At 44.7% G+C, this 70,981-nt stretch overlaps 5 protein-coding genes across 6 annotated transcripts; 4 read left to right on the top strand and 1 right to left on the bottom strand.

Moving 5' to 3' along the window:
- Positions 1 to 40: 40 nt before the first annotated feature.
- LOC306701661 (uncharacterized protein) lies at positions 41 to 3,380 on the bottom strand. Of its 2 annotated transcripts, none has more exons than XM_079167034.1 (6): positions 3,228 to 3,380; positions 2,238 to 2,270; positions 2,022 to 2,051; positions 1,296 to 1,340; positions 1,083 to 1,202; positions 41 to 973 (listed from the first exon to the last, which is right to left on the bottom strand). In XM_079167034.1, exons 1-6 carry the CDS (start codon positions 3,240 to 3,242, stop codon positions 926 to 928), a joined length of 291 nt encoding a protein of 96 aa, XP_079023160.1. In that variant the 5' UTR covers positions 3,243 to 3,380; the 3' UTR covers positions 41 to 925. The 2 variants fall into 2 exon arrangements, with proteins under 2 accessions (XP_079023160.1, XP_079023159.1); XM_079167033.1 differs by having other exon boundaries at positions 1,296 to 1,343; positions 3,228 to 3,379.
- Positions 3,381 to 4,360: 980 nt separating this feature from the next.
- On the top strand, positions 4,361 to 14,193 carry sh3bgrl (SH3 domain binding glutamate-rich protein like). The gene is made up of 4 exons (XM_079167174.1): positions 4,361 to 4,611; positions 11,077 to 11,262; positions 12,792 to 12,872; positions 13,301 to 14,193. The coding sequence occupies exons 1-4, from the start codon at positions 4,567 to 4,569 to the stop codon at positions 13,334 to 13,336; spliced, it is 348 nt and encodes a 115-aa protein (XP_079023300.1). The 5' UTR covers positions 4,361 to 4,566; the 3' UTR covers positions 13,337 to 14,193.
- A 1,316-nt stretch (positions 14,194 to 15,509) lies between these two features.
- Positions 15,510 to 17,258, top strand: LOC306702011 (uncharacterized protein). The gene is made up of 2 exons (XM_079167488.1): positions 15,510 to 15,741; positions 15,943 to 17,258. The coding sequence occupies exons 1-2, from the start codon at positions 15,573 to 15,575 to the stop codon at positions 16,605 to 16,607; spliced, it is 834 nt and encodes a 277-aa protein (XP_079023614.1). The 5' UTR covers positions 15,510 to 15,572; the 3' UTR covers positions 16,608 to 17,258.
- Positions 17,259 to 43,920: 26,662 nt separating this feature from the next.
- On the top strand, positions 43,921 to 50,236 carry LOC306702181 (sodium/hydrogen exchanger 2-like; the record flags this gene model as incomplete). The annotated part of the gene is made up of 13 exons (XM_079167734.1): positions 43,921 to 44,164; positions 44,838 to 45,060; positions 46,588 to 46,828; positions 46,915 to 47,165; positions 47,256 to 47,473; positions 47,576 to 47,772; positions 47,884 to 47,973; positions 48,272 to 48,342; positions 48,611 to 48,745; positions 49,053 to 49,149; positions 49,252 to 49,365; positions 49,682 to 49,745; positions 49,977 to 50,236. The coding sequence occupies 13 exons, from the start codon at positions 43,921 to 43,923 to the stop codon at positions 50,171 to 50,173; spliced, it is 2,142 nt and encodes a 713-aa protein (XP_079023860.1). The 3' UTR covers positions 50,174 to 50,236.
- Positions 50,237 to 50,696: 460 nt separating this feature from the next.
- Positions 50,697 to 55,527, top strand: LOC306702460 (transmembrane protein 182-like). Its single transcript, XM_079168091.1, has 5 exons — positions 50,697 to 50,988; positions 52,274 to 52,397; positions 52,702 to 52,800; positions 54,187 to 54,324; positions 54,662 to 55,527. The coding sequence occupies exons 1-5, from the start codon at positions 50,821 to 50,823 to the stop codon at positions 54,880 to 54,882; spliced, it is 750 nt and encodes a 249-aa protein (XP_079024217.1). The 5' UTR covers positions 50,697 to 50,820; the 3' UTR covers positions 54,883 to 55,527.
- The last annotated feature ends 15,454 nt before the right edge of the window (positions 55,528 to 70,981 follow it).

Consider the following 70,981-nt stretch of genomic DNA (forward strand, 5'->3'; position numbering starts at 1 on the left):
TCTCTCTCTCTTCCAAGAAACAAACTCAGGACACACGATATCGAGGAAAATTCCCAGGACTTGTTTTTATTAAGAGAATTTCAGAACATAAGAGAGGGACCAGACACCTGCAATTTGTCAGAGAGGGTTTCCAAATTCGATTGTTTAAAAAAACCAGAGTGTTTAGAAAAGCTGACGTGACAGCGTGGATGGAGCGGGAGCTGTTTCACACGCAGGGTCGTCTAGGAGACGGGTCGGAGGCAATCGCTGTTCCCGGAATGTTTCACATGTTCGTCTTCCTCTTTCTTATGGACAACACGCTTTTTTTTTTTTCTTCTTTTTTTTTGAAACACGAGTTCAATGGAAAACAAAAAAACAAAAACAAAAAGAGACAGAAGCAAAAAGGGAACTCACTGCACATTTAGAGGTCTAAAAGAATCACCCACGTTAACATGGCTGAACCGTTAATATAACATGGATAAAGGCTGAACTGTAGGGGGGGGGGGGGGAGGTCTAATCTGTGGAGGAAGAAGAGGGGGAGCAGGGGAAAGATGGGGGCGAGGAGGAAAAACACAGGAATACACAACTCACGACATAGCCAATCCCGGCGGGGGTGGTGTGGGGGGGGGGGGGGGGGGGACGCACTTTCTACACCAAACAAGCCTTCAACAATCATGAAATGCCATTTAAAAAAGATTTTAGTGTGTTCATCTTGCTTGTAGACACTTGATATGACCACTGCATAATCAGCTTTGCTTTTTGTGCTAAAAATCTGTACGGATACTTATAAAATCATTGATAAAAATATTCCTCTGTTAACAATACGCCTTGGAGGGAAACCATGTGAGAGACTTGGAGGGGGGCTGGTTGGCTGGCTGGGGGTTCAGGGGCGGGTGGGGGGCGGGGGTGTTTGGGATCGTAGAGGAGGAAGCTTGGGGCAGTGGTGCTACTCGGACTTGGCCTCCTCCTTGGCCTCCTCGGGGGCTGCCTCCACCTGTGGGACAGAGCAGACAGGTCAAGGTCAAAAACGGTTTTGAGTGGTTGCCGCTTTGCTTTGCGTAGTAGCGCCCGAAACCACCGGCGTCCCGTGCGAGTCCACCCACCTCGTTGGTCTTGGCGTCTCCGTTCTCAGAGTGGTTTTCCTCGTTGGCCTCCGCCTCTGCGTTCTCCTTCGCCTTCTTGGTCTTCTTGTCCTCCTTCTTGTCGTTCACGGCCTTTTCTTTCTGCGGGGGCCACAAGAAGAGGCTGTTAGCCGACTGGACGCCTCTAGCTCTGGGACGCGCGTGGATTCAGAATCGGGGGTTCGCGTCTCTTACCTTTGCCGCCTTCTTAGCCTTTGGTTCCGGCTTAGGCAGCGCCGGCTTCTATGACAGAGAGGGAAAGAGACTGAGTAACGGCTACACCCGGATTACTGCGTTCTTCGCTAGTTTGACCACACTGGAAGAGTTTGGCTTTTTAAAAAGACGGTGAATGCAACTCTAAATTATTTATAATAAAAACTATTAAACCTCTTTAATACAGACATTGACTGAGTGTTTATAACAAATATTTGCACCCCTAGCTCGGTAATTTAAAGTTATTGTATAATATTAACATACTAAACGGTAATAATTCTGAAGCACTCTATTATGCCCACTATTGGTATTTCATATGTATTGTACCAGCTCTGTACTTTTTAAGAGCAAAAACCTTCCTAAAACATGTTTTATTTGAATAATAGAGACATTTTATCTTTATAGTACTGCTGACGACTTAATTACTACTTAATTAAAGACTTTAATAACCTAAACTAACTCTTAAGCTTCGTAATGTAAAAATGACATGTTTTGAAGTTTGGTATTGCTAGGAATTAAATTGAAGTACTTCATGAGAAGAAACCCCGTTTATATAGCTGCTCTCCTTCTCTAAAAGGAAAATATTGCTTTATTTCATTGGTGACACGTGTGTGCAACTACTTTCAAGCGTTCTACCATGATTTACACGTTTTTGGACTGAATGTGTAAATGTAAATGACTTGGCCGAGTTTCTGTGTGTCTCCTTACCAATGATAACCGAGCTGATCTCCTCTGGGGCTGAAACAGAACAAAGACCGTTATCACGGGGCTTTTATCTGGATTTGGGCTACATTCAGGAAACACACATTAGAATTCAATAATAGCTCTTATTTTTATTGATAACGCCCTCACGGGTCCCACGTACTGATGAAAATTCAATTTTAATCACATGTATGTGGTGTTTCTTAACGTGCACCCTCTTACCTCCTCCCTTTCTCCTCCAGCCGTTACTGCTGTCTGAAAAACACAAAAACAAACGGTTACAATGGGGGGGAAATTAAAATAGCACTACTGAGAGTTTAAATGGTCTTTATACGAACAAGAAACAGTTGTCAAATGCTTCAGTCGCATATTATGACTAATTATAAACCTGTTGAAAAAACTTTTTGCTTTCGTGCCAAAACTAAATTTTATGTCACATACAGGTAATTTTAAAGGCTCCCAGCCCAGGGATGTGGTGGTAATGCACGGTTTCAGTCATGGGCTATGAGGGCTCAGCCGTGCGGGCCTCTGGAGCCATATTTTGAGGGCCCAGGCCCTGTTATTCCCTTTCACTCCCCCATCTCTTTCTCTCATTCAATGCATGAAGCTCAGATTTGAAAGCTGGCGCGGGAGTCTCTGAGAAGGGGGAGGGACCTGCTGCCGCTCACGCGCGCCACCCGGCGGCAGAGCCGCGCCACCGCAGCCGTTCGGGACCGCGAACAAAGAGAGAAAATATACAATTTTATCGAAACGCGACGGTGAGTGCTCGCTTTTGCGGCCAAAATGCAAAGTAGAGGCACTAAAGCATTTTCTGGTGGCACTTTTCGCCGGTTTGGTGTCGAATTCGCGATAAACGGAGCGCTTGTTCTCGGTAGGGTCGGCGACGAAGGTGGACAAGAGCTGCAAAGCATGGCTGCTGCTTGTGCTTTAACTGCATGGAGACCGAGAGAGACTTCTGGCTCCCCAAAGGACAGCGGCTCGTGCAAGAAAAACGCGATTTAAAGGCCGTGTCCGAGCGGGAAAATATTCATTCTAACGCATAAAAAATGTACATTATATCTAGAAAATAGGCAAAAATTACCAGCGGTATATTACGGTTATACATTACGTTATAATTAAGTAATGTCTCAGAGGGATGTCTTCACAATCGTTTTGCAATGCATGCATAGCTGATATCCCCCTCAAACTATTTGGCTCATTGAGAATACGTACCTTTCTCTTGGGCATGTTGATCTCTTGGAGGTGTTCTTACAAATACAACTAAAAACTGTTTTTCTCAGTGGGTTCAGTGCATGTGAAGACGAGCGTCTCCCTTATGCTCGGCAGTGTAGTAAACACACTGGAACAGAGAGGCGAGTGGTTGAATGGGGGGAGGGGTGCGGCTAAAGGCATGATTGATAGGCTCCCGGCCAATCGGGTGACGCCATTCGGGGCTGCAGAACACTTGGAATTTTTTGGAGCCGGTGATGATCTGAGGTCTGTGCGAATGGCTTCTTCCCACTTCTGCAGGGAGAGAGAGATGGGAGGAAAGCCTGCGAGAGCGAGAGGGGCTGCGCTCGAGGACATGTTGCCCTCGTTGCGAGCGCGTTACAGTGAGAGCAAAAATATAAAGAGGCCCGCACGGCCGAAACACCCTTGCACGCGCCGCTCTACAAGGCCCCGCGGAGGGCCCGACAACATGCCCCCAAGTGTAGAGCCACTCATCCCCGCTGGCTCGTCTGACAACCTCGGGCTCACGTCGGAGGCGGCCAGCGAGGAGAAAATTCACCATAAATTCACTTGGTGTTTGAGTCCAATATGGCGCCCACTCGTCTCCGACACATTTTTTTTTTTTTTTTTTTTGTTTGTCAGTCGGCTTTCCTAAATTCATTTCAGAGCAGCCTTGCGTCGTCTGCCCCAGACGCCTGCAGGGGGCCCACAGAGCCCGTCTAATGGTGTCGGCTGCACGAGACGGCGCGAGGCCGAGCTGCTTGTTACACAAAAGCGCCCAGAAGTGTTCAAAATCACAGCGGATTTTTGTGTTATTGTTTTTAATCACCTAACATTAAATTACCATAATTAAGAAGAACGCATGCGCGCGTGTAGGCCTACTGTTTAAAAAGGAGGGCAATATCGAATCGCTGGCTTGCAGACAATGGGGGTCGATGCTGAAAATATTCAGACAATATCACCCTGTTGTCTTGCCATCATAATAGGCCCCATGGCCCCCCTGTGTGCGCGCGTGAACCGTGTGTGTGTGTGTGTGTGTGTGTGCTCTACAGAGAGAGGGGGAGAGGGAGGGGGGGAAGGGAAAGGGGCGGGTGGAGGCAGAGCACAGAGGCGGAGGAGGAATGTAAAACCTCCATTCAGTGCCGAGAGCAGGAGCATTTGCGCAGATAGTCTGCGCTGCCTTCAACAGACGCACACGCGTGTCAGCCCGAGAGCGAGACAGACAGAGAGAAGTTCGCCGTTGTTGTTTCTCGTCCCGCTGCGATCCGACAGGCAAAAGAGTGCGAGGAGCAGGTCGACCAACCGCTGCGTACCGGACTCGTGTCAGCACCGGGGATTTAACATGTCGATTAAAGTCTACATTGCATCGTCCTCCGGGTCCACTTCGGTAAGTGATACAAATAAAAGAACATGTGTATATGTGATGTTTTTAGCTGGAATCATCTTGCAGCATCGCCTGCCGGACAATGCAAACTAAAAACTAAACGCAAGCTGAACTTTCATTGAACTCACTAACTGATGTCCATCCTCAATAAACATGCTGACTCATGAGTAAACACGCTGCCCTACCCTCCTCAAAACGCGCGTGGCGTCTCTCAGTGACCCTCTTTAACTTTTCACGCACTTTTAAGAGACGGAGAGGAAGTTTTAAAGGGTGCTAACTGGGCTCAGCTGTGGTTTGTCACAGGGTTTCCTGAACTCACAGCTCAGTGTTTGTGCAGCTGACAAAACAGGAAAGGCGTGCAGCATCAAAAACAACAAAATAAAATCCATAAATGTATCTAAAAAGGCCCTGTTCAGGTACCGGGTGCCAGGATAGAGGGGGGGGGGGGTCTCATCACTGTCCTGCAGCCCAGAGGACCACCGGCGTCCTCCTTGCTCCACAGTGGAGAGGAATGATGGTGATGATGCAATTCTCCGGGGCCCCCTTTTTTTCAGACCTGCAGCTGCGGCCCAGGAACACTTGTGCTCTGTTTAGGAATTATTGGTGGTCTTGATTTGTGGGAATTTCACCGTTTGCTAGCCAAAGTGCACTAAAGCTTCAATTCCGGCTCATCAAATATAGTTTGCTTCCAGCTGCCGCATGCGTCTCAACGTAATCGGTGACATTACTGCTTGTCTCAGTCCTGGATGTCACTAAAAAAACGTTTCACGGTGCAAAATTGAAAGTGCACCGTGATGGAGATGGCGTAGATACAACAGAACCCCTTTGAATCAGAACCCCTCAACCAAAGTGACTTGAATTAAATGATTTCTGCCCATTGAGCAGCATGTCTTCACAGCTCACACACAGAGGCAGAAGCACATTTCCCTTTTGTGTTTCAGCAGGACAGCTCATACAGCTCATACAGCTCATACAGCTCTTACAGGGCGGCCAGAGCGGTCTGAGTGCAGAGCCAGCTGTGCTGGAGCCTGTCTGGGAAAGATGCATTACCTCTCATCGATCTGCCTTTAGTAGAGTCTGCTTGAACAGGTGGACGAGCTTATGTCCTCCTAAGTGGCGCACAGACTCTTTGTCTCTTTGTCTCCGGGTCTACGTCTCCCGTTGGAGCTGGAAGAAAAACAAACAGTGTTGCTGACTGAAGCAAAGTGCCATAAAACACGTTATGTCTGCTTTCATCTTTGCTATGCTAACCAACTTCTCTGGATTCATTTAGACTCAGGAGATGCTGCCACATTAACAGAGAACTCCACGTCTGATTTATACACTATTGATGTTGCAATCTCTCCGTGCGATGTCGTCCTTTAACGGAACACAAATGTAGTGAAGAGCTGCTGAGAGACTGAGCTGTGGTCGAAAGACTCCGCCTGCAGTTCGATTGCATCGGTAACTACCAGAACAATGTTATTGCATTCCTCCATCCGGCAGTGTCTGCTGCTGCATGAATCACACCAGTCTAGTTCGGCATGTGATGTGAGTGGAGCCACAGCCAAAACACAGACTAGTAGGAGTGTGTATGTGTGTGTGTGTATATATATTAAAGCTTTTGCTCCACTGAGGAAACGATTGCAGGTCAAACAGAGAGAGAGAGAGGCTGTAAAATCAGCCGGGGGGATGTATCAGAATCAATATCAGTATCAAGTGTATTTCCTACAGACATAAAGTTCTGTTCAGTGCATATTTATAGATATTAATGCAAATTGATTTCATGCAGAATCTGATCCTCATACCAGCCAAAAGTTATACATAAATGTGTTCTGTGTAGACATCTGAAGAACCACGTGCTTTAAGGTTTAATGGACTGAACAACCTCAAAGGTCAGATGGGGAACGGAGTGCATTATGGAAATGACAAAGACAATGAAGAACATCTCCCATCTGCATGAAAGCTTTTATGTGTGTGTGTCCATTGGCTTCCACATAACAGCGTCTACTTATTGCAGCCCGATGTAATAATCCTGGAAAAGAACGCTCTGTTTGTGGAGCTTTGAAGCTGTTGTTTGAGGATAAATATAACACAAACACCTTTTTTATAATTTAATGTTATTTAGCAAAAGGCCACGAACTACAGTTTGCATCTTATCAATGTGTGAAATCGACACCTTTCTGACGGGAAAAAGGGAAAATAATAACTTAAAAAAAAGGATTGATTCAGGTCTGCTTATTGCCACAGTTAGTGTGGATGAGTGTCCCTGACCAAAGCACTTATTGCCAGCTTAGCTCTCCCCTGACCCCTGACCTCTGCTAGTCCCTGGTGGAGGCTGGTATGCCTGCAAAACTGAATGCGGGCTGACATCATCGTCTTTCCACCCAGTAATGAGAAGCAGCATGTTTGAGTCGCCTGAAGCACGGTGCTGCGAATCCTCCAGAGAGACTTCTGTTGTTGTGGTCAGTGGCTTTGCAAAAGACGAAGTCATGCTACAGACCAATAACCTCATGTTGATCCACGCCGTGACAAACGTTAAGGAATAAATACAGTGATGGGATATTAGTAGAGGCAGTATGTTTGAGAGAATAGTACCACTTGTTCTTGTTTGACCTTTTACCAAATTTGGATAACAAACTAGCAATATGTTCTTATTGAATTCACACATGTAAATGTCACACATGTAAATACACACCTGTAGCGGTGCAGCTAGCGTGCAGAGCACCAACTGAAACTGTGGGAAGAGCCAAAAACATCAGCCAGCAGCAAAGCACATTTACTGCCCCATTTCCCTTCATGCACTGCAGCCACACTATTATACAATTTCCTCATTGCCACTCTAACTGTACCAAGCATCAGTAACACGTTGGTGCGTGTTTTCTTTCCTGGTTTGTGCAGCATCGTTCACATCCAACTCTTCTGCTCCCTGCTTCAGATTCACTGCTCGTCTTCCTCTGTAGGTTTGGCATGAAGACCTGAAGGTCTAGGCTGGAGTTGGACGGCTGCTGCAGCGTGAAAAAGTTGTTTTCTGGCCTTTTCGCTATTGTTCCACCTTCAGGCTGCAGCGAGGGAACCCAGCCAAGAGCAGCAGTGTCGGGCTCTTTCCCGTAACGATGTTGTAATGCTGACTGAGCTCAAGATTGGGTGGAGGCTACTGTTGCTGCTGGAATTCCACCGAGCGTCCAATCGTGATCTAATCAAGACCTTTATCCCTAACAAACACACAGAGCCGGGGTTCATTCGCGTTTCCTTTTAAACATTGGACTCCCGAGCCATTAGACATGTCATTTAGTCTTCTCTGTGAAGAATGCTTGACAACCATCTTGTCTTTTCCTCTCCGTGTGAGTGCATTGCACAAGAATTGACCCCAGCCCCCGAGTCGACATAAATGATTGAATCAGTCTCCATCGCATTGATCCAAGCCTGTGTTTCTAGATACGGGGCTTCCAATCAATGTCTGTTGTTGTCTGGCAGCTGTTAATGCCAGAGTCCTGCTTTTTTTTTTTTTCAGGGATTGATTAGCTCTGGATCTGATCATTGAGATCTGATCTCATGGCCCTGACGCAACCCTCGCATGATGATGATTATGATGATGATGATGTGGAATGTGAACCAAAGATGTTGCAGATGCCCTCTCTCCACATCTGTGTTTTATTGCTTCTTAGCCTACTTGGAGTCAAAATAATGATCAACGACTAATCCATTACACACTGTGTACTGCATTGAGAGGGGACCGTTATTTACTGTAACACCGCCGAACGGCATGCTGGGTACAGCTCGCCATCCGTCGATGTTCGTGAGAGCTTCTGAAGCTAAAAGACGCGTATACCGTAGCATCGCCAGGGGATGCGACTATGTCATGGCAGGTGTATTGCTCATGTCTCTAAACTCAAAACTCAGCTGAGGCTGATGGGGATAAGTTTTTGAGGTATTTGTTCATAAACCAGAGAATAGACCAGTAGTCTGGGTATCGCCCAGGTTGTGACTGTTCCATCGTGTACAGTGACTGTAGAGATATTTCACAGGATAAGTGACCTACTCATCGTCGACGCTATCAGGATTCCTCCTCTGGGGATCATGAATGTCTGTACACAATGTTAGTGTAACCCAGCCAATATTTTTTTTTTAAAGATACATTTCACAAATACATCCGTTTTATTATTATATATTTTCGTCTGCCTCGTGGTGGTGCTAGAATAAATGTCATGGAAACACTAAGCCCAGTAGGATTCATCCTCTGTGGACCATGAATGTCTGTTCTATATTCCATGACAATCTATACATACGTTATTGGAGATATTTCAGTTTCTGGACCAAAGTAGTGTAGCGACTGACCTGTGTTGCCATCCACAGAGTCATGGTGCTAGCATGGCTAGACACACAGAAGAGTTACTGCCTACATCCACGTCTAGACGAAACCATCACCACAGAGACACCTTCTCAACTGCTTTTGCAGTTTTGTTTGCCTTAATGTCAGTTTATATTTGCATTACAGAGGCAAGCTATGTAGGTATTGTGAAAGAAAGCAGACATGAAGGAAAACCAAAGACTTCGGCCCTGCCTGTTGATTGTCTGCAGGTCTGACACAGACTCACTCCCCTGTCTATCCAATGAGGAATAAGCCTCTATCATTTCAGACAGACAGATAAGGAGCGATAGGGCAACAGGATAAGAGCAGTTGTTTATTACCACACCCAAAGGCAGGGCCCGCCTGTTTTCTTCCAGTTTTAAATCACTAGGAGCCCCACTAATGACTAAAAGGGGCAAAGCGGGGGAACTCTCACTGTGCAATTAGAGTTAGGGGCAGATGGCATGAGGCCAGTCTGCCCTACAAATTAATTTCACTTGGCAACATCACAATGTGGGCTTCTTGGGTGACGGCCAGAGTGCACCAAGGGAAAGGAGAAAAGAGGAGAAAGCGGATCCTTGTGCTCAACTCGTCATTTTAGCAACTGAGGATAAAGTTTTAGTTTACTTATTTAAATCGTGTGCTAATTGAAGTCAAAAAGGCGAAAGAGCCGGCTGGGGAGGTTCTTCCACCAGACGGGAGGATTGTCATGTGCTCACGGAGAGGCAGAGCTCATGGCGTTCCACTCCGTTGCCTCTTCCCGCGCCGGTTTCTAGAGCAGCTGGGGCAAAGAGCTGGTTTTAGGACTTTGTCCTCGGGAGTGCAACTGCCATTAAATGATTCAAACTGCACCACGGCTAATCTGCCCAGCGTTGTCAGCGCCCTCATTTCCATGCCTCAATGTTGTTTCGGGCAGATGGCTGGAAGACAAATAATCCACCTGTCTCGTCTGAACACCATGAAGCTGGGAGGAGCTGACGGTACTGACAGCCAGACAGTGAATAGATTATCATGCACAGAACCTTGTAGTGCTTTGACCATGAAGTTGGCTTAGTTTGATTTCTAAGTGTGTGAATGTGTGTGTGTGTGTGTGTGTGCAGCTAAGGCTGGATGTTTGTGTCTCCTTGCAGCAGGCCTTATTTGGCTCGCGTTTGACCAGTTACCTCCTCTCGAGTCCCAGTGGAGCTCTTGTTTCCGTCTGGCCTTGTAAGGCCATCTTCCCTCTCTCTCTCACACACACACACACACTGAGCCCTCATTGGACCACAATTTCATATACTAAAACCACACACACACACACATGCATTTAGATGGAGGCAGGAACAGCACATTTCTATCCTTTCTGTAGCTTCTTTTATCACCTCGCGGTGTGCGACAGAGCAGCTAACACAGTTGCCAGTGCTACTCTGAAAAGAGGCGAGATCCCACAGGGTGTCGTTCTCGATACATTTCTATTTCCTGCCGGTGTCGTCGCGTTGGTTATCTGCGTCCTCTTAGATGGCAAGCTTGTGGGTTTTGCATAAAAGCAGGATGGACTATTTTTAGAAGAGTCATAAAGTATGACAAGTGTTAAACATGGCGCCGTGCCAAATGCGACAGAACGGCCTTTTGTGAGAACGGGGAGCCGTTCAGAAACAATCACATCGGCGTGAAAAACCCAGATAGTGAGAAAGACAGCTTCTCCTGCCACTGCCAAACACTGTCTTCCTGTGTGGGCAAACATGCTCACTTTATTGTATGGAAATAATAGGCTTTGACATTGTGTCAAATTTAAATGTATGCAAAGTGTCACACATGCTTTTGAAATGGCTCCGTTTTTAAACAATTAAGTGCGGAGGACGATGGGAGTTGACGTCCTCCTCGCTTTCTCGTAGATAAAACACCATCCGTCCCTGCTTAGCCTTGCCCGAGTTCACCCTCTTCACTACTCTCGTCGTATTGCTTCACTCAGCAAACGAGCGGTAACATAGTAACTGTGGTGTTAAGTCTCGCAGCAGAGGAGAAGTGTCCTCGCTCTCGCAGCAGACTGATGGGCAGTATGGTGAGCCGAGGCCCTTATGTTTCCTCACAAGTGCTGAAAGTTAACACACGTCTAACTGACAACTTCCTCTCTCTCTCTCTCTCTCTGTCGCACGCAGATTAAAAAGCAGCAGCAGGATGTGATGGGCTTCCTGGCGGCCAATAAGATCGCGTTCGAGGAGTGCGACATCGCGGCCAACGAGGGCAACAGGAAGTGGATGAGAGAGAACGTCCCGGAGGAGTCCAGGCCGACCACGGGGAACCCTCTGCCCCCACAGATATTCAACGAAAGCAAATATTGCGGGGTGAGGCACATGATGAACATACAGTACCACTCTTGACGGGTCACACGCAGAGCTGCAGCCCCACCATCATCATCATCAGGATGGTGGGGTTTGAATACAGATTCTGATGTTTTGAGACTAAATATGTTTAAAGCTGCTTTTTATGTTCACCATAAATCAAATACCTATGTGTCATGTGAAAGGTGTCACACGTAGAAACCCACTGAGAATTATCACTCGGCTCATTGTCACTCTCACGGCTCTCATCAGTGTCTTTTTTTCAGCAAAAAAAATACGAGATGAATCCACTTTACTCTGTATATAATCTTAGTTGGTGGAGACTTAAACAGAGCTGAAAGGAGAATGGATGCTGGATTTACTGACAGGTGGACAGAATCAGAATGATATTGTTGCTCTATATCTGCTAGATTTAGTGGAAAAAGAAACAAACACATTAGCTATAAGGTGACAATGTTAGATTGTCCCGCTGCCCCGAGTGGCAAAGAAATGTCTGCTTTACATTTTGAATAGTATCACATTCATGATTTTGAATGTGTCTACCATAAACCTAGCCTGGCATAAGTCTTTACAGTATTTAAAGGAATGGTTCAGCACTTAAGCAGCCGAAAGATCAATATCGCAATTCTATCCGTCCATTGAATATGAAGCTTAGCTTAGCATAATGACTGGAAATGGAGAGAAACAGCTAGCCTGGCTCTGTACAAAAGTAACAACATCCGACTAAAGCCCACACCATGCCCGCACAATGTTCGAAGTATAAAAGCGACGACATATAGACACATAACCCCTCGATAGACCTTTTCAGTAGTGTTATTTAATGAGGCAGATTTCTCTACCTTTGGACAGAGCCAGGGCAGCTCTTTATTCTTTATTGCTCAACTCTGTGGTGAAGCACAAACCGTCACCTCGCTCCGGCTCCATATTTAACGGATAAGACTGGTATTGATCATCTCATCTAACTCTCAGGTAGAAAGTCAATAAGTGTTTTTTTCTCAAAATGTCAAACTATTTATTCCTTTTAAACATCATCATCTCTCCTAGCAGACGCTAGTTTGGTCCCGTCAGACGCCTTCAGTCATGCTGTGCTGCTAACGGATGGCTGGAAGCGAAGCTGCAAAAGCGGGACGGGCTGTATTGAATGTCACAGACAAAGACAACAGCATTTCCCAGGATACTAGCAGCTGTACGGCCTCTTTACAAGAATCTGTTTGTGTGTGTGTGTGTGTGTGTGTGTGTGTGTGTGTGGGAGCAAAAAGGAGTGAAAACAAAGGAATGAGAAGGAATGAGAGAGACTGCAGGCAACTCAACAGTTAAACGGGTGAATGTGTTTGCTTGTGGGTTACAAACACAATGCCCTCCTATCGGATCGACGACCGAGACCTTTCCCAAATAACTCCACCCTAACAACGACTCATTCAGACGGTCGCCCGAGGGCGCTGATCCAAAGCCTGCTTCACATTATCATTCCTCAGGTTGCAGTCGATCAATCCGCATCGAGAGTCATCTCCGTGTGTCTTCCTCTTCCTCAGAACTACGAGGCCTTCTTCGATGCCAGAGAGGACAACGCCGTGTATGCCTTCCTGGGTCTGACCGCTCCCCCCGGCTCCAAGGTATAAGCTGACGAACACGCCGCCGTCTGTCCCTTCACTGAACTGCATTCCTGGGGCCATATTTTCCTGTAACACCGGCTTATGAGCCTAAATATATATTTACCCTCACAGTGTGCTGTCCATGCAGAAAACACACACACACACACACACACACACACACACACACACACACACACACACACACACACACACACAGACACATTACATAATACATCTGTTCCTGATATCCTTACACCCAAGCAGGCCTCCTTCTCCTTCTCCTCTCGCTCTCCTGCACACGGGCGCCTCCTCTGTGCCACAACAGGAGCTGCAGGGAGGTGTGCCAGTTACCATAGCAACAGAGGGGTTTTCCGTGGCAGGAGATATATCAACCATTATCCTCCATTTTATTATAGCGCTCTCTCCCTCTTCCCCTCCTCTCTCGGCAGGAGGCCGAGGCTCTGGCGAAGAAAGCACAGCAGTAGCAGCTTTACACCGTTTTCTACCTGAGACCTGAACCCAGACCTGAACCCAGACCTGAACCCAGACCTGAACCCAGGGCGGACCAAGAACTGATCCAGGATGAAAACAAGCAACATTTCGCTCGGCTTATAAATATGTGATTTACTTTTTTTTTGTTTTCTATGAATCTGTGTTCAGCTGTGCCTTGTCAGCTGTAGTGAAAGGAGGTGCTGAAGCAGTGCATTATGGGTATCTACAAACAGCTCTGCTTCCTCTCATTAACGTCAGCCCGCGAAGCCTATTGGCCTAACGACATGTCAATCAACCATAAGCATGAGCGCGTAGCTTCCCTTTCTGAGAACACGCAGTCGGACACGACTAAACGTACGCACTTTGAAAGTTGTTCCACAGATTCATCATTTGGCCAACAGGACGTCGTCCATAATACATCATCCTCATTCATTTCACTCGACGGGTTCAATTAGAACAAGTCTCATCTGTCGGATCCTGGAAACACGTTTTGCTCGTGCCCATTACGTCATCGCCCAAAACCTGCAGCACCTTCTGTAAAAGTGATCTATCACAATCCCATCCCCTGTTTTTATTTACTCTATACGGTCTTAATGCTGTTTTTAATAGCAAACTTTTTTCTACGAGATGATATATGTTTTAAAATGATAACACATTAGCCAAAATTACAAGTCTGCATACACACAGAGGGATGTGAAATTGAGTTGTTGTTTTTTTATTTGCCGTTTGTGTTTTCAGGGGAGTCGGATCGCTGTTTGGTTTCACCATCAGCATCTTGTTTCACATTGTGTTGGTAATCCCGGTGTTACACAATCTTCCAAATAAAAATAAGACTGCAAATAAAACTGCACGCCTGACTCTGAGTACTCCTTGGTGGTTTTCGTGAAATAAGTGACAAAGTCAAACAAATCTGCCGTCTTGTGACATATTTTATGTACGATTTAATGAATTTACAGTTGGTGTTTGTGACTTCATTGTCTTAAAAGTGTTAACATTGTGTTAGAGAAAGCAGGATTTGTCATCACTCATTAGTTGATATTCCACAGAATATCATCCAACCGCTCAAAGTGCTTCCCAGCTGTTTTTAAATCTTTGTACACTTCTTTAGTATTTCCAAATTATATTTGTACTCCCCCACATTTCAGTGAAATAGTTTTTACTTCACTACATTTTTGTGACGGCTTCAGCTTTTCAGATCTAGATTTTACATCAGATAACACGATAAGCTTATAAATTAATAAAGAATAACATTGCAATACAAAAAGCAGCTGCACACTGGAATCACAGCTCCCTTTGTCACGTCTACTTTCAACTAGACCTTTGAAAGAGAGAGAGACTGGCAGTTGATCAACACATTGCTGATGAAATGAATACGAGCTGTGACTCTAGTGTATTGCTCTACTTCTTGAACAGATTTTTGTTGTATCCCACTGAGGTTTTTTGGATGTACACACATGAGTACTCTTAATGTATTGGTGATTAAATGAGTGGTTCCTGATGTTTTTCACTTATAGCCCTCTACAGACAGCGAGGTCTGGTGGAGGACTCTTGTTTTGTTCCACCAAAACGGGATTTCCTCTCCAGACTGCTCAGCTGGTTTCATGTAAACTCTAATATCTTACAAAAAAGCAAAGCTATGTGCTTTCTTTGTGTAGCATAACATCTTTTTCTTCTCTCCCTATCCCATTAATCATCAACCCCTCAGATTTGTCTTTTGACCCTTCGGAGAGGGCCTCGCCCCCTAGGTTGAGCAACCTTACTTTACATAAAGTAGCGCCAACATAACCTGCTAATGTGCACACTGCATCAGTATGAACACTATAATAATGTGATCATAATATATCAGTCACAGGGGCCTTTACTTTTGCTACTTTAAATGCCTTCGACAATACTAATGTACTTATATTTAAGTAACTTTAACGCAGGACTTTTACTTATAATGCAGTATTTTTAGATGTTGTGTTGGTATTTTTACATACGTTGTTTTCAGTCTTTTGTATAAATGTCCTGTTCTCTTTTCTCTAAACTGTGATTTTCATTTGCAGTTTAATAAAGGAAGTAGGTGTTATGGGTGGTGGGGCCAGTTTTCGATTGCAGAAGTGAAACAAGTTAGTAGAGCTTAACATACACTGTGACACTGTGCCATTTGCACTCAAGAGCGAGAATCACAAGGAGCGAAGTCGGGTGAATAAGAGACGGAAAAGAAGAAGAAGACAGTCGTTCTGTGCCATGTTGGCCGAAGGTTTTCTCCGAGTGCTGTGTTACAGGGAGGAGAGAAAGTTTGCCTCTGCGTCTAACCCCAAGAGATTGCAGGAACAGGCTCGTTGTGCGGATCAGTTAAACAGCCATCCCTCCGACCCGGACTCTCCAGACCTACAGAGAGATTCAGCCAAAGCAGGTAAACAGCCTCGTAAAGAAATATGCAAACCATCTGATATTTAACTTTCCAAACCGGTTCTAACGGTAACTTTGCGCGGCCTAGTTAGTCTGCTTCCCTTTTACTAACATGTTCTTCCTTTGTCAGATATGATCTCTCTTATGCTTTCATGCCCAAATAGCAACGCAACATTCTGATTACTAGTTTCCTTTCGGTTATCAGGTCCAAACCAGGTGGAACTAGACACCGCCCAATGCCAGGGACTGAAAGTGGTGCCTGAAGGCCCTGTAGGCCTCTTCATCCCTGGGTGTCTACCGGTCCTCACCCTGGACCCTGACTTTATGGTTTGCTTGGACAACTGCAGCCTCCTGGAACAGTATCCAGACCTGCAGGTGGCCACCATCCCCCAGCACGCCCTTTACTCTGCTGGCCCTGAAGCCTTCCGTCAGATGGAATGGCCAGCCCAACAGGGGCCACAAGGCGAGCCCGTCTCGTCCATATCAGACCAGGGTTATCTGGTTATGGGGCCCAGTGTGAACATCAGCTTGGATGAGTCTGGCCTGGAGCCTATGTCTAACTCGGTGCTGAATGGGCTGCTGGAGAAGCAGCTGGAGGAGGTGTACATGCAGCATCTGACTGACAACTTGGCTCGATGTAACTCCCACCTGGGCAACAGCCTCCTGCACGGCTTGATGACTCCGCCGCAGCCCGGCAGCAGCCAGCCCCGGGGGCCAGACTCACTGGAGGCCAGTCTGGAACAGGGGTCAGGAGGGGGCAGCGGCAAGAAGATCAGTTATCTGAGAACCCAGAACTCGGTTCCCTGCTCGTCCAACTTCAGCTCCCCTGTTCTGAGGATTTCAGAGGCTGACAATACTCATCTGCAATAAAGGCAACCGTGCAAACACCAAAGTATTAAATGTGATGCTCGGCTATGGCTCTTTTGCTTCTGCACTTCTTTAACTCTGAGTGTACACATACCCACGTGCAACCGGCATGTGAAAACAAGTGCAATCCAGTAAATTAATGCAAGCTTTTATTTTTGTTTACCTATATTTACACAATGTCTTTGTTTACTTGCTTGGTGAAATGACATGTCAAATGTTCCTGCTCTCATGTGCCATCTGCTGTTAGGTTTGAGAACCACACCATCGTGTATTTACCTGACATACATTTGAACTCATTGTATTGATATATACATGGGTGTGTGTAAGGTATTTATTATTTTGAAGCAAAGAGTAATCCAGTGTTACATTATAGATGTATCCTGTGTATTGAAGATGCCTTGTAAATAAAGATTGATTCTGTATTTGGCAAAATACAATGTCTTGTTTTTAAAGTGATATATCAAATATATTAAATGGTTAAGTGAAGTGGGTTGACCATATGCATTTTATGATTACTTTAATATGATGCAATTAAGGCACTTACATTTACAATGAATGCCATTTACCTCTTTGAAAAGATTTCTAAGGGACTTGAAGTGAATACTTATTTTTCATTTTATGTCTCCAAATCAGGAGCAATGTGATACAACAACATGGCAACATTGGGCTTTAGTAGAGACAGTCAAAGAGGAATTTTAGGGCTTTTTTTTCCGGATGTAACTTGTTTTGTTGTGTTTCTGATATATTATGGTTAATGTGTAGAAGTTTGGAAATGTAAAAACTACAAATTATACACAACAACACAATTTGCTAGGTTATGTTGTGCAGAGAGCAATGGCAAAATTATATTACTCAGGATTCTGTGTGGTTATGTAATGAATGAAGGCCTGCCTGAGGCCCGTGATAGATAACCATTACATTCAACCATAATAAAGAGATTTAAGACAACTTCTGACAAGGTTTGTTTAAACACAAACATTCCAAATTATATAAGCCTACCAGGAAAGTCAAATTTAACTTCAATGGACCAAATCCATACTAACTTGATATCATTTCAATCTTAATGCTCCGAAATCCAAATTAGGACGACAGCGCATGTGTGTACTGATGCTAACTTCACTGACAAGTATAATTACAATAGCATGAAATCAATTCTGGGTCAGGGTGTTTTGTTTCCCTTTAATGATGACGCCAGTAGTACTTGCCCTTTTTAATATGATGTTTTGACAACTTCATAGCTCACATCACTTGGTGTGTCTGTGTGAAAACTGTGAAGGACTGGAGACCTCTCCCAGGGTCCAATGTGTCCACATCACTGAAGTACTGCAAGTATACTATATAAACCCTGCAAACGCTTCAGATTGTGAATGCATACAAATTGGCGGTTGTTACCCTATACGTTGCTGCTGAAACACCCACGGACCTATGATGATGGTGCGCTTTAGTGAGACCTGGCAGCCTCTAAATATCCACCATTCCAACCCTTTGACTGAGTGTGGAGTCTTCAGTTGTCCTAAAGGCACCTGAACCTCACAATGAGGTCCAGCGTGAACTGACAAAGCAATACAGGATGAAGATTTATGGTGCTTTTGCCTGCTTAGGGTTGATTTGTAACCTGTGAAGCACAAATCCTCACCGTTGGGCTCACAGTGAAGGTAACGGTGATCCATCAACATGCACTTATTCAATGGGCTTTGTGGAGGCTGATTCACTGAGCGGTGACAAATATAGAAAATAGAAGGTTTTCTCTAACAGATTTGAATCAACGCTATCTATTCAGTCATTCTTACATTTATACAGCCGCTATCAAATATTGCAATTGTAACCCAGCTGAACAAAACAGGAAAAAATAGAAATTAATTAAGTTATAAACAAATTAAAATACTGGCTTAAGTTAAAACTTGTTGCTTTCATTTCTGTTATTAGACTACTGGGATAACTTAGTCAAATCTTTTGTTTCACCCATTCACATCACGGATGTTTATCATCGTATCTGCATCCCTCACTAACATTAACCGGAAGTCTTGCACAGCACTTTGTGAGCACAAGGGCAGTCGATGTCGGGGGAGAGTTCCTCCAAGTCTCCATGTTGAGCTATAAGTAGTTTGTTCAGTGTAACAATGTTGAGCTTCACTAAAGTTGACAAACTGTAGTAACTACATTTTTTGAGTCGAACTGTTATCAGGTGACAGAAACTGTTTCACTGCACAGTCTTAATTAGTTTCACTTCACACGCCTCGGTAAGCTAACGTTAGCTTCTCAGTTCTGTTTAGCTAGTTTCGTTGTGTGTTAGCTACAATGTTATTTCCGTGTAAAGCCTTTTCTATCATGTTACTATGGTTTGTGAATATCACATAATATTCAACATGTCTCAAGCGTGAATTCCTCCCATGTCGTTACAGATAATTAAATTATTTTTTAGGCAGTATTTTTTTAAAGAAATGTAGTGAAACCCATTGAAAAATAGTTACTATACCATTTAGCATTATCTCCATCCTTTGATCATTATCTTTTTTTAATTAATAACCACATATTTTATTTGACTCTCCTCTATTTTATTATGTATTTAAAGTATTATTTCGTATGAGCTCAGATGTCTAATTTTGCATCAGTGAGTGTTCTATTGGAAGAAACGTAACAACAAACAACCAAGAGAAAAGTGATGTTACATATAACTTATTACTTGTATACTTGATGTAAACATACTATTTGAGGAAGTGAGAGTACAGTCAACTATTGAAGCGACCCTGAGAACATCAGAGTGTCATTTTATTCTTCCCTTTTCTTGGTGAGTTTTGAACATCTGAGTAAGTGACGCTTGCGTCGCATTAGCCAAATGCTAACGTTACTAGCTCTGTGACTTAGCATAGCCCTACTGGTGCTTTAGCCACCGAGATGTCGCATAAAGTTAATATAATGTGGTATTTTTTTAATGACAGAGGCGGATGGGAATATTTGTGTGTTATGAGTATATGTTTGTGTTATTTATTTGAATTTCTATGAAAGTAGCTTCATCCTGTACGTCACTGTGCTGCTGCTGTGCAGTGAGCTCAAGGTGTCAGTATTGTGTTCACAGTATCTTACTAACATTACCTAAATGTATTGAGTCTAATGTTTCAACTGTAAATAGTTTTCATAATCCTCTACAATGCAAAGTGTTTCACAACTAATAGTTTGTTTATCCTTAACAATTTAGTGGTCTGTTTAATGGCACAGTTGACGTTTCATGGATTAACAACATGTATCCAACATTCATGGGTTAAAGCATTGCCATTAATTTTTGGACCGGATTCGAATCACAGGATATAGGCATTATTTTTCACTTATGGAAATGACCTTGAGCAGAGGTTTGCCCTCTCCGAGTGCTCTACTAGTTATTTTATATTTGATGTATCACAAAGGATTCCAGTAAGACATCGCATGTGGTAGCACAAATGAAGCTCTAGCTTAAGTTCAGTCAGGAAGACTATACTCTTGCATGCCTAAGACCGTAGTTTATTTCTCATAGGGCCTACATCTGCCAATCCCTCCTCACGCATGCTCACTCATTATTTCCTTGCTGTCATTGGTCGGGGCTGTCAATCATCATATCAGCTGTTTAGATCAGCTGGTCTCCTCTATCCAATGGCACAACAAAACATTTACATCGTTAGCCTATCATCTTGCTGCTGTCTCTTTTAAATATGATTGTCTCTCTACCTTCAGTACGTTCATACTGCTGTTACGCACGCCTCCACCTCGCCATCTCCACTCAGTCCTCACAGATTCATCATCTTCATCAACTCATCATTCTATCAGCCTCTTCAGCCACCACCACCAGTGTCTGGACTCCAAGGGGAGATTTATCCTGCTGCTGCTCAGGGCAGACGCCCCTCGATTACAAATCTCCCTGCAGAGTCAAAGACAAAGACTCTGTCAAGACTTTATCACCACATATCATCTGTTAATAATAAACAATTATCTTTTCTTCATCTGACTTGTCTCTCCTGATTGAAATGAATAAGTGGCTATGTTTTCAATTTTAAAGCTGTGTTCAAGATATGAATAATTAAATATGATTTATCCTTGTAAATAAAAAAACACCAGGTGGAGTAGTTGCTCATTTTAAAATTGTACAATTATACACAGAAAAGACAGGTGTGTTTACTGAGGAACATGCAGGAGGAGTTGACCTGACAAAGCACAGCACTTTAAAAAGATATCCCTCCACTCTCTCTTCTTCAGCATGTGGGGTAGCCAGTCCTGGTTTGTTCGTAACTCTAGGTCTTTGTTTTCTACATGTGTGGTGAGACGTCGTTTGTCAGTAGCCGTCAGGTTGCCTTATTTCCTCCTTCGGGCATCAGATTATTGACCATGTGAGCTTTATGGTCACATTGATACTCTGGACTCTGGTCCTGGTCAGTCCTTCTTGGCCCTGCTGTGGAGAAGTAAGACCAAGAGGAGTTTGATAAGCTTTTTTTGAAGGATAATTGTGACTTCAGCTGGGATAACATCTATTGAGACAAAATCGGTGTAATATAACGAATGTATCATGTTTAAAAGTTGATCTGTAAAGTTGCCTATTTATATTTTTGCATAACGTTTTAATCTTTTTCTGGCTCGATAACAAATTACAATCCCAGTGACAATTTGTCATCTTGATAAATTACATAAAAAATGTCTCTGTTTGTGCATCGAATGAATAAAATAATCTGTCAGTGTAAAATACATTGTGCATTACTGTGTTTAGTCCTTGCAAATTTGTAATCTATTATTGACATTTATTCATGCCATACTAATATCCATTATACAATTACTGAGTTATTCGTTTTAGTTCTATTTAAAAAAATATATTAAAACAGGAGTACAACAAAGGAAATTCTAAATATGAATTTCTTCGAGCTTTGATATCTTTTATTATCTATTTAATATGTATCTATTTATGCACTTATTTCAGCATTGATTGATTTATTCATTTAATGTATTCAGCGATATTTAATTATCCATATATACTGTTAATTGTAAGACATAATGTATTGCTTGACTGAATGCACTGTTGTCTATGGGGAACCTTTGTATTAGGCAGTGGTGGCTGGTGGAACATTTTCTAGGTAGGGCAATCCGATCAATTTCAGGAAACTAGACTACTCCTGACGAGAATGCGCAATTTGGGGCGCTACAGATTTTGCACAAAGCGGAATCTATTTGAGGACGCTGATTGGCTAAATTGTATGTCACACATTTATATCTTTAATCAGCAATTGGCGAAATTGCTTCCTAGACCCGCCTCCTGTGGGCGCTTTCTCCAGCGCCCCAGCTCTGCTGAGATGTCCCACTGTCAAATCATCGAGTGTTTGAGGGCTCTCTTGCAGACATCTTGAGCCCTTTATGAACCCTTTTCGTACTTAGCCTAAGGAAATTACCCACAAATCATTGCAATGTGACGTTAAACACGGGGTAACCGGTGGACGCATGGAGACGAAAAAAAAAAGGTAAACAAAGAGGACGACTCACGTGTGTTCAGCCTGTCATATTACATGTACACAGAAACATTAAGGGTTAAAGGTGGAACAAAACATAAACATGAAATCAGAGGATATTTATTTATTAATTCATCAAATATTTGATTTTGTTATTGAAGCTCTTTTGACAAAAACGAGTAAATAGATGATATTAAATCACCTCTCATCTTGTGAGGAAAGAGCCTGGAAGACGTTCAAATATACCCACAGTTATACATCATATTTGTTGTCGTTTTCATGGTAACGTGATATGACGGTGATCGATTCGGCGCACGCCTGATTTATGTCGAACGAGCATTACAATCCATTTCGTGTACGTATTTTAGCATAAGCGCATGCACTAATCGTGTGCGCGTGCTTGTGTGTTTTTTGTGTGCGTGCTTGCATTTCTGTGTCTCATTACAGTTGCGCAAGCAACATTCTAGAACACCTGAGGTCATAAAGCCCTTTCGCAGCGTTCTCAGCGTCACAAAGCCCCCTGTAACGTTCTGAGCGTCACATAGCCCTGCAGTTGCAACTGTCTCGTGACAGTTGCGCAAGCAACGTTCTAGAACACCTGAGGTCATAAAGCCCTTTCGCAGCGTTCTCAGCGTCACAAAGCCCCCTGTAACGTTCTGAGCGTCACATAGCCCTGCAGTTGCAAAAGACAGTGCACAGACCAGAGCAGATCTCAGAAGACCACAGGACAGCAAGGCAGGAGGACCAAACCGGACCCACTCTCAAGGACCAAACCGGACCCACTCTCAAACTCGTTAAGTACTATTTTTATTTCTTTGGAAAGTCTTAAGGCTGGTGTACTGGTTTCACAGAGAGAAATTCTGAAGATATCTCTGATTTCTGTGTCGGATTCTCATGCTCTGCGATGTATTGGTGGTCCGTGTTAGCTTGTAGCTTTGTGTTGGTATATCGAAGCGGAGTGCGTAAAAATACGTGATATTGTGGTACATCTTCTAATTGCTTGTAATAGTTGTGTATAGTGGCGACATGAGTTGAAATTGTTGAACTTTTCAACTGTTGAATGGAGCTCGGATCGATCGGTACTATGCTATGCTAACATTGTGGGTGAACGCAGAGGGATACAGTATTTATTTCCTGATTCAACAACGGCAGGACGTCAGTGATGACAGGGGTAGCATCTCAACGCTGATAGGCTATCGTGCTGCAGCGTCAATCGCCAAAACACCCCAATGGGACTGGAGTGACGCAAATTTGCGATGGCGTGGCGCGTTTGGCGTGGCGACATGAGTTGAATTTGTTGAACTTCGGATAAAAAATGGCATGATGCTGTGGTGTGATAGCCTATCAGCGTTGAGATGTTTCTCCTGTCATCACTGACGTCCTGCCGTTGTTGAATCATGAAATAAATAGCTAATACAATGTTACCATAGCCTAGCACCGATTGATCCGAGGTCCAATGAGAAAACAAGTTTCGGTAAGTCTTAGGGTCGGTAAGTAGTTTTGTTTCCTCAATGAAGCTCGGATCGATCGGTACTATGCTATGCTAACATTGTAGCAGCACCATCAACACTCAACATAACATCATCTCGGTGTAAATACGGCAGCATCTTTTTCATTGTTTGTACCATATGGTTTACACACACATTTATACACATAGTTTGGTCCGTTCTCTATTGCTAGGAGGTATCGTAGAGCTCTGGGTGAACGCAGAGGGATACAGTATTTATTTCCTGATTCAACAACGGCAGGACGTCAGTGATGACAGGGGTAGCATCTCAACGCTGATAGGCTATCGTGCTGCAGCGTCAATCGCCAAAATGCCCCAATGGGACTGGAGTGACGCAAATTTGCGATGGCGTGGCGCGTTTGGCGTGGCGACATGAGTTGAAATTGTTGAACTTCGGATAAAAAATGGCATGACGCTGTGGCGTGATAGCCTATCAGCGTTGAGATGTTTCTCCTGTCATCACTGACGTCCTGCCGTTGTTGAATCATGAAATAAATAGCTACTACAATGTTAGCATAGCCTAGCACCGATTGATCCGAGGTCCAATGAGAAAACAAGTTTCGGTAAGTCTTAGGGTCGGTAAGTAGTTTTGTTTCCTCAATGAAGCTCGGATCGATCGGTACTATGCTATGCTAACATTGTAGCAGCACCATCAACACTCAACATAACATCATCTCGGTGTAAATACGGCAGCATCTTTTTCATTGTTTGTACCATATGGTTTACACACACATTTATACACATAGTTTGGTCCGTTCTCTATTGCTAGGAGGTATCGTAGAGCTCTGGGTGAACGCAGAGGGATACAGTATTTATTTCCTGATTCAACAACGGCAGGACGTCAGTGATGACAGGGGTAGCATCTCAACGCTGATAGGCTATCGTGCTGCAGCGTCAATCGCCAAAACGCCCCAATGGGACTGGAGTGACGCAAATTTGCGATGGCGTGGCGCGTTTGGCGTGGCGACATGAGTTGAAATTGTTGAACTTCGGATAAAAAATGGCATGACGCTGTGGCGTGATAGCCTATCAGCGTTGAGATGTTTCTCCTGTCATCACTGACGTCCTGCCGTTGTTGAATCATGAAATAAATAGCTACTACAATGTTAGCATAGCCTAGCACCGATTGATCCGAGGTCCAATGAGAAAACAAGTTTCGGTAAGTCTTCAGGTCGGTAAGTAGTTTTGTTTCCTCAATGGAGCTCGGATCGATCGGTACTATGCTATGCTAACATTGTAGCAGCTCCATCAACACTCAACATAACGTCATCTCGGTGTAAATACGGCAGCATCTTTTTCATTGTTTGTACCATATGGTTTACACACACATTTATACACATAGTTTGGTCCGTTCTCTATTGCTAGGAGGTATCGTAGAGCTCTGGGTGAACGCAGAGGGATACAGTATTTATTTCCTGATTCAACAACGGCAGGACGTCAGTGATGACAGGGGTAGCATCTCAACGCTGATAGGCTATCGTGCTGCAGCGTCAATCGCCAAAATGCCCCAATGGGACTGGAGTGACGCAAATTTGCGATGGCGTGGCGCGTTTGGCGTGGCGACATGAGTTGAAATTGTTGAACTTCGGATAAAAAATGGCATGATGCTGTGGCGTGATAGCCTATCAGCGTTGAGATGTTTCTCCTGTGATCACTGACGTCCTGCCGTTGTTGAATCATGAAATAAATAGCTGCTACAATGTTAGCATAGCCTAGCACCGATTGATCCGAGGTCCAATGAGAAAACAAGTTTCGGTAAGTCTTAGGGTCGGTAAGTAGTTTTGTTTCCTCAATGAAGCTCGGATCGATCGGTACTATGCTATGCTAACATTGTAGCAGCACCATCAACACTCAACATAACATCATCTCGGTGTAAATACGGCAGCATCTTTTTCATTGTTTGTACCATATGGTTTACACACACATTTATACACATAGTTTGGTCCGTTCTCTATTGCTAGGAGGTATCGTAGAGCTCTGGGTGAACGCAGAGGGATACAGTATTTATTTCCTGATTCAACAACGGCAGGACGTCAGTGATGACAGGGGTAGCATCTCAACGCTGATAGGCTATCGTGCTGCAGCGTCAATCGCCAAAATGCCCCAATGGGACTGGAGTGACGCAAATTTGCGATGGCGTGGCGCGTTTGGCGTGGCGACATGAGTTGAAATTGTTGAACTTCGGATAAAAAATGGCATGACGCTGTGGCGTGATAGCCTATCAGCGTTGAGATGTTTCTCCTGTCATCACTGACGTCCTGCCGTTGTTGAATCATGAAATAAATAGCTGCTACAATGTTAGCATAGCCTAGCACCGATTGATCCGAGGTCCAATGAGAAAACAAGTTTCGGTAAGTCTTCAGGTCGGTAAGTAGTTTTGTTTCCTCAATGGAGCTCGGATCGATCGGTACTATGCTATGCTAACATTGTAGCAGCTCCATCAACACTCAACATAACGTCATCTCGGTGTAAATACGGCAGCATCTTTTTCATTGTTTGTACCATATGGTTTACACACACATTTATACACATAGTTTGGTCCGTTCTCTATTGCTAGGAGGTATCGTAGAGCTCTGGGTGAACGCAGAGGGATACAGTATTTATTTCCTGATTCAACAACGGCAGGACGTCAGTGATGACAGGGGTAGCATCTCAACGCTGATAGGCTATCGTGCTGCAGCGTCAATCGCCAAAATGCCCCAATGGGACTGGAGTGACGCAAATTTGCGATGGCGTGGCGCGTTTGGCGTGGCGACATGAGTTGAAATTGTTGAACTTCGGATAAAAAATGGCATGATGCTGTGGCGTGATAGCCTATCAGCGTTGAGATGTTTCTCCTGTCATCACTGACGTCCTGCCGTTGTTGAATCATGAAATAAATAGCTACTACAATGTTAGCATAGCCTAGCACCGATTGATCCGAGGTCCAATGAGAAAACAAGTTTCGGTAAGTCTTCAGGTCGGTAAGTAGTTTTGTTTCCTCAATGGAGCTCGGATCGATCGGTACTATGCTATGCTAACATTGTAGCAGCTCCATCAACACTCAACATAACGTCATCTCGGTGTAAATACGGCAGCATCTTTTTCATTGTTTGTACCATATGGTTTACACACACATTTATACACATAGTTTGGTCCGTTCTCTATTGCTAGGAGGTATCGTAGAGCTCTGGGTGAACGCAGAGGGATACAGTATTTATTTCCTGATTCAACAACGGCAGGACGTCAGTGATGACAGGGGTAGCATCTCAACGCTGATAGGCTATCGTGCTGCAGCGTCAATCGCCAAAATGCCCCAATGGGACTGGAGTGACGCAAATTTGCGATGGCGTGGCGCGTTTGGCGTGGCGACATGAGTTGAAATTGTTGAACTTCGGATAAAAAATGGCATGACGCTGTGGCGTGATAGCCTATCAGCGTTGAGATGTTTCTCCTGTCATCACTGACGTCCTGCCGTTGTTGAATCATGAAATAAATAGCTGCTACAATGTTAGCATAGCCTAGCACCGATTGATCCGAGGTCCAATGAGAAAACAAGTTTCGGTAAGTCTTAGGGTCGGTAAGTAGTTTTGTTTCCTCAATGAAGCTCGGATCGATCGGTACTATGCTATGCTAACATTGTAGCAGCACCATCAACACTCAACATAACATCATCTCGGTGTAAATACGGCAGCATCTTTTTCATTGTTTGTACCATATGGTTTACACACACATTTATACACATAGTTTGGTCCGTTCTCTATTGCTAGGAGGTATCGTAGAGCTCTGGGTGAACGCAGAGGGATACAGTATTTATTTCCTGATTCAACAACGGCAGGACGTCAGTGATGACAGGGGTAGCATCTCAACGCTGATAGGCTATCGTGCTGCAGCGTCAATCGCCAAAATGCCCCAATGGGACTGGAGTGACGCAAATTTGCGATGGCGTGGCGCGTTTGGCGTGGCGACATGAGTTGAAATTGTTGAACTTCGGATAAAAAATGGCATGACGCTGTGGCGTGATAGCCTATCAGCGTTGAGATGTTTCTCCTGTCATCACTGACGTCCTGCCGTTGTTGAATCATGAAATAAATAGCTGCTACAATGTTAGCATAGCCTAGCACCGATTGATCCGAGGTCCAATGAGAAAACAAGTTTCGGTAAGTCTTAGGGTCGGTAAGTAGTTTTGTTTCCTCAATGAAGCTCGGATCGATCGGTACTATGCTATGCTAACATTGTAGCAGCACCATCAACACTCAACATAACATCATCTCGGTGTAAATACGGCAGCATCTTTTTCATTGTTTGTACCATATGGTTTACACACACATTTATACACATAGTTTTTTCCGTTCTCTATTGCTAGGAGGTATCGTAGAGCTCTGGGTGAACGCAGAGGGATACAGTATTTATTTCCTGATTCAACAACGGCAGAACGTCAGTGATGACAGGGGTAGCATCTCAACGCTGATAGGCTATCGTGCTGCAGCGTCAATCGCCAAAATGCCCCAATGGGACTGGAGTGACGCAAATTTGCGATGGCGTGGCGCGTTTGGCGTGGCGACATGAGTTGAAATTGTTGAACTTCGGATAAAAAATGGCATGACGCTGTGGCGTGATAGCCTATCAGCGTTGAGATGTTTCTCCTGTCATCACTGACGTCCTGCCGTTGTTGAATCATGAAATAAATAGCTACTACAATGTTAGCATAGCCTAGCACCGATTGATCCGAGGTCCAATGAGAAAACAAGTTTCGGTAAGTCTTCAGGTCGGTAAGTAGTTTTGTTTCCTCAATGGAGCTCGGATCGATCGGTACTATGCTATGCTAACATTGTAGCAGCTCTATCAACACTCAACATAACGTCATCTCGGTGTAAATACGGCAGCATCTTTTTCATTGTTTGTACCATATGGTTTACACACACATTTATACACATAGTTTGGTCCGTTCTCTATTGCTAGGAGGTATCGTAGAGCTCTGGGTGAACGCAGAGGGATACAGTATTTATTTCCTGATTCAACAACGGCAGGACGTCAGTGATGACAGGGGTAGCATCTCAACGCTGATAGGCTATCGTGCTGCAGCGTCAATCGCCAAAATGCCCCAATGGGACTGGAGTGACGCAAATTTGCGATGGCGTGGCGCGTTTGGCGTGGCGACATGAGTTGAAATTGTTGAACTTCGGATAAAAAATGGCATGACGCTGTGGCGTGATAGCCTATCAGCGTTGAGATGTTTCTCCTGTCATCACTGACGTCCTGCCGTTGTTGAATCATGAAATAAATAGCTACTACAATGTTAGCATAGCCTAGCACCGATTGATCCGAGGTCCAATGAGAAAACAAGTTTCGGTAAGTCTTCAGGTCGGTAAGTAGTTTTGTTTCCTCAATGGAGCTCGGATCGATCGGTACTATGCTATGCTAACATTGTAGCAGCTCCATCAACACTCAACATAACGTCATCTCGGTATAAATACGGCAGCATCTTTTTCATTGTTTGTACCATATGGTTTACACACACATTTATACACATAGTTTGGTCCGTTCTCTATTGCTAGGAGGTATCGTAGAGCTCTGGGTGAACGCAGAGGGATACAGTATTTATTTCCTGATTCAACAACGGCAGGACGTCAGTGATGACAGGGGTAGCATCTCAACGCTGATAGGCTATCGTGCTGCAGCGTCAATCGCCAAAATGCCCCAATGGGACTGGAGTGACGCAAATTTGCGATGGCGTGGCGCGTTTGGCGTGGCGACATGAGTTGAAATTGTTGAACTTCGGATAAAAAATGGCATGACGCTGTGGCGTGATAGCCTATCAGCGTTGAGATGTTTCTCCTGTCATCACTGACGTCCTGCCGTTGTTGAATCATGAAATAAATAGCTACTACAATGTTAGCATAGCCTAGCACCGATTGATCCGAGGTCCAATGAGAAAACAAGTTTCGGTAAGTCTTCAGGTCGGTAAGTAGTTTTGTTTCCTCAATGGAGCTCGGATCGATCGGTACTATGCTATGCTAACATTGTAGCAGCTCCATCAACACTCAACATAACGTCATCTCGGTATAAATACGGCAGCATCTTTTTCATTGTTTGTACCATATGGTTTACACACACATTTATACACATAGTTTGGTCCGTTCTCTATTGCTAGGAGGTATCGTAGAGCTCTGGGTGAACGCAGAGGGATACAGTATTTATTTCCTGATTCAACAACGGCAGGACGTCAGTGATGACAGGGGTAGCATCTCAACGCTGATAGGCTATCGTGCTGCAGCGTCAATCGCCAAAATGCCCCAATGGGACTGGAGTGACGCAAATTTGCGATGGCGTGGCGCGTTTGGCGTGGCGACATGAGTTGAAATTGTTGAACTTCGGATAAAAAATGGCATGATGCTGTGGCGTGATAGCCTATCAGCGTTGAGATGTTTCTCCTGTCATCACTGACGTCCTGCCGTTGTTGAATCATGAAATAAATAGCTACTACAATGTTAGCATAGCCTAGCACCGATTGATCCGAGGTCCAATGAGAAAACAAGTTTCGGTAAGTCTTCAGGTCGGTAAGTAGTTTTGTTTCCTCAATGGAGCTCGGATCGATCGGTACTATGCTATGCTAACATTGTAGCAGCTCCATCAACACTCAACATAACGTCATCTCGGTGTAAATACGGCAGCATCTTTTTCATTGTTTGTACCATATGGTTTACACACACATTTATACACATAGTTTGGTCCGTTCTCTATTGCTAGGAGGTATCGTAGAGCTCTGGGTGAACGCAGAGGGATACAGTATTTATTTCCTGATTCAACAACGGCAGGACGTCAGTGATGACAGGGGTAGCATCTCAACGCTGATAGGCTATCGTGCTGCAGCGTCAATCGCCAAAATGCCCCAATGGGACTGGAGTGACGCAAATTTGCGATGGCGTGGCGCGTTTGGCGTGGCGACATGAGTTGAAATTGTTGAACTTCGGATAAAAAATGGCATGACGCTGTGGCGTGATAGCCTATCAGCGTTGAGATGTTTCTCCTGTCATCACTGACGTCCTGCCGTTGTTGAATCATGAAATAAATAGCTGCTACAATGTTAGCATAGCCTAGCACCGATTGATCCGAGGTCCAATGAGAAAACAAGTTTCGGTAAGTCTTAGGGTCGGTAAGTAGTTTTGTTTCCTCAATGAAGCTCGGATCGATCGGTACTATGCTATGCTAACATTGTAGCAGCACCATCAACACTCAACATAACATCATCTCGGTGTAAATACGGCAGCATCTTTTTCATTGTTTGTACCATATGGTTTACACACACATTTATACACATAGTTTTTTCCGTTCTCTATTGCTAGGAGGTATCGTAGAGCTCTGGGTGAACGCAGAGGGATACAGTATTTATTTCCTGATTCAACAACGGCAGAACGTCAGTGATGACAGGGGTAGCATCTCAACGCTGATAGGCTATCGTGCTGCAGCGTCAATCGCCAAAATGCCCCAATGGGACTGGAGTGACGCAAATTTGCGATGGCGTGGCGCGTTTGGCGTGGCGACATGAGTTGAAATTGTTGAACTTCGGATAAAAAATGGCATGACGCTGTGGCGTGATAGCCTATCAGCGTTGAGATGTTTCTCCTGTCATCACTGACGTCCTGCCGTTGTTGAATCATGAAATAAATAGCTACTACAATGTTAGCATAGCCTAGCACCGATTGATCCGAGGTCCAATGAGAAAACAAGTTTCGGTAAGTCTTCAGGTCGGTAAGTAGTTTTGTTTCCTCAATGGAGCTCGGATCGATCGGTACTATGCTATGCTAACATTGTAGCAGCTCTATCAACACTCAACATAACGTCATCTCGGTGTAAATACGGCAGCATCTTTTTCATTGTTTGTACCATATGGTTTACACACACATTTATACACATAGTTTGGTCCGTTCTCTATTGCTAGGAGGTATCGTAGAGCTCTGGGTGAACGCAGAGGGATACAGTATTTATTTCCTGATTCAACAACGGCAGGACGTCAGTGATGACAGGGGTAGCATCTCAACGCTGATAGGCTATCGTGCTGCAGCGTCAATCGCCAAAATGCCCCAATGGGACTGGAGTGACGCAAATTTGCGATGGCGTGGCGCGTTTGGCGTGGCGACATGAGTTGAAATTGTTGAACTTCGGATAAAAAATGGCATGACGCTGTGGCGTGATAGCCTATCAGCGTTGAGATGTTTCTCCTGTCATCACTGACGTCCTGCCGTTGTTGAATCATGAAATAAATAGCTGCTACAATGTTAGCATAGCCTAGCACCGATTGATCCGAGGTCCAATGAGAAAACAAGTTTCGGTAAGTCTTAGGGTCGGTAAGTAGTTTTGTTTCCTCAATGAAGCTCGGATCGATCGGTACTATGCTATGCTAACATTGTAGCAGCACCATCAACACTCAACATAACATCATCTCGGTGTAAATACGGCAGCATCTTTTTCATTGTTTGTACCATATGGTTTACACACACATTTATACACATAGTTTTTTCCGTTCTCTATTGCTAGGAGGTATCGTAGAGCTCTGGGTGAACGCAGAGGGATACAGTATTTATTTCCTGATTCAACAACGGCAGAACGTCAGTGATGACAGGGGTAGCATCTCAACGCTGATAGGCTATCGTGCTGCAGCGTCAATCGCCAAAATGCCCCAATGGGACTGGAGTGACGCAAATTTGCGATGGCGTGGCGCGTTTGGCGTGGCGACATGAGTTGAAATTGTTGAACTTCGGATAAAAAATGGCATGACGCTGTGGCGTGATAGCCTATCAGCGTTGAGATGTTTCTCCTGTCATCACTGACGTCCTGCCGTTGTTGAATCATGAAATAAATAGCTACTACAATGTTAGCATAGCCTAGCACCGATTGATCCGAGGTCCAATGAGAAAACAAGTTTCGGTAAGTCTTCAGGTCGGTAAGTAGTTTTGTTTCCTCAATGGAGCTCGGATCGATCGGTACTATGCTATGCTAACATTGTAGCAGCTCTATCAACACTCAACATAACGTCATCTCGGTGTAAATACGGCAGCATCTTTTTCATTGTTTGTACCATATGGTTTACACACACATTTATACACATAGTTTGGTCCGTTCTCTATTGCTAGGAGGTATCGTAGAGCTCTGGGTGAACGCAGAGGGATACAGTATTTATTTCCTGATTCAACAACGGCAGGACGTCAGTGATGACAGGGGTAGCATCTCAACGCTGATAGGCTATCGTGCTGCAGCGTCAATCGCCAAAATGCCCCAATGGGACTGGAGTGACGCAAATTTGCGATGGCGTGGCGCGTTTGGCGTGGCGACATGAGTTGAAATTGTTGAACTTCGGATAAAAAATGGCATGACGCTGTGGTGTGATAGCCTATCAGCGTTGAGATGTTTCTCCTGTCATCACTGACGTCCTGCCGTTGTTGAATCATGAAATAAATAGCTACTACAATGTTAGCATAGCCTAGCACCGATTGATCCGAGGTCCAATGAGAAAACAAGTTTCGGTAAGTCTTAGGGTCGGTAAGTAGTTTTGTTTCCTCAATGAAGCTCGGATCGATCGGTACTATGCTATGCTAACATTGTAGCAGCACCATCAACACTCAACATACCATCATCTCGGTGTAAATACGGCAGCATCTTTTTCATTGTTTGTACCATATGGTTTACACACACATTTATACACATAGTTTGGTCCGTTCTCTATTGCTAGGAGGTATCGTAGAGCTCTGGGTGAACGCAGAGGGATACAGTATTTATTTCCTGATTCAACAACGGCAGAACGTCAGTGATGACATGGGTAGCATCTCAACGCTGATAGGCTATCGTGCTGCAGCGTCAATCGCCAAAATGCCCCAATGGGACTGGAGTGACGCAAATTTGCGATGGCGTGGCGCGTTTGGCGTGGCGACATGAGTTGAAATTGTTGAACTTCGGATAAAAAATGGCATGACGCTGTGGCGTGATAGCCTATCAGCGTTGAGATGTTTCTCCTGTCATCACTGACGTCCTGCCGTTGTTGAATCATGAAATAAATAGCTACTACAATGTTAGCATAGCCTAGCACCGATTGATCCGAGGTCCAATGAGAAAACAAGTTTCGGTAAGTCTTAGGGTCGGTAAGTAGTTTTGTTTCCTCAATGAAGCTCGGATCGATCGGTACTATGCTATGCTAACATTGTAGCAGCACCATCAACACTCAACATAACATCATCTCGGTGTATATACGGCAGCATCTTTTTCATTGTTTGTACCATATGGTTTACACACACATTTATACACATAGTTTGGTCCGTTCTCTATTGCTAGGAGGTATCGTAGAGCTCTGGGTGAACGCAGAGGGATACAGTATTTATTTCCTGATTCAACAACGGCAGGACGTCAGTGATGACAGGGGTAGCATCTCAACGCTGATAGGCTATCGTGCTGCAGCGTCAATCGCCAAAATGCCCCAATGGGACTGGGGTGACGCAAATTTGCGATGGCGTGGCGCGTTTGGCGTGGCGACATGAGTTGAAATTGTTGAACTTCGGATAAAAAATGGCATGACGCTGTGGCGTGATAGCCTATCAGCGTTGAGATGTTTCTCCTGTCATCACTGACATCCTGCCGTTGTTGAATCATGAAATAAATAGCTGCTACAATGTTAGCATAGCCTAGCACCGATTGCTCCGAGGTCCAATGAGAAAACAAGTTTCGGTAAGTCTTAGGGTCGGTAAGTAGTTTTGTTTCCTCAATGAAGCTCGGATCGATCGGTACTATGCTATGCTAACATTGTAGCAGCACCATCAACACTCAACATAACATCATCTCGGTGTAAATACGGCAGCATCTTTTTCATTGTTTGTACCATATGGTTTACACACACATTTATACACAGTTTTTTCCGTTCTCTATTGCTAGGAGGTATCGTAGAGCTCTGGGTGAACGCAGAGGGATACAGTATTTATTTCCTGATTCAACATCGGCAGAACGTCAGTGATGACAGGGGTAGCATCTCAACGCTGATAGGCTATCGTGCTGCAGCGTCAATCGCCAAAATGCCCCAATGGGACTGGAGTGACGCAAATTTGCGATGGCGTGGCGCGTTTGGCGTGGCGACATGAGTTGAAATTGTTGAACTTCGGATAAAAAATGGCATGACGCTGTGGCGTGATAGCCTATCAGCGTTGAGATGTTTCTCCTGTCATCACTGACGTCCTGCCGTTGTTGAATCATGAAATAAATAGCTACTACAATGTTAGCATAGCCTAGCACCGATTGATCCGAGGTCCAATGAGAAAACAAGTTTCGGTAAGTCTTCAGGTCGGTAAGTAGTTTTGTTTCCTCAATGGAGCTCGGATCGATCGGTACTATGCTATGCTAACATTGTAGCAGCTCCATCAACACTCAACATAACGTCATCTCGGTGTAAATACGGCAGCATCTTTTTCATTGTTTGTACCATATGGTTTACACACACATTTATACACATAGTTTGGTCCGGTCTCTATTGCTAGGAGGTATCGTAGAGCTCTGGGTGAACGCAGAGGGATACAGTATTTATTTCCTGATTCAACAACGGCAGGACGTCAGTGATGACAGGGGTAGCATCTCAACGCTGATAGGCTATCGTGCTGCAGCGTCAATCGCCAAAACGCCCCAATGGGACTGGAGTGACGCAAATTTGCGATGGCGTGGCGCGTTTGGCGTGGCGACATGAGTTGAAATTGTTGAACTTCGGATAAAAAATGGCATGACGCTGTGGCGTGATAGCCTATCAGCGTTGAGATGTTTCTCCTGTCATCACTGACGTCCTGCCGTTGTTGAATCATGAAATAAATAGCTACTACAATGTTAGCATAGCCTAGCACCGATTGATCCGAGGTCCAATGAGAAAACAAGTTTCGGTAAGTCTTAGGGTCGGTAAGTAGTTTTGTTTCCTCAATGAAGCTCGGATCGATCGGTACTATGCTATGCTAACATTGTAGCAGCACCATCAACACTCAACATAACATCATCTCGGTGTAAATACGGCAGCATCTTTTTCATTGTTTGTACCATATGGTTTACACACACATTTATACACATAGTTTGGTCCGTTCTCTATTGCTAGGAGGTATCGTAGAGCTCTGGGTGAACGCAGAGGGATACAGTATTTATTTCCTGATTCAACAACGGCAGGACGTCAGTGATGACAGGGGTAGCATCTCAACGCTGATAGGCTATCGTGCTGCAGCGTCAATCGCCAAAATGCCCCAATGGGACTGGGGTGACGCAAATTTGCGATGGCGTGGCGCGTTTGGCGTGGCGACATGAGTTGAAATTGTTGAACTTCGGATAAAAAATGGCATGACGCTGTGGCGTGATAGCCTATCAGCGTTGAGATGTTTCTCCTGTCATCACTGACATCCTGCCGTTGTTGAATCATGAAATAAATAGCTGCTACAATGTTAGCATAGCCTAGCACCGATTGATCCGAGGTCCAATGAGAAAACAAGTTTCGGTAAGTCTTAGGGTCGGTAAGTAGTTTTGTTTCCTCAATGAAGCTCGGATCGATCGGTACTATGCTATGCTAACATTGTAGCAGCACCATCAACACTCAACATAACATCATCTCGGTGTAAATACGGCAGCATCTTTTTCATTGTTTGTACCATATGGTTTACACACACATTTATACACAGTTTTTTCCGTTCTCTATTGCTAGGAGGTATCGTAGAGCTCTGGGTGAACGCAGAGGGATACAGTATTTATTTCCTGATTCAACATCGGCAGAACGTCAGTGATGACAGGGGTAGCATCTCAACGCTGATAGGCTATCGTGCTGCAGCGTCAATCGCCAAAATGCCCCAATGGGACTGGAGTGACGCAAATTTGCGATGGCGTGGCGCGTTTGGCGTGGCGACATGAGTTGAAATTGTTGAACTTCGGATAAAAAATGGCATGACGCTGTGGCGTGATAGCCTATCAGCGTTGAGATGTTTCTCCTGTCATCACTGACGTCCTGCCGTTGTTGAATCATGAAATAAATAGCTACTACAATGTTAGCATAGCCTAGCACCGATTGATCCGAGGTCCAATGAGAAAACAAGTTTCGGTAAGTCTTCAGGTCGGTAAGTAGTTTTGTTTCCTCAATGGAGCTCGGATCGATCGGTACTATGCTATGCTAACATTGTAGCAGCTCCATCAACACTCAACATAACGTCATCTCGGTGTAAATACGGCAGCATCTTTTTCATTGTTTGTACCATATGGTTTACACACACATTTATACACATAGTTTGGTCCGTTCTCTATTGCTAGGAGGTATCGTAGAGCTCTAGGTGAACGCAGAGGGATACAGTATTTATTTCCTGATTCAACAACGGCAGGACGTCAGTGATGACAGGGGTAGCATCTCAACGCTGATAGGCTATCGTGCTGCAGCGTCAATCGCCAAAACACCCCAATGGGACTGGAGTGACGCAAATTTGCGATGGCGTGGCGCGTTTGGCGTGGCGACATGAGTTGAATTTGTTGAACTTCGGATAAAAAATGGCATGACGCTGTGGTGTGATAGCCTATCAGCGTTGAGATGTTTCTCCTGTCATCACTGACGTCCTGCCGTTGTTGAATCATGAAATAAATAGCTGCTACAATGTTAGCATAGCCTAGCACCGATTGATCCGAGGTCCAATGAGAAAACAAGTTTCGGTAAGTCTTAGGGTCGGTAAGTAGTTTTGTTTCCTCAATGAAGCTCGGATCGATCGGTACTATGCTATGCTAACATTGTAGCAGCACCATCAACACTCAACATAACATCATCTCGGTGTAAATACGGCAGCATCTTTTTCATTGTTTGTACCATATGGTTTACACACACATTTATACACATAGTTTGGTCCGTTCTCTATTGCTAGGAGGTATCATAGAGCTCTAGGTGAACGCAGAGGGATACAGTATTTATTTCCTGATTCAACAATGGCAGGACGTCAGTGATGACAGGGGTAGCATCTCAACGCTGATAGGCTATCGTGCTGCAGCGTCAATCGCCAAAATGCCCCAATGGGACTGGAGTGACGCAAATTTGCGATGGCGTGGCGCGTTTGGCGTGGCGACATGAGTTGAATTTGTTGAACTTCGGATAAAAAATGGCATGACGCTGTGGCGTGATAGCCTATCAGCGTTGAGATGTTTCTCCTGTCATCACTGACGTCCTGCCGTTGTTGAATCATGAAATAAATAGCTGCTACAATGTTAGCATAGCCTAGCACCGATTGATCCGAGGTCCAATGAGAAAACAAGTTTCGGTAAGTCTTAGGGTCGGTAAGTAGTTTTGTTTCCTCAATGAAGCTCGGATCGATCGGTACTATGCTATGCTAACATTGTAGCAGCACCATCAACACTCAACATAACATCATCTCGGTGTAAATACGGCAGCATCTTTTTCATTGTTTGTACCATATGGTTTACACACACATTTATACACATAGTTTTTTTCCGTTCTCTATTGCTAGGAGGTATCGTAGAGCTCTGGGTGAACGCAGAGGGATACAGTATTTATTTCCTGATTCAACATCGGCAGAATGTCAGTGATGACAGGGGTAGCATCTCAACGCTGATAGGCTATCGTGCTGCAGCGTCAATCGCCAAAATGCCCCAATGGGACTGGAGTGACGCAAATTTGCGATGGCGTGGCGCGTTTGGCGTGGCGACATGAGTTGAAATTGTTGAACTTCGGATAAAAAATGGCATGACGCTGTGGCGTGATAGCCTATCAGCGTTGAGATGTTTCTCCTGTCATCACTGACGTCCTGCCGTTGTTGAATCATGAAATAAATAGCTACTACAATGTTAGCATAGCCTAGCACCGATTGATCCGAGGTCCAATGAGAAAACAAGTTTCGGTAAGTCTTCAGGTCGGTAAGTAGTTTTGTTTCCTCAATGGAGCTCGGATCGATCGGTACTATGCTATGCTAACATTGTAGCAGCTCCATCAACACTCAACATAACGTCATCTCGGTGTAAATACGGCAGCATCTTTTTCATTGTTTGTACCATATGGTTTACACACACATTTATACACATAGTTTGGTCCGTTCTCTATTGCTAGGAGGTATCGTAGAGCTCTAGGTGAACGCAGAGGGATACAGTATTTATTTCCTGATTCAACAACGGCAGGACGTCAGTGATGACAGGGGTAGCATCTCAACGCTGATAGGCTATCGTGCTGCAGCGTCAATCGCCAAAACACCCCAATGGGACTGGAGTGACGCAAATTTGCGATGGCGTGGCGCGTTTGGCGTGGCGACATGAGTTGAATTTGTTGAACTTCGGATAAAAAATGGCATGATGCTGTGGTGTGATAGCCTATCAGCGTTGAGATGTTTCTCCTGTCATCACTGACGTCCTGCCGTTGTTGAATCATGAAATAAATAGCTGCTACAATGTTAGCATAGCCTAGCACCGATTGATCCGAGGTCCAATGAGAAAACAAGTTTCGGTAAGTCTTAGGGTCGGTAAGTAGTTTTGTTTCCTCAATGAAGCTCGGATCGATCGGTACTATGCTATGCTAACATTGTAGCAGCACCATCAACACTCAACATAACATCATCTCGGTGTAAATACGGCAGCATCTTTTTCATTGTTTGTACCATATGGTTTACACACACATTTATACACATAGTTTGGTCCGTTCTCTATTGCTAGGAGGTATCATAGAGCTCTAGGTGAACGCAGAGGGATACAGTATTTATTTCCTGATTCAACAATGGCAGGACGTCAGTGATGACAGGGGTAGCATCTCAACGCTGATAGGCTATCGTGCTGCAGCGTCAATTGCCAAAACGCCCCAATGGGACTGGAGTGACGCAAATTTGCGATGGCGTGGCGCGTTTGGCGTGGCGACATGAGTTGAATTTGTTGAACTTCGGATAAAAAATGGCATGACGCTGTGGCGTGATAGCCTATCAGCGTTGAGATGTTTCTCCTGTCATCACTGACGTCCTGCCGTTGTTGAATCATGAAATAAATAGCTGCTACAATGTTAGCATAGCCTAGCACCGATTGATCCGAGGTCCAATGAGAAAACAAGTTTCGGTAAGTCTTAGGGTCGGTAAGTAGTTTTGTTTCCTCAATGAAGCTCGGATCGATCGGTACTATGCTATGCTAACATTGTAGCAGCACCATCAACACTCAACATAACATCATCTCGGTGTAAATACGGCAGCATCTTTTTCATTGTTTGTACCATATGGTTTACACACACATTTATACACATAGTTTTTTTCCGTTCTCTATTGCTAGGAGGTATCGTAGAGCTCTGGGTGAACGCAGAGGGATACAGTATTTATTTCCTGATTCAACATCGGCAGAACGTCAGTGATGACAGGGGTAGCATCTCAACGCTGATAGGCTATCGTGCTGCAGCGTCAATCGCCAAAATGCCCCAATGGGACTGGAGTGACGCAAATTTGCGATGGCGTGGCGCGTTTGGCGTGGCGACATGAGTTGAAATTGTTGAACTTCGGATAAAAAATGGCATGACGCTGTGGCGTGATAGCCTATCAGCGTTGAGATGTTTCTCCTGTCATCACTGACGTCCTGCCGTTGTTGAATCATGAAATAAATAGCTGCTACAATGTTAGCATAGCCTAGCACCGATTGATCCGAGGTCCAATGAGAAAACAAGTTTCGGTAAGTCTTAGGGTCGGTAAGTAGTTTTGTTTCCTCAATGGAGCTCGGATCGATCGGTACTATGCTATGCTAACATTGTAGCAGCTCCATCAACACTCAACATAACATCATCTCGGTGCAAATGTATAATGAGCATTATTAGGACTTAATAGATGTCCTATACATACACCTGATTGCAGGTGACCAAACTAAACTTCTTTGTTTTAATTTATTATCTTTGGTTTAAAGGACCTAGTTTACAAATGTTCCATTGGTTTTGCTATTCATAGGTAAACTATAGTTGCAGTTAACTGAATTAACTTGTGTTTATACTGCACTCTAAACTTAGCTCCTTCTGCACAGAGATTGAGGTGTACTTACTCAGGAGCGAGTCACACAATACTTTCATCAGTGGGCAATTGGATCAATCACCATTGCATTACCTCCTTCGACTTTGCCTAACAGATGTGTATTTAGATGAAAATCTTTAAATGTGCGACTTTAAACGAGACACACAAAACCAAATTGTGAAACTCAAGAAGAAGAGACTCAATATCAGAAAAAGTGATTACATTCAACTAAGAGCTGTTCCGCCACATGCAATAAAAAGTGAATGTAACATCAAGGGTCTGGTTGAGGATGTTATCTTTGCAGAGGGCTGGAGAAATGGAGACAGGGTCATATTCGGTTGAAACTTCTAAGTGTCCGGACCTCCGACTGGGCTGAAGGAAAGCAGGAAGCACTTCCACCTCAGACAAAGCTGTCAATTCAAGAGGCAGCACAGCTTCAGATTTGAATGTTAAGAAGTGTGGGATAGACCTATTATCAGTCTATGTACTAGACCTTTAACTGTACGCTTACACAGTGAACAAATGAAAACAGAATATAACGCCATAACCTTATGAATAACAACATGCACACGATTTACTCAGGTTAAAGGCCTTTACAGTAAGAGATCTTATTCACATCTTTTTCACATCGTCCGATGACTCTTGCTTTGTCGGGGTTAATTATGCAGCCTTATTCTGATACTGGTCCTCATGTTGACCATGATGTTGCTGTCAAGGCGGCCGCCATATTAATACAGGGAAGCTCCTGCTAATGCATATATCTACATCAAGGAGCTTCTCAGTATATTCTTTCTTTTCTTACGGCATTGTAGACGACACAAGATGACACCCGGCTGAATCTTTGCTGAGGTGCTGGAAGTATCTATAAGTCCATATTTCTATGGTCCACACTGATACATATCTCTTTTATCAGTTCTAACTGCATTGTAAAATGTCTGTCATGATATAATTTTCATAAATTTCATAAAAGAACTTTTGATTAATAAAAAGACAATTAAATCAAACACTTAAGTCCTGAAATGTTTTTTATTCCTGTTTCAACCATCTACAACACTTTTGTAACTTTTTTATAGATGCTGTATAAATTGTTTATTATTCATATTTTTATGCATTTCTCACAATCTCTGGGCAAAAAATATTTCCGTATGTAGAAAAATTGAGGCGTGGCAGTATGCTGATTGAAAATAACAGGCATACGCCTGTCAATTTAGATTGATTAGGATTCATTAAAAGCCGTATACGCACGGACACGCGCACATTATTTACTTGCTTATTTACTTATTTTGTGAGCGAAGTATAGGAACATTTTGAATCACATATTAGTGAATGAGGCCCAACGAATGCAGAACAAGGGAGCGAGCTCAGCTGTTGAGACCTGGATATACACATCTGCATCAAACCTCCACACCGAGAGGAACAAATACTCACACTGTAGTGTAGAAACACTTTGATGGACGGAGACGGCTGCCATCCTCCATGAGAAAGTAAAGAGCTTTTGTTCTTGTTGAATACATTACACATGCAAGAGCTCAAATTCAGCAGAGTTGGAGTTAAGTCGTGAGAAACAAGAAGAAGAAAGGGATGTAATAACAAAAGCTATGTTCATTAATGAAATCTTGAGTTTATTTACTTCTCTGTACTTCCAAGCAAAACTATAGGGAAAATACACAAGCTAATGAATCAATAGACAAGAATAACTTTATTTACAATCAGAAAATAAGTTATTATTGTTGTATTTAACATTATGCTGCAGTTTGGTGTTCAGTAGTCTTATAACAAAAGAGACTTCTTTTATCTTCTATAGAGGAAGAGAAACGCCGCTCAGCCAGGAAGTCAATCCAGGAGATTCTTCCACACAAGTCCATCATAAATTGGATCTGTAGAAGAAGAAATTAGTGGCACAGGAAGACATGTGCACAGCGCTGCCACTGGTGGAAGAAACGGAGAAAGACAGAAGACCATATGCAGGAACTGCAAAGTCTGCGTAAAACGTGACAAAACATCATCCAGACTGAAGAGCTGGATGAAGTTGAAGATATTGCAGTTTTTGCCAAGGAGATGATGGATGAGCACAAGGAACCCAAAAAATGAGAACATTAGGAGATGCTTTCTGAATTCTGTCAATGAATTGCTACATCACCGCATGGCTGCTGCATGGGGAAGAAATCCCACTGAAAATTATTTTTCAGTTTTTTTTCATTCCCCTGCAGTAAACCATTAAGCTATCCTGTTGTCCTGTGGAACACACTCCTACTTTACTGTTCTATCACACAATTCTTCTCCTCTGGTCACTTCTTTTACTGCTGTAGCTTCCTACAAGGCTCAACCAACGACTCGAGCCTTTGAAACTTGTGGACGCTCACTGGGAAGTCCAGAGATACCAGAAAGAGGCGCTGAAACACAAGGAAGACGAACACTATGAGAAGTGGGCGGCTGAACGTGGCCCGAGCGTCAGTCAGCTTTACATGAGTGTGTATTGCTTTCAGGGGATTTCACGAGTGTTTAAATACATAAATGCTGAACATCAGCATGTTAGCATTTGGACATATTGAACTAAGGATCATTCTCAGGATTTTAAAAATCCATATTTGATCATTGACTAAAAATCAAAAAAACTACATTCTCTCAACAACGTTATAAAACATCACACCTCTCAGTGGCTCAGTGGTTAGCACTGTCGTCTATGTTGAATTTGCGTGTTCTCTTCCCTGTGCCGGTGTATGTTTCCTCAGGGGTTTGCTCCTGCTTCCTCCCACACTTCAAACACATGCACAGTGTTTGCCATTCTGTATGCAAAACCTATTTAATGTCTGTCCTGGGAGAGGACTCCACTCTTTTTCCTTTTGTGGAGTTTTTACATATCCAAATCCAGGGTCCAGGGAGAGAAGTTGTTTGAAACACATTGCTGAATGCTGTAGGTTTCATTCATAGAGATTTAGTGTGTGTGTGTGTGTGTGTGTGTGTGTGTGTGTGTTTGTGTGTGTGTGTGTGTGTGTGTGTGTCCGTAGTCCACCCTTCCTGTTGGAGGCCTTAAATGAACATTTCTGTAAACCTAAAATATTTTGTAGTGATTACAACTATGTATACATTTGTTATCTGACGATGTATCGTCCTTCTGAACCACTCAGGAAGTGATGTTTCCACCTAAGCGTGTGTGTGTGTGTGTGTGTGTGTAGAGAGCCCTGTTCTGCTGGTTGGATATCATTGCTAGCTCAGGGATTCCTGTGCACATTAGCGGCTGCATGAGTTGTGGAGTTTTTTGTTTTGTGTGTGTGTATACGCTGCTCTCCCTCCCCCTATCTCCATAACCCCTGTCCCATTCTCTCCCTGTGTCCCTCTCGCCCTTTTTGTCCCAGCATGGCTGCAGGATGGCTGCCCTGTGGACTCTCTCTCCGCTGCTCTCCGCCGGCCTGTTTTGGCCTGTGTGTTTGGCCCTGACGAACCCATCCGAGCCCCGCACCCTGCCCGCCTCGCAGGGCTTCAACGGCAGCGATGGCAGCCTGTCCCTGGATCTGCCCATGGCTCTCAGGGTTTTCAGCGTGGACTATCACCACGTGCAGGCTCCCTTTGAGATCGTGCTGTGGATCATGCTGGCCTCACTGGCCAAGCTGGGTGAGCTTCAATTGCTCTAATGCTCATTCATGAGAAGCCAACATTAGATAAGATGACTATGAGAGGGGGTTAGATGTTGTCTGAAGCTGCTTCACAGTTATGTGACGGCATGTATGAGTTAGTTTACCAACTACTGTATGAGTACTGTAATCCAAGTGGTTTACCAAAATCATTATCATTTTTTAAATTTCATATTTACAATATAAAAGCACACAGGGAACAAAAACAGAGAATCTCGAAGAGAACCTCCTTCTCAGACCAGCCAATCTCTGCACATTGTGCGTAGCAGGCACACATTTTGACATCAAAGAACTTGTAGAAGTTCTTACTTTACGGTACGCTCAAAGAGGTTTATTTTTATTAACACTTAAGCAATGGATAACAATTATAGCCAAGCTAATCTAGAGACATGGGATCATTGTTTGTTCTCCTACCAATAGCAATAGCAGTTGCTGGAGGAAACCCACCAAGTCATTCAGGTCAGAAATCGTCCCTATATATAGAATAGATAAAGCTAATTTAAGCATCCCATTACTACCCCGCTGTGTGCATATTATATGATGAGTATTAGCTTTTGGTGGAGCTCCACATCTGTGCTTTCAGTCAAAAAAATCAAACAGGGTTGAATCCAATTAGCATGACGCCTTTTATCTTCTCCGCCTCTAACCTCCAGGTTTCCACTGGTCAGGTCGCGTCCCAGCAGTGGTGCCAGAGAGCTGTCTCCTCATCATGGTGGGCCTCCTGGTCGGAGGGGTGATCTATGGCGTTCGCCACTCTGCTCCCCCGACTCTCAACGCTGACGCTTTCTTCCTCTTTCTGCTCCCGCCCATCGTCTTAGACGCAGGATACTTCCTGCCAGGGAGGCTGTTCTTTGAGAACCTCGGCACCATCCTCTGGTTGGTACACACTCAATGTTGTGGGTCTGTTTCCAAAATGGGTTGAATGCACTTTGTCTTATACCTTTTTCACATGTTATTTTATTTTTTTAGTACAGGAAAAAAATCTAGCATATGTAAAGAATGCGCAACACATTTGCCATCTACATAATAAAGCATCAATGATTCCTGAAACTAGCAGATGAAAATAAAATGTTATCACCAAAAACATAATTTAGCTGTTTAAAGATGCTAACATCAATATATTTAGCCATGCTAGCTAGCATCGTGGCTCAAGGAATGCCTCTGTCGTTGGTCAGGTCACCACTTAAGTCAAGACTGAGATTTCCCAAAAGACATTCAAATATCCCAGAGGATAATTCTTTGTTGATCCCCTGATTTGTCATCTAGTGTCACTGCCGGGTCAAAATGCCTCATATTATTTACACTTTATCGTCCACATAAAATTGAAAGTTGTCTTTGGCACAGGTATGTAAGACAGCACACACACTATACAACAATACTCAACAATTATACATCATGAAATGCCCAAACGCACTGAAAGCATCTGACACCCATTGTTTTGAAGTACACCTATTGTTTTAAATGGCCGAGCACGTACCAAAAGCGTTACTCCTTAGACGCCTCTACTCCGACCTTGTTTCATTTTTGAAAACGTCAAATGAGGACCCAGTGCACAAAGCTGTTTTTTTCGGCAGCCGCAGTACCTAATGGGAGAGAGCTTAAAGGAATAAAAGGCAAAGGTCCCCCTTTTAAGAGAGATTTCAAATCTCAATGAGATTATCCAGGATAAAGGATTTTCCCCCAGATAACAGTATTTAATGGTAGAAATGGTAGGTCACGTCATCTGTCACTGCTTTGTCAATTCCCTTTGTAACTTGATGGCCGGTTTGTGCGCTCTCTGCATTACGGTGTCTCAGCCAAAGATTGTTCATAAAGTAAGAGAAGCTTCGCTCTGTATGAGTTAATGTATGTTTTTGTAGTCTCAAGAACACAAGTGACCAAGTGGCAGTAACACAAAGTGCTGAGTGGATTATTCTTCCACTGGCATTTAAATCCATTAAAACACCACCACAGTACATGTTACTCAGCAGAATTTAACAATAAATACTTTGGTTTCTAACCAGATATTTGAAAAACTAGTGGCACTCACAGCCTCAACTGTACTTTTTGTTTCGCACTAATTAGCACACGTTAGCATGTTAACCCACTAAACTAAGAACATCAAAATGTTAACATTGCCATTGTGAGCGGGTTAGCATGGGTATGTTAGCATTTAGCATTACCAAAGGGGTGACTTACAGTAGAGAAGTGACCACACTACTCAGAAGTTCCTCTTAGCTCTGGAGTGTTTTTGCATCTTTCATATCATTGCTTTGGTTTTTATGACCCACAGCTTTACTGTTTCCGTTCAGTCTTCACCACTCTCATCATCGTTGTTTCTTTGATGTTATCTTGAGCGCCTTGCCGAGTGGTATCCTTCCCCTTTTTTCCTGCGAAAGCTGCTGACTGTGCCCACATCTCCAGGTACGCGGTGCTGGGAACCCTGTGGAACGTGTTGGGCATCGGCCTGTCCCTGTACGCCGTGTGTCTGCTGGCCCCGAGCTCTCTGGGAGACATCTCTCTGCTCCACTGCCTGCTGTTCGGCTCTCTGATCGCTGCCGTCGACCCCGTGGCCGTGCTCTCCGTCTTCCAGGAGATGCACGTGAACGAGCAGCTTCACATCCTGGTGTTTGGAGAGTCGCTGCTCAACGACGCCGTTACTGTGGTGAGGGCAGAGGTGGTTTACCGGGTGCTCTCGAAAATCAAATTGAATATCTTGTTCTGTGCGTGATGCATCTCTCTTCCTCCCAGGTGCTCTACAGGCTGTTTGAGTCCTTCCTCCGCCTGCCGTCAGTGTCGGGGCTGGATGTGTTGCTGGGAGGGTGCAGGGTTTTTGTGGTGGGCCTCGGGGGCCTGTTTGTGGGCCTCTTCTTCGGCCTGGTGGCGGCCCTCACCTCACGGTTCACCTCCAGAGCCCAGGTCATTGCCCCGCTCTTCGTCTTCCTCTACTCCTACTTGTCCTACCTGACCTCAGAGATGCTTCACCTCTCCGGCATCATGGCGTGAGTGCTGCCGAGTGTCAACTTGCGCTCAAAAACTTGATTTTGAAAACGTTTCACTTGGTGAAATCGTACTTACATCTTTTCCTGCAGCATCGTGACCTGTGCTGTGACTATGAAGCAGTATGTGGAGGCTAATGTGTCCGAGCGCAGCAACACCAGCATCCAGTACTTCCTGAAGATGTGGAGCAGCGTGAGTGAAACCCTCATCTTCATCTTCCTGGGCGTGTCCACAATACAGGATGTCCACATGTGGAGCTGGCCCTTCGTCTGCTCCACACTGCTGCTCTGCCTCGTCTGGAGGGCCACAGGTAGAATGAATAAACCTTTGCTGAACTTTCACTTATGATGCTTTTGGCCAGAAGCTTGAATATCAGTTGTCAAGGAATCAACCAATGCCACTTCCTCTGAAGGTGTTCTCCTGCTGACTGCTGTGGTGAACAAGCTCCGGAGGAACACCGTGACCTTTCGAGATCAGTTCATTATTGCCTACGGAGGCCTGAGAGGGGCAATCTGCTTTTCCCTCGTCTTCCTGATTGACGACTTCCCGAAGAAAAGACTCTTCATCACAACCACCATCGTGGTCATCCTCTTCACTGTCTTCGTACAGGTGGGAGAATAACTTCACTTGTGAATGTTGATGAAAGACAACGTTTTTTTTTTCCAGATAGAAGCTTTTGTTCTTTGATTTGTTGAGTTGTGGTTGTTGTCTGGTTTCCAGGGGATGACGATTAAGCCTCTAGTAGAGCTGCTGGATGTGAAGAGGAAGAAGAGAGCTTTGCCTTCTGTCAGCGAGGAGATCCACAGCAGGGTGAGAAATGGCAGCGAGGTACAGCGAGGTGCTGAGCCTGCAATATGGTCTGTAAGGAATACAGCACTGTTCATGCATTAGTAGTGTGTTGTATTGTAGGTGACATCAAAATAATCATTCAGGTGTTTTTATAGTAATAAAGATTGAATGCATTTTTTTTGTATATGATATTTCAGTATAACAATGTAAAACATTTGAACAAACCAAGATTAAATGATTTGCTATTACTTGCACATTATCTAAAATGATAAGTAGAGGCGAGAGAAGTCTACGATGCTCACATCGTGTCTCCTCTTAGCTCATTGATCACCTGCTGGCAGGAATAGAGGACGTGGTCGGCTACTGGGGGCAGCACTACTGGAAAGACAAGTTAGTTTTTCTTCACATTTTCTTCACCTTGTGTGTGTGTGTGTGTGTGTGTGTGTGTGTGTGTGTGTGTGTGTGTGTGTGCGCGCATGTGTTTTATCCTGAATGTTTTTGCACGCCCACAGAAAATAGGACCTGAAGTGACCAGGAGGTGGCAGCAAATACCACATGCAAACGTCCCTGATCATTTCCCAGTCAGGACTCAGAATAATGAATGATATTTATTTTGTGTGTGTGTGTGTGTGTGTGTGTGTGTGTGTGTGTGTGTGAGGTTTGAGCAGTTCAACAGGAAGTACCTTCGGCGTTTCCTGATCCGCGAGGACCACCAGGCTCACTCCAGCATCCTCAGAGTTTACCAGGAGCTGGAGAGAAGGGAGCAGCGGGGAGACGAGGAGGCCCCCCCACTGTGAGAACACATATTTTTACTTTGTGTCAGCGACTCTCGTCGTAAGTGTTTAGGGATCACTAGGAGTTCATTGAAGGAGCCCTACAGGGTCCTAACAAGTGTTGTCACCATTATGGTAATCTGTGCTAATTCAAATCCTTAAAAGCAAATCAAGTTATCCCTGACTGCATCTGTTTGAAAGTCGAGAGTTACAGAATATCTCTGCTGACCCCGTCAATTCCAGGGCATCTTACTTAAAACCCCAATCATGCCACTGAAAACTGATTAGATATCAGTTTTTACAACACAGTTTTTGCCTCACTTTTAGAGCGGACCCTCGCTCCCACAGCCGTCCCCTCTTACCAGAGGAGATGGACAGCATCAGGCGTATTCTCTCCAGAAACCTACAAAGCTTCAACAACAAGGTAAATTGAGAGCGTTGGGGTTTTGATAAAAGGGATCAGTGAGCGTGCGCTATGTGCTCTTCACCCATACTGCTTGGGTTCATGCATGAGTTGTGACTCCAGCAGACACCAGCTTACAGCAGACACACTTTGCACCAGGACGCCACCGCGGGCAGAACAAGGAAGCCTCTTCACAGGCACCAGAGTCTGGGAGAGAGGAGCACCAATAATACACAGGTAGGTCCATGTATCCATGAAAACCAAAGTCATTCAGTCTCATTTCCTCAAACATTTCAACAGATTCCTCAGAAAAGTCTCACAAAAAAAAGTTTTATACTCGTCTTAGTATATATTTTCGAAACCAACCGCTTAGTGTACAGTATGCTCTTACTTCTCATTTAAGCACTTTAAAAGAGGGTGACATGTATTTGTGACAAAATGCGAAACAAGTGTCACCATTCGGAAATTAGCCGGAATGGTAAAGAAGTGAGCTTTATTGAATTAAATGCATTCATACTACATTAAGAGTTTCTATACACTTCCATGGTGACAGGGGGAGGATGGAGAGTTCAACGGCTCACGCAGAGGGAGAGCAGGACTCAGCAGGTCTCACACAGGTAAAGTGAAAGACACAAATACACACAAAAAAAACACATATTAGACAAAATGTGCAGTTTAGTTTCACCTCTCAAGCTTCCAGTACTCACTACAAACACAGACTCAGAAGATAGACACGTCATAAGATCGTCTCTCTCTACCTCCTGACCTTTGACCCTGACAACTATGGCGGGACTATTCTTTCACCTTGTGGGCCTTGAGCTCACTTGCAGCCTCTCCTCTCTTGGCAGTGTGCTCCACGAGCCCGAGGCCTGTCCCCCTGGACTCATCGGCCCCAGCGCCTTCAGCTCAGACCAGAAGACCAGTGGATCCACAATCTCCCGCTGCCAGAGAGGAGCAGATCTCTCCGCAGCATCAAGAAGCCCCTGCGGGTAGAACGGCGAAGAAACAACTCAGCTTTGTTCTGGAGAGCGAGACGCAGCAATGAAGGAGAAGAAATGCAAACCAGTGAATTCAGTCATTTCAAAAGTGATAAGTACCTCATATTCATTTAGCCGTAGAGTTGTGGGTTTCAAGACTGGGTTGTTAAAAGGTTTCAATTTCATGGATATTTTCCAATTAAAACGTTTGAAATGTACGAAATAATTCCCCTTCTGGTTTCATAATTTTGAGTGTTTGCCGGCTCCGTGTTTCACCTCATAAACACCTTTGCTGGAGGGTCATTTCCATCTCTGCTCTAATTCATTTACAAAAGTGTAACACCCACCTCAGAAATACCTCGCAGTCATAAATGCTGATACTCGCTGTCCACATTACGAGCACACACACACACACAAACCAATCCCTCCTCGCCTCGTTTCCTTTATGAATGCACAGCACACCCACCGGTAATTTGACAAGGACAGGCTTACTGCTTCCTAAAATAACTCCTATCCCCCCGCCTGACCTCCTCGGTTACTGGAGCTTCTTTTCCCCCACAGCTCCCAGCATGCCAGGGAGTGGCTGGGAGAGGCCGACTGTTTTCTTTAGGTGTGGGGCTGGGCAGAGGGTGGCAGAGTGGACACCAGTGAGGAGCCGAGGAGTAACTGACCTGAAGCAGACAGAAAGCAGTGAAGGCAGTTCTAGGCTGGAGTTATGAGGGTGGGAGCTGCGACCTTGGCTGGGGGGATATTTGGGCTTGTAGGGACTCTGTGTTTCTTCATCGCCTTTGGTACGGACTACTGGCTGGTGGCCAGCGACGACTGTGGACCGTATACATGGCCGACGCAAACAACGCTGACAACAGATGCCAATGGGACTGAGGTAGGACAGACACATGTGTGCACATATCGTATATATTCACTAACACGAACCCATGCAGTGAACGCAAACCTGACCGCTGTCACAATCGGTCAGTGACGTGCAACTAAACAAATGCATATAATAATAGTCGCAGCATCACATGTGAGAACCACAAAAAGACCGGTGTGGAATCTGTTCAGACGCCGTGTACACCGCAGTGTGCACGCGATGCCACTATAGGATATTTAAAGAGGTACCAAAATAATTTAGTTCCGCAACTTCTTTTTAAAGTTGGAGGACTCAAAGAGCAACAGATTTAAAAGAGAAAGGACCAAATCACTGCAGCAGAGATCAAGGCACCCCACAGTAACCTTTAGTTTGACTTAAGTGACTCTTAGTGTGAGTCCTTCTCCCAAAACACTGGATCCTACACTTCCCATAATGCATCCAATAGCAACTTTTTATCCATGTCTGCTGTACACCTTTAAAGCATCGTTTTGTAATGCAGGCTTTTACATCTATGTTTCTCCATCAGGCTTTTAATTAGGCACATGGGTGCTTTAAGCGGCATGCTAAATTAGCATGCTAACATTCTCACAACGGAATTGCTAACACCCTGAGGTTAAGAAGGTATATATTAATTTAGCATGGTAGCATTTGCTAATTAGCACAAAACACAAAGTACAGCTGAGGCTGATGGGATTGTCAGTTTGATGACATCATTGGGGTGAATGTCTCAGACTTGACAACGCAGAGCCGTCATACAACTGTTTTCACAGGCAGCAGTAGTACTGTACAGTAGTAAGTCAGCTGATCCTCGTGTGTGGACTCGGTGAAGTGCCCCTTCAATTTCCCAGTTTATTCTTGCGTGCCACATTTGTGAGAAAGTTCACAAAATGTATATTTATAAAAGCTGACCCCCCCCCCCCCGGTGACCTCCTCCCTAACGCCGCACAGCACAACAGTCTTTTATTTTCAATAAAAGAGGATGATTAAAGCTGCCTTGTGTTATTCAGCGCCATCAATCATGTTTCTGACAAGCAAATGGAGAGTATCGCTCATGCGTGTTTCATAAGTTCCCCCCTCGGAAAAAAAACCTCACGGACGAGCGGGCCATAATCAGAACCACGTTTGACTGCGTGGCACCGCTGAAGCACAGAATCGCACACACACACACACACACACACGGCGGCTAACAGACACGCGTTGACAAAAGCTGACAGACATTAAGGTTCATCCATCTTCAGACATCCGAGTGTCCATCTCTCTCTCTGTTTGCGTGCTGATGTCTCTCTCTCTCATTTAGATCCAGTTAGTGGAAGCTGTCACTGCTTCTCCTCCATCTCTCACTCTGCACCACGAGGGCTTCTTCTGGCGATGCGTGTTTCAGGTGGAGCCCACGGCGCACGTTACGCTGGCCACTCTCTTCAGTATGTACGCCTTTCCAAGGAGGCAAAGGGTTTTTGTTGGAGTTTGTCCAATGCGGTCGCATGTCTCATGCTTAGCAGTGTGGTCCGCTTGTCATGCTAACAAGTGCAGGAAAGAAAAATGTCTATAATTTGGATATATGACAGAAAATATAGAGGGGAGCACGAAGAATGTGTGGGCGTTTATTTCGGTTTGTGGGGTGTTTTTGGGGCTTTTCTCTAAATTTCTTTTTCACTCTGTTGTTTTTTTTTTTCCTTCCTCAGACCTAAAAGACTTTTCTCTTTACCTTTTTTATTTATCATGTAGCAAACCAGCCAGAATCCAAGGTGTGCCTCCATGGGTACCTCTTCCCTCTGCCTGTTGCACTTGGACAGGTTCCTCATCCGAGTTATGACGCTTCAGCAGGTAACGCTCTCTCTGACGTCTTTACAACCAGGTGACAAACTAAAGGAAAGCAAACTGTACAACTTCCATATATGACGGCTGACTGAATGGTTTGATGGGTGTGAAAGGAATACTATGGACTCCGCAGTCACCACATCTCTATCAAGTTGATTACAGATTTATGACTAACTTACAGTGAGACAGCACACGCTACCACTATCATAAAACACCAAATAAGGTCATATCTTTTAGAAAAATGAGGTTCATTCCTCTAGTAGTGCCACAGACTTGAAGCTTCTCAGCAGGTGTTAGCTTAACTCCAAATGTTTATACACACACACAGGCACACGTGTATTTCTTTACGATCACTTCGTCACACACAAACAGTTTGCACTTGGCTGTTTGAAGTGAGGATAAGAATGAGACTAAAATAAGCTTACGTTCCCAAAATCACAAACTTTAAACGGTAACAGTGAGAAGCTGTTTAGTCGTGGCTTCAAAGAGCATGTAAATAAGACGGCGTTCACATTTCCTATTTCTTATCCTTACAAGTCATGGTCTTTGCTAGAATTTTTGAAATACTGAGGTCATGGGTCAAAGTCTCCCAATGCACTCCCCCCCCCCCCCCCCCCCCCCCCCCGCACACACACTGACACACACGCACGCACATTCCCAAATGAAAGTCTCTACACTGCCAAAAATAAGAATCTAGTTCAGAAATCTACTGCGTGTGTGTTTTTTAAGGAATAGTTTGAGATCTTGGGAAGTACACTAACAGTATTCACTTTCTTTTCAAGAGTTAGATAATAAGACTGACACGACTCTCCTGTATATAAATATGTAGCTACAACCGCAATGGGCTTAGCTTAGCAAAAACACAGCAAGCACGGAGACACAGTTAGCCCGTCTCTGTCCACGGGTGACTAAATGCACCCATCAGCGTCTCCAAATCTCACTAATTAACACGTTACATCGTGTTTGTTTGATTTGAAAGAAGTCACCGCACCCAGCCAAGAAATAGTCCGGCATACACCTCTGTATTCAACGAATGAGATATGATGAGTTAGTTCGTGAGCTTCAGAGGGTCTGATAGGTTCTCTTTACCATTTAGAGCCTTAGTTGCTAGCTGTTTCCCAATGCTTCCAGTCTTTATGCTATGCTAGCCATCTCCTGGCAGTATAGTTTCCTGTAGTGTTTAGTGGACACATATGAGAGGTAGGCTGCCGATCTTAACTCTTAAGGCTGTTTCACAAAATGTCCAACAATGTGTTTGTATGCAGAATGTCACTCCCCTTGGGTTGCTCAAATTTGCAAAAAAAAACATGTGCCAGCATCCAAACCCCCATGCTCTATCCACCAATAAGAGCTGTGACTGCTCTGATGTTGGCCTGTTTGTATCGCTTGCAGTGTTTCGGGGTTTCTGGACCGTGCTGATAATCCTCGGCCTGGTGGCAGCTCTAACCGGAGGCTTCCTCTTGGTCTGCGGTGTCCCCTTCATCAGCCACAAACTGTACAAGCTGGGCGGTGCGTTCCTCATCGCTGCTGGTAAGACATAGTCTGTGTACATGTGTGGCGTTTAGAACCACGGTGTTCATCTGCAGCGTGAAACAGGCTCTCAGGGGAGTAGGTGATCGCACAGACACCGACACATGTTGCAGCCACTGCTGCTGTCAGCTGTTGGTACACGACAAAAACCCGACACACGGGGCAGCAGATGCCCCTCCGCAGTATAGTGTGGCTATAACAACAGCAGGGTTCAAACACTGCTGCCGTGGTAACAGTGGAGATGAGTCGGAGCTGCATTCCTCTGGTGTTACTCGGCAGCAGCGATATAGCCTATACGTATCTGTGTCTCCCTGATACTCCTCATATCACTCCCCAGCCTGCCTGTTCCTGTTCACGCTGCTGCTCTACGTGCTGTGGATGGAGGTGATGGACGTGAAGCGCTACGTCCTGCAGGAGCGAGGAGAGGCGTGTCCCCACGCGCAGGTTTCCGTGCTCTACGGCCTGTCGTTCATGGTGGCGGCTGCCGGCGTGCCTCTGGTGCTCGTCTCTGGGATGGTCTTCATGCTGGTGGGCCGGGCGCTGCGTGCCAGCAAGTGAGCGTGCCATCTGGCCTGCAGGGGAAGAGAGGACTGACCTTCTTTTTCTTTTGTGTGTGTGTGTGTGTGTGTGTGTGTGTGTGTGTGTGTGTGTGTGTGTGTGTGTGTGTGTGTGTGTGTGTGTGTGTGTGTGTGTGTGTGTGTGTGTGTGTGTGTGTGTGTGTGTGTGTGTCCCGCACTGGGACTCAGCAGCACACTTGTGGCATGTAAATACTGGCTGGAACGACACGATCAATATAACAGCACCACCCTTTGGATGTGAAGCAGCGTGCAGTCAGAGACACTGGTTTTCGGTTTTCTGTAACTTTCTTTGCTTCATTTCCATACAAATCACTAATTGCTGTAGAATATTATCATCACAATAGGTTTATGTGATACTGGCATTAAGGAGCAATTAATGATGCGCCATGGTTCTTTTGTATTTAATCAATATGGAATGGCATCCGACTGCCATTCATCAGATTCATGTTTGTTGTTTTTCTTGTTATTAATGCTACAAATTGTGAGTCCATAGAGCGCAAGGTGAGAGCTGTGTGAGTGAACCAGCTGTGTCCGCTGTCCTGATTTTGGCACACGATCAAAGTAGGCTAGCTGCAGCGGAGTGAGGTGGGAGGGAAGAATGGCCTGATGGACTGGAGACAGAAACGGTGGGTTTGCATTGAGGATGGGGGGGGGGGGGGGGGGGCAGAGAGAGAATTGGTGCTTGTAGGGGGGGCACAAGGGGGCTTTGAGAAATGAACAGCTGTTTGTGGGTTTTGGTTGGTGTACAGCAGGCCAGCCACCTGCCTCCTTCACCCCAATCACATTTCAGTCCCCCATTGAAATCCTGACGCTTCCTCTGTTCTGTTTCTCTGTCCCACCCTACGTGTTCACGCAAACTGTACGATATTTGTACGATAATCTACTGACACAGACAAATGGACCCACGCCCCTTAAATGGGAAGCGCAGACATGTCATTGTATCGTAACAGCTACACCATTACATCATCCTGCTTTTTCATTGGTCTGAATGGGCAGCGTGTGGAAACTCTCAATCGCACATATCAGCTTTCATCTGCTTTACTGTGGAGCAGGAGGGGGGGGGGGGGTATGTGTGCTTCAAAGTCCTCACTGATCAAACACATAAAAACACACGTTCAATCACACACACACACACACACACACATGCTGTGATCAAACTGTCCTGAACACACCCGTGTTAATTATTGAAATAGATCTAACCTATGTTGAGACAGTGTACCTCACAGTGTGATGCTGTCATATAGCAACATAGCCACCAAATGCTAAAGGTCAGCTGAGTCTACCTGTGATGTCAGAGGATATCCTCTCCTTTTGGTACATTGTAGTCTTTTACACGATTGTTTGTTGGTAAGTTAGCGTGTTTTTCTTATGTCTGTAATGATGATTCACGATAAGCATGACAGATATATGCTATATAGACCATTTTGTGTCATTTGTCTGCAACAGCTTGATTGCTGCCTTCCTTGAGTTGGACGCTTTTGAACAGTTTTAATCTCAATGAAGCTTTCGTGATAAAGTGTGCTTTAATTTTTTGTGTTTGTTGAATAGTTTGTGTTTCAGTAAACAAAACAATAAATATATGTCTATAAACCTCTAAAAGAACAACACCTCAGCTCATCTTTTAAGCTGGGAATTCTAATATTTGAGTTCATTTGTAATCAAATAGCATTTCAACCACAAGAAAACACTCCACTCATGTTCGGAAGAAGCCGAAAGAAAGAAACAGAAAAAAGTTGCCAAGTAGAAAGATAAAATAGAGACATCAATACAAATGAAAACATCTGTAACATCTGTAACTCAATCTGAAAAATCTGACGTTTGCAAGTTGATTGAGAGATTAATCTGTTTACATTTAAAGATACAGAAAAAAAAAACTGCAAGGAGAGGGATCATTTTCTCTATATCTGCCTCACCACCATCTCGAAACAATGGAGCGACAGGAAATGTGGTTTGTGGTTGATTTAAATTACGTTTAATATCTCAACAGCAGCATGTCCTCCAGTGCCTCGCTTACTTATCCACAGACCTCGCTGCAAACAATTTACATTTAAAGGATTGAAGTATAACATTTGTCAACAAGTGTCTCTATCTGTTGACAGCAAGATCTGTATTACTCAGATTAACCAGAGCATTGTCTCCTCCTCTCCTCTGTCTGCTCTTAAAGTTGATGGCTAGATACTGCTAAAAGAGAAAAACAAGGTTTTTATCAGCATCTTCTGGCTGAACATTAACAAAGATTCGGATCTTTTGAAAAAACTAAAAAAATCAAAACAAGAGACAGAACAGCAATTGGAGAAAAGGCAACATTTTCTGATTGAAGTATATATGAACTCACTTCAGTTGAACAATTGCAGTTTTATACTTGTTTTGGTACAAAAGTGACAGTTAACACCTGAAAGGATGTAAAGTGTCAGTTGGAGTACAAGCACTGAAAGGAGTTGTAGTGGCAGTTGCTGCTGAGACACTGGAAAGGGAATTGGAAATTTCAGTTGGGATGTAAGCTCTGAAAGCATTTGAGGCGGCAGTGGAAGTGTAACAGGGAAGAAAGGTGTTACTGTTTCATGCTTTCTTTTTCTTTACGAAGTCGTACAGGTGCCAAAATAAGACTACTGGCAGCAGATCAGTCCAAGCCTATGACGCATAGTCACTGATAGGCCAGCAGTGGTAAATGAGTGGTGTGCTTGTCACTGACATTCCTCCTCACTCACAAGCCTAGTGTGGGACCGTCTTATCCACTGCATGGCTGACAGTCCCCGACGCTTCCCATTGCAAAGATTAAGGAGGCAGCTGTGCGATGCTCTTTAATGGAGATGGGACGTTTATCAGTGTACGACTGGCCAGGCAATGCTGGCTCTCTAGAACGGGTCAACAGGGCACAGGCCCAGGGGCCCAAAGTGTCAGGGGCCCCCTGGTCTTCACCTACAAAATGTCACTCAAAAGGGACACGTATACCAACCAGGATAAGACTCAAATTGACCACAAAAAAACATAAAAACAACCACAAAGAGACATGACACAGCAACGAAGCAACACAAAGTGAACATAGAGAGACATTAAACACCAAACAAAGAGACGCACAATGGCTACAGAGAGATACAAACTACAAATAGACACAAAGAGACTCACAGTGACTACAAAGAGACCCAAAACAGCAACAACATTTTTAAGATCTATAAAGTCTCTGTGTCTGAGAGGCGGTGGGGCCTCTTGCATATCTGGGTCCAGGGGCCCATTGTCTCATAATCCGCCCATGGCCATTGCCTGATACCAGTCACAGAGAACGGTCACGGTCCAGGCCCCCATGCCCGTTCCAAGACACATGCTTTACTCAGTATTCTGGGTAACTTTGCTGAGTCAAACCAACAAAGCCCTAAAATCTGGAGGATGGATTGATGACCGAGTGCTTGTGATGGCTGTTAATCCGTGCAAATTGTGCTTTTCTCAAACATGCTACCGCTTAACAGTCGGTCCACTTCGCTTAATTCACGGCTGAGGCCGAATTCCCCCCCAATCGGCCAGCAGAGGGCTCTCCAGCTCTCCTCTTCGAAAAAGGAACATCTCCCGTGCATGGAGGGACAGAAGGGTAAAGAATATGAGGGAGCATGTGAGTGTAGAAGGAAAGGAACGTGAAGGAAAGGAAAGGAAGCAATTACTGAGCCGAGTATTGAGCTAGAACCCCGGCTTGTTCAGTGACTGTGGCTCTTCCTAATCATAGTTAATTAACTGTTATGTCTCCTCCCCTGTCATCCACGACAATGGAAACACACTATCACTTCATTTAAGGAAGGAATAATCTTGCAGTTGAAGTGTCAGCAATTACGGGCGTTATAATATTATGCATATGGCATCGTGAGCGCCACGTGAATAAAGACATGACACCATGATAAAGTAATAAATGGTTTGCAAATTAACCCCAACAGACCCAAGGAACCTAAAGAGCATACGTCTTGTTGATTAGGGCTAATGGGTGTGTGTCGTATGTATGTGCGTGGATGTATAATGCGCAGATCTGTATTTCCAGGCATGGCGCCATTATTCGCTGCTAATTTCCAGTATTTGCTAAAGGTCCCATGTATGTGAGGTGTCAGACGGCAAGCAGCAGGATGTGGTCTCACGCTAGGTAGGCCAAATTAACCCTACGTGGACCCCTCGCCCCCTCGTGTCCTCCGGAGCACCTGGCCTGAATACTGGTGGGCTCTAATCCAGTCAAAGAGGGGGATACACTTGGTGAGAGCTCTTTCCTTTCTTTCTCTAACCCCCTCACTCTACTGGTGAGCCTATTACCTGCTCTGTGTGTTTGTGTGTGAGCCCCAAGCATGGTGTGTGTGTGTGTGTGTGTGTGTGTGTGTGTGAGACGGCCAGACGGACACAGATAAAGGTTTTTCTCCTGTCAAAAAAAATGACTGATAATAAGAGCTGATATGAGAGAATAGCAGGCCTTATGGCATCACTCTTGCTTTTTTTGTGTCTTTTGTACACTCCAAATCCCCAGGAACGACCCCAAGCCCCCCCCCCCCCCCCGCAATACACACACACACACACACACACACTCCTAATCTGTATTGGGGGTGGTTGTGGTAGAGAGGGAGCAGGTGGAGGGATAAAGACGAGCTTCTGTGTGTTTCTTTTTCTATTTTTGTATAAATAACTAGTGTGCTCTTATTAGAGACAGCCCTCCCTTCCAACCCCCCCTCGCAACACACACACACACACACAGAGACACACACACACACACACACACACACACACACTGTTCATGCAGACAGATTATGTCTCAGACAGTCAGAGCTCCTGCCTTCAATTAACCTCACAAAGACAGGATCACTTACACACACGTCTGATGATAGCAGGAGGGAAACGGGAAAGATGTGTGTGTGTGTGTGTGTGTGTCAGTGGTTGCCATGTATACAACTCGCAGGCTCTACTAAGCATGATACAATAGTCAACTTATTAGTGGAGGACATTATGTAATTCACTCTGTGCAAACATTCCTGTGTCAACCACTTTGTTCAAACTGAATACATAAGCACATTCACAAGATGTTGTTTCTGCTACTAAGAAAAACAGGAAAGGTAGAATATACTGTTGTGCAGTCTTGAGAGAATACATACTGGAGCTAAAGTAAATGAAAACAGCTTGTCTTTACATTTTATAGACTGGTGAGGTTCAGATAGCAGCAGTGCCAAAGAGGGCCACAGCGATGGCAAGGTGCTGCTGTAAATTTTGGATTTATTGGCGCCCACTGCACTGACAGTAAGTGCTGCTGTTTGAATGATTGTTTAAAACAGTACGTAGTTTTGCTTCTACCTTTGTCTTCACTTTGTGGTGTGTACAGACGAGTACAACACGCAGGACTGCGTTTGAGGAGAGACCTTCCCAAACGGTGCGTCATTGGTCCTCTCACAGGCTGACTGTGTCACATCTCTGATCTCTGGAGCCATTTTGGGGAACAAACGAAATTGGACAAGCAGTCGACCTAACAGGCTACTGATAGAAAACGTAGTCATGTCTAAAAAGTCCCTGAAAAGTGATTTGCAGGGTTTGAAGACTAAGACGCTGACCTTGTGGTCCCTGAGTCCATGGTTTTTCGATCAGATGTTAGTTGTGTGATGTCCCCCATATCTCCATATGGACACTATCTAATAAAGACAAATAGTTCTCCCCAACAAAGAGCCCTTTGCACACACTAATGCTATATTTACATTGATTATAGAGCAACAGAGTGCAGTTTACGCTCTCCCTCTCTGTGTGTGTTGTACTTCAAGCTTCTTCTTTTTGTTGCAGCCCCACTTACTAGCTCACGGCCGCAGCTCCGCACTGTTACAGCTGGTAAGGCTGTCAAAACCGACGGCGGCGGCGGTGTGGAAGCGTAGCACTCACCCTCCGCTTCCCCCCTCAGGTAAACACTGTCAGCACCTTTGCCGTTGTTTGCACTGTTAGCGTTGTTAGCACCGTTCTCCGCGAGAGCCAGTCAGAGGCAGTAGAAATGCTCAAAATCTCGAACATTGCACATTTAGCCAATGAGAGGAAATGAAAACACTGAGAGAACCTGTTAATTCCACTTAAATAAATGTATTTGGTCTCAGTTATTAAGCATTTAACATGTGTACATGTCTTTAATAGCACATGCGTAGAACTGTATTGTATTATCTCTTTGAAATAGCTGCTTTCCCGATGCAAGATAATAGAAGGTGATGTGGAAATGGCAGTAAAAATGGTCAATAAAGTTTATTTACGCACAAAGTGTCTCGTCTCACATTGCAGATAAGGCCCATCGATAAAAAGTGGGTTCCCAGAAAAGAGGTTTCAGAAATGCTGTCTTACGGTGACAGTTGGCCCAGCCGACCCTGGCACAGTGCAGACATTATGTAAAACTATGTATCAGCTAAGTTATAGGGTCAGCATACAGGAATTAAATGTCCCCCCTTCAAAAATGTCCCAAGCCAACACGGAGCGCATGCGTGTGTGTGTGTTGGGGTTTAGAGGTCAGCGGCTGTGGCAGAGCTGTCTCCAGTAAATACAGCGTAATTGATATAAAGCACACAACATTAATCTTTTTTTGTTCATTCAACCTGCTGCTGATCTGTAGAGGGGGGACGTAAAGCTGTTTTTGTCCAGTCTATGTGTTTGTGGCACACACACACACACACACACACACACTAATACCTGGGTAAGACACACACACACACATGCACACACAGATCACTGTTTACATGCACTGTTCACTCTTGTAGCTGACTGGCAAACAAACCAAATCCAGTACAGATTCAGTACAATCCATTTTGAGGTAAAATAAAAACGGAGAGCTTAGCACGCAGACAGGCAGGAAGCGTGGCTCGAGACACTGCTTTGGGCTTGTGTCTCAACCATTGCTTTCCTTCTTCTCTCTCCACTGTATGTCTTTATTTTCCTTTAACATCCCCCCACACCCCCCCGCCCGACTTCTTTCATTTCTGCTGAAGGAGAGGAAGAGGAGACAGAGGAGAGAGGAGGGGGTTGCGATTAGTTTCGGGGTTCCAGCCCACTTGATTGGCAGCTGGCAGCATATGGAGCTGTGAGGAAGGTTTGCCCACGCTCACTTCTGAGGAAACAAATATTTGCCTGAAGGGGGGAGAGAGAGAGAGAGAGAGAGAAAGAGAGAGAGAGAGAGAGCGAGTGAGAAAAAAATATTAATTAGTTTGCAGACGCACCGAGAGATAAAAGTCGGCAAGACGTATCCATCAAAAGGCTGCGGAGTTAGCTGCAAAATGGAAATTTTCCCCAAGTAGACAGATCCAGTAGGCTGCTGGCAGAGCTGAGGGGGGAGAGCACGTGCGCGCTGGGAAAAAAGCACTGAGGTGCACAACACAACAGCCCCAACGTTGGAGTCTACATTAACATCTGTGCATACGTTAACATATTCTGAGTGGAATTAACATTTAGGCAGGCATCTTCCACGCTTGAGAAACATCTCTCGCGCTAGCCCCTCCAATTATTTCTTAATTATCGTCTCCACATCCGACCGGAGTTGTGCGCGGAGATAAAAAAAAAAATCCACACATATGCAACACATCAGACGCACTCAAGGTAAACATACAGATGCCAGTTGAGACGTGTTGGCCGTCGCCACGTGATTCCAAACCAACATGGGAGGGTAATGGTTGTGTGAGAAGATACCGTGAATTCAGATGTTATATTTGCTTGGAGTTGATTCTCTCACACAAAACGCCTACAAGGACTGCTCTGCTCTTTGACTTTGATGGACGCTGTTTAGCTTTGCAACAGGGAATCTATCGCAGAATGTCAGTGACTGTGTAAACGCTTTTAAGTCATACAATTTGGGAAATATGTTGTATATGCAAAAGAAATTATAAATCTCTTATCTGGAGCAAGGAAAGGGTTAGCCGGGTTAGTATGAGACCTGAAAGCAGATAGCCGAGTAGAATGAAAAATTAGAGCAATGGCTCTAAAGCTCAGTAATAAGCACGTTATGTGGTTGTGGAAACAATACACAAAAGGGAAAGTCCAAAACGACCATTTGTGTTGTTTAGTGAGGTAATTATTTCTCATACAGAGACCAAAGCTAAAGCCTGTACTGAGCGAACAAACAGTATCTGGCAACCCGCGCTGCAGCCAGAGGTGCTGCACTGACGCACTGGCGTAAGGTAAGTACGACGGGCCCCAATGCGAGCTATTTTGTCGGGGGCCTTAGTGCACGATAGTTACGATCTTCCATGGGCTGGCTATACAAAAAGCAGAAGAATTGTCATTTAGGGAGCTTTGCTACCTTCTCCTCCTGTTCTTTTCTCTTTTGTCCTTTATTTTGATGCTATGGCTGAGCGCTGGGCTTGCAGATGTGCTCAGCTGGTCGGCCTTGACAGATTTTGTGCCCGAACTAACAGCACGTCGTATCGTCTCGTCACGTGATCAAGTACAAACTTGACATCGAGCAACATCAACGGACAATCATCATTGCATATCTGTATTTGAGAAAAATAAGAATAGTTTATGGAGAATACATTTCTTTTTTTATAGATTGCTTCTGACTATTTTGACCACCTAAAAAATAGCACCGACTGTGATTTAACGTGGGACCATTTCCAAAGCAATCTTCACTATCTCTCAGGTTTTAATCTCTGTCCAACACATTGTTGAAGGGCCTGCTCTCTGGGTGCCCCCCCCCCCCCCCCCCCCCCCCCCGGACCTCAGTAGAACTCCACTATATTGACGCCCCTGCCTTGAAGTGATGTAACCTTCAAGACTGAGTTATTCATTAAGAAATAGCTTAGACGTAAATTCCTTTACAAACTGCAGCAATTTGTCGCCTTTTACATTTCAGTTTGGAGCTGCTGAATTCACTAATCAGAACCCCCCCCACCCACCCACACCCTCCCAAAAAAACAGGAAAAAAACAGATGAAAGAGACTCTCTTTACTTTGATACATGGCGTTCAGACACTGACCATGGGATTCATGCAGCACTGATAAGGTAATTAACAGACTATGATAGTGTAATTAAGCAACATCTGAGAAGAAAGGCCGTTGGAGTGGCGCGTTGGTTGTGGCCGCGCATCAAAGCACACGTGGCACCGCTTTAAAGGGCCCACTGTCTGCTCACAACATTTGGTTTAGCGCCTCTCCTCCTGCTAAGGTATCGATAACGGAAAGAAAGAAAGCTTGTTATGCCATTGAGAATTAGCTGACACCACCGCATAACAGCATTGTGATGGAAATCAAAATCCTTATTCTTTTTTTTTTCCTCCTTCGAGCAATGCAGTTGTATAAAATGGACAGAGATCATATCGAGGGGAACACAGGGGCAGTAACTGATAGCTCCATTGTTAGAGAGCCAAATGGTGTCTCTCTATCAGTGCACAGTCTCAACAGATTTCACTGAATAAATGGAAGTTGCACGAATTCACTTAGGCATTTACCTTGCTTTGCTTTACCGAGAATGCGTCTTTGTGGGGCTCGTCGTCGGGCCTCGCGGAGCGCCGTCCCTCCGCTTCCCTCTCCCCCTCTCCCTCTGAGCGCACTGAACCAGCACAAATTCGGTTTTATTGTATTTGTTTGTTTATTTACTCTTATCTCTTTTCCATTTCAGAGGCTTCCTATCTGAGACCTGCAAACCTCAGAAGCCGAGTGGCAGGGGAGCCGTGGGTTTACATTTGTGTCTGTGCGTGTGTAAGTGCACGAGTGTGTGTGTGTGTGTGTGTGTGTGTGTGTGTGTGTATTTCAGGGGATTGGTGTAAAATTAAAATACAAATAGAAAGGAAACATTGGAATCATCACTTTTGTTATCGCCTGCTATACGGTTTATAGCTCCCACTGTTAACAAACTCCTCCAGGGTGATGAAACAGAAAGCGCTGAAATGTACTGCACTTCATGACTCAGAGAATATCTTTTAAGTAATATTATAAACACATGGCGAGGCTGCAATGGGGGTGAAACTCATTTTAGGCATTAGATGAGAAAAATATTCATTGCATCCGACAATGAGGCGTCGCTCCTCTGATGAGTAGCTACGTTCACAGAGTTGTTTCACATATTTAATTCTGAGCCAAGTCTGTAGGATGTACCACCTGATGTTACAGACCACCTATCAGCCCACCTTATGGATGAAACTGATCAGCTTTGAACAGGTTTGAGCTTCATCCATATTGGATTACTGAGCAAGTGTTTTAGTTTCCTAACCTTGGTTGTCCTCCCATGAGAGTGTAATTCTTGACATTAAAAAAAAAAAGTTTACCCTATTTTATTTACGCTAAATGTTACGTTGCAGGGAACCAGAACACATAGAGGACCGTTTACAAAGATGTCCCCTGAAGGAGTTCGGCCTTGACCACACCTTCATGCTTCAACAAGACTAAAAGCCTTGGTTACACTTTGGAGGCGGCGCCCCGTTCATTCCTATGAAAGTTTGACCTCTAAATATAGAATTCAGATGAAAGGACCCAGACCTCTTCCAGCGATCTTCTGCATTATGGGGCCCATAAAGTCAGCGCACTAGCATTTCCCTTAACTCCGCCTCCCAGCACTCGGTCCAGCCTGGGGCTCATTCACATGAACAAAGGTAGGAAAATAACTCTGGATTTGGCTATTAGTCTTAAAAGTTGTACAAACGCACTGCTAGCCGATTCCAGAGTTATTCGCCGTCCTCCGTTCATGGGAATGAGAACGAGGCTGGACCGAGGGCTGGGAGGCGGAGTTAAAGGAAAGGCTAGTGCGCATGCTCTATGGGGCCTATAGTGCAAGAAGATCGCCGGAAAAGATCCAGGTAATTGTATCTGAATTTTATACTCTGAAAGTCAAACTTCTTTTGCTTCATGCGCCACTGAGCAACTTTCATAGGAATGAACAGGCTCTTCTCTTTGGGACTTCCACTGAGGAAAGTCGCCGCCTGATTGCCAGTAGAGAGAATGCAAGTTTACTCGGCATAACCAGATGTTTCCACCTGGTGACCACACGGACCCTCACAAGGTGGGCGGATGACCACATTTACATCGCTCGGACCGAAGCGGACCCTCGCGGTCATGCTGAAGCGTAAAGTATGAATTGGCCTTCAGAGTCTGCAGAGGCCGTGCTAATGGCTAAATGTGAACGTAAACATGCTAACATGCACACAACAACAAAGCTAACGTGCTGATGTTTAGCAGGTATCATACATACCATGTTCACCATCTTACTTTTAGCATGTTTAGCATAATAACAGTAGCACTGAACGTAAAGTAAAGCTGAGGCCAAATGGAATGGAGGTTTTAATAAATGTAAAAATGCTAACAATCCTTCTATCAGGCCTGTGGTCCAGCAGCTTTATGCCATTTATGAATGTTTGGGGAGGCATTTTGCCAGACAAGAAGCTCTGGGAAGAGAGCAAGGATGAGAGCAAATGGAGAGCAGAGGTTAAAATCATAGAGCTGATTACACGCTACACATCTTAGAGCAGCAGGCCAAAGGGTCACCCCTATTTTGTCAGGTGTCAGGTTTCTCAAAAGTGGACCGCATGACAATAATACGCCTGAAATCATGTAACAGTCATGCAACCTCAACTTTCCCCTAAGACATCACATTGCGAGGCCATCATTTTTTTGTAATGCTTTCATTTCAAAGAGCACTTTCAAAACGATCTGTCTCTGCTGGATGAATTATCAACATAGTGTGGGTGGAGGGGCAGAGCGGGACAAAAGGGATGGCTTTTTCAAATGCATCCACATTAACATTAAGTCCATGGCCTCAAACCAAATTACTTTTGGTGCGATCATATGCTGCAGATGAATGCAAATACCCACGCACTCACTGCAGCTCCAGGTGTTCTTTGTGTGATCGCGTCCATGCCCAAAAGAAGAGGCCTGTGAGTCACAGTGGGAGCATGCCGGAGCACAAAGTTAACTTTTAAACGAGTTTAACTCTGCGGAGATGAAGCTAAAGTTCACCCCGAGAGGAAATCACATGACGTTGTTGATAGAAGCCAAATGTGGGTCTTCTTCTCTGTATCAACCAGACAAGTTTCTCTTCTGCACACAGATTTGATTTTACTTGGAGCGTACTCACACATTGGTGGTTTTAAGACAGTGCCTTAAAGAAGCATAAAGTCCCATCAATCACTGCCTCATTACCACCACCGACCAGTCACCCCGAGTACTTAAGCGCGCGCGCGTGTGTGTGTGTGTGTGTGTGTGTGTGTATGTGTGAGTCTCTGGTCCACTCAGGAGGAGAGAGCGAGCGATCTCGCCAGGATCTGAACTGCCTCTTTGATCTCCCAAAAGCCAAACAGAGGGCGAGAGAGACGCTCGCCCCTCACAGAGAGGATTAAATATCCCTGAGTCGGGACATCACAACTCCCTCTCAACGCCGCTCCCCCTCCTCCCTCCATCCCTCTTTCCTCCGCTCCCTTTCCTCCTCCCGTCTACCCTGGTTATCACTGAGTCTCCAGAGGGAGAGCGAGCGAGGAAGAGGAGGGGAAGAAAAAGTAAAGGAGAGACTGCGGTTTGAAAAGCCAAGGGGACATCTGGGTCCACGAGGACTTTGACTGTTTCACCCACACAGGGTCAAAGTCTGGATAGGTCACCGCTCTGCCCCGGGGCTCTCGCTCGTGTGTGTGTGTGTGTGTGTGTGTGTGTGTGTGTGTGTGTCTGTGTGTGTGTGTGTGTGTGTGTGTGTGTGTGTGTGTGTGTGTGTGTGTGTGTGTGTGTGTGTGTGTGTGTGTGTGTGTGTGTGTGTGTGTGTGTGTGCGTGTGTGTGTGTGTGTGTGTGTGTGTGTGCGTGTGCGTATTAGGTCATCTTAAAGAAGAGGATTTGTTTAAGAGAGTGCCGAGGGTGGAGGGGATGGAGGGATGTTGAAACAGCCACATGAAAGAGTACAGGAGGTCTGAGCTGTTGAGCTAACCCCCGTACATTCGGAGGTGCCCCGCGTAACATCCGTCCCACACACATCTCTGAGAAATTCTTTCATTAAAGGCTTTTCCTTCAGGAGGCTTTGCTCCAGACAAAAAGTGAACACGCGATTTGCACTGCGTTTCGACAGGATATGGCTTCTATTATAACAGCTAATGTACGTTTCCAAGCAAGAAGGCCGGCTTTCATTCTGAATATTTTCACATGCTTTTTATTTTTTAATTTGTCTGTAAAAAAGACTGTCAGGGTTAACGTGGGCGATATTTTGGCGAGATATCACATAGACAGGAAGTTACAGGTTATGGTGCACCGTTCAGAATCGGTTTACTGCCGAGTACATTTGCACAGACAAGGGATTTGTCTGGATGATTGGTGCATATTCTTCTGTCAAGCTGGCAATGAAATAAAAAAACTAAGGATCTAACTTAGAGATTTGAGATAAAAACACTGAAAGCAGTGCAAACATGCAGTTTGACACACTAACCCTGGAACCATCACCAGCACTCTTTTTGGCACTGGTGTAATGTGGCGTGGGAACAATTTTCAAAAAAATATTTAAAAAAGGGTCTGAAGTGGGACATGTTATGTGATATAAAATGGAGCTGGTGTTATTTTATATATATATATATATATATACAGTATATAAACAGCACTGCACAGCATATATTCAGATACAAAGTACAGATTAGTAGTGTGGTGAACTACCCACTCCATATTCATTCACAGATAATGATTAAATGTTCAGTTCGGTATCGAGCATGTATCACTACATGACTTACACAGCACTCTTATCCGTGTCATACAAAAAACAGCCCACATAAGCCCACGGTAGTCCTTATCTAGCTAATTATTAAAGCCAATTACTTATTATACAGAGGAGCTTAAACGCAAAAAACATGGATGACAAAAATGTGTAACAAGAAGCCAGATGACTTTCTGCATTAGCTTCCATTACAACCCACACGAGGCAGAATGCATGATTCAACCATAAATGAGGTATCAGGGAAAAGTCAAAGTTCTCTGTGGTACCTATTTAGTCTGTGGACAGCAATTTCAGACAAGTCAAGTCAATTTTATTTAAATTGCCCATTGGGGGCTTTACAATCTGTACACCATACACCCTCTATCAGGAAAAACGTAACCAAAAAATAAAGTTTAACAGGAAAAACATGGAATAAACCTTAGGAAGATGAACCGAGGAGGGATCTCCCTCTGAGGCCAGACAGACGTACAATAAAAGTGGTGTGTACAGAAAAGACCAACATATTTGAATTACAGACAATCCATATGACAGAACTGATACATATGTCAACATGAAAGAGATGAATCCAGGTGGATGTCAAACCTGAAGCACATCATTCCCACAGAAGGGAGCATGAAGCATACATGCATAAAGAGACAGAGAAGAGGGGAGAGGAGGCTGAATCTCTCCTGGGTGACGGAGATCCAGATCCAACAATTTGGATGAGTCACCGACAGCCAGGAGAAGCAGAGACGGGTCCCAAGACGGCCGGCCGTCCAGCAGAGACGCCTGAGGGAGACGCTGAGAGTGGTACACAGCAGTGCTTATGGGACATAAACAGCAGAGGGGTTATTGAGAAGCAGTTTCTAAAGTTAATTATATTCAGATAATAAAAGAATAAGTAACTATATGAAAGTTGAGGCAAAAGGATTGATTTTAAGTTTAGATTTAAAGGCCTCAACAGCATCAGGACGTCTGGTGTCCATATGGTTATTCCAGAGGAAGGGGGCGTGATGGGAAAGGGCCCTTTTGCCTGGCAGGTGACTTCTCTCTCACTCTGGGGACAGACAGGGGCCCTGTATTCTGAGAGGGGAGAGTCCTGATTGGAGGATAAGGTTACAGGAGATCAGACAGGTAGGAAGGGGCCTGTCCATTTACAGTTTTGTAAGGAGGACGTGGATCGAGAGCCAACGCAACGAAGTTACAACTGGTGTGATGTGTTTACATCTTCTTGTTTTAGTTAAGCGTCTCGCTGCAGCGCTCTGAACCATTTGAAGACTTTGAAATACTAGAACAATCCAGTCTGGATGATGAAAAGACGTGATTAAGGATCATCAGTCATGGATTTTTTAAAAAAGGAGCTGATTCTAGTTGTGTTGTTGTGTAGGCGAAAGAAGTGGTTTCTTTAAATCATCACTACGGGTGTTCCCTAACCGTACACACATGGTTATTACTGTAACTATGACCTAAAAGATCCCCTTACCAGAACAATGTAGTTATTTTAACCCAAATCATAATTTTTTTCCGAACCTTCACCAAGTTGTTTTTGATAACTTAGCCATTAAGGAGTTAAAGGACTTGTTAAAACTCCACAACTTGCATAGATGGTCTTATAAAAGCACTATGGCCTAGTGAACTTTAGTGAACTTCCCCTGTTGTTTTATCTGAAGCTGCAGGTGTTTCTGCTGCCGCACGGGGGCGGAGCTCCACGTGCGGAGAGGTGACACTCCGGAAATGTTTGGGTTCAGGATCGGGGAATTCACGGGATGGGGCCACTTCAAGCACAATCTAATGAATGATCTCATGGTGGGTGTGGTTATGATTAGCATTATTGTTCCTTGGCATGGTTGACAATATCTCGCATGTCTATTAATAAATGACTGATTTAATGCATCACCTGGAGCACGCTAAGTGACACACCCACGAAGTTCGTGACCTGTACAATAGGGGCACGCTGGGTCTGTGTTACATGCTAACGCTAAATGCTAGCATGCTAACATGCGGTGACTTCCTGCTGTTTGAGACCGTTAATCCCGGATGTGACGGTGAAGCCTCATTCAGCTCAAATTGTAGGAGCGCACTGGTAGAGGCCTTGAGGACTACTTTTACTGGGACGAAGTGGCGTGCTTTGAGGACGAACGAGTGGAGTCTAACCAGCAGCAGACTTCCGGTTCCGGTCAGACAGGTGAGCGCAACAACACGCTGCTGATGAGAGGCTGCGTGTGCGCGCTGCGTTGCGCGTTAAAAGCTGCGCAGTCTCTCAGACGTGCGTGAGAGGCCGCTGAGGAGTTCGTGTTGTTTACATGTTGTCTGACTCCTGATGTTTTATTCTGCTGTTGATTCTAAGAGACGTTCACACGCCTTTGTGTTCACAGCTCGTTTGGTTTATTGTTGATCATTCTTGTTCAGTTTTGCCTCTTTTCTGGTTAATTCTTGTGAAGCTGCAACTGAGGAAGTCTGTTGT

The sequence above is a fragment of the Pholis gunnellus genome (genome assembly GCF_910591455.1).
Source record: "Pholis gunnellus genome assembly, chromosome: 10".
In the NCBI taxonomy this organism is placed as follows: Eukaryota; Metazoa; Chordata; class Actinopteri; order Perciformes; family Pholidae; genus Pholis; species Pholis gunnellus.

Excerpts from the sequence above, each read along its gene's own strand:
- LOC306701661 (XM_079167033.1), bottom strand. Across the intron at positions 2,052-2,237 it reads CTGGAGGAGAAAGGGAGGAG|CCCCAGAGGAGATCAGCTCG; the intron begins GTAAGAGGGTGC and ends GTTCTGTTTCAG. Across the intron at positions 1,203-1,295 it reads AGGCTAAGAAGGCGGCAAAG|AAAGAAAAGGCCGTGAACGA; the intron begins GTAAGAGACGCG and ends TGGCCCCCGCAG.
- sh3bgrl (XM_079167174.1), top strand. The coding sequence starts at position 4,567 with ATGTCGATTAAAGTCTACATTGCATCGTCCTCCGGGTCCACTTCG. Across the intron at positions 4,612-11,076 it reads CGTCCTCCGGGTCCACTTCG|ATTAAAAAGCAGCAGCAGGA; the intron begins GTAAGTGATACA and ends TGTCGCACGCAG. Across the intron at positions 12,873-13,300 it reads CCGCTCCCCCCGGCTCCAAG|GAGGCCGAGGCTCTGGCGAA; the intron begins GTATAAGCTGAC and ends CTCTCTCGGCAG.
- LOC306702011 (XM_079167488.1), top strand. The coding sequence starts at position 15,573 with ATGTTGGCCGAAGGTTTTCTCCGAGTGCTGTGTTACAGGGAGGAGAGA. Across the intron at positions 15,742-15,942 it reads GAGAGATTCAGCCAAAGCAG|GTCCAAACCAGGTGGAACTA; the intron begins GTAAACAGCCTC and ends TTCGGTTATCAG.
- LOC306702460 (XM_079168091.1), top strand. The coding sequence starts at position 50,821 with ATGAGGGTGGGAGCTGCGACCTTGGCTGGGGGGATATTTGGGCTTGTA. Across the intron at positions 52,801-54,186 it reads GAGTTATGACGCTTCAGCAG|TGTTTCGGGGTTTCTGGACC; the intron begins GTAACGCTCTCT and ends TATCGCTTGCAG. Across the intron at positions 54,325-54,661 it reads TGCGTTCCTCATCGCTGCTG|CCTGCCTGTTCCTGTTCACG; the intron begins GTAAGACATAGT and ends ATCACTCCCCAG.